The sequence below is a fragment of the Papaver somniferum genome, chromosome 4 (assembly GCF_003573695.1).
Source record: "Papaver somniferum cultivar HN1 chromosome 4, ASM357369v1, whole genome shotgun sequence".
Classification (NCBI taxonomy): Eukaryota; Viridiplantae; Streptophyta; class Magnoliopsida; order Ranunculales; family Papaveraceae; genus Papaver; species Papaver somniferum.
The window spans coordinates 119,200,637-119,272,725 of NC_039361.1; the positions used below are offsets into that span (position 1 = coordinate 119,200,637).

At 37.9% G+C, this 72,089-nt stretch overlaps 2 protein-coding genes, 1 long non-coding RNA gene and 1 pseudogene across 3 annotated transcripts; all 4 read left to right on the forward strand.

The window, feature by feature from the left end:
- Positions 1-5,001: 5,001 nt before the first annotated feature.
- LOC113273051 lies at positions 5,002-5,673 on the forward strand. Its single transcript, XM_026522821.1, has one exon. The coding sequence runs from the start codon at positions 5,002-5,004 to the stop codon at positions 5,671-5,673; it is 672 nt and encodes a 223-aa protein (XP_026378606.1).
- A 23,997-nt stretch (positions 5,674-29,670) lies between these two features.
- Positions 29,671-32,608, forward strand: LOC113274225. Its single transcript, XR_003322875.1, has 7 exons — positions 29,671-29,779; positions 29,908-30,045; positions 30,143-30,653; positions 30,761-31,062; positions 31,331-31,395; positions 31,713-31,792; positions 32,267-32,608. It is a non-coding gene; the product is annotated as an uncharacterized LOC113274225 (long non-coding RNA).
- Positions 32,609-47,018: 14,410 nt separating this feature from the next.
- LOC113276812 lies at positions 47,019-47,118 on the forward strand (annotated as a pseudogene).
- Positions 47,119-63,550: 16,432 nt separating this feature from the next.
- Positions 63,551-68,485, forward strand: LOC113276444. The gene is made up of 14 exons (XM_026526045.1): positions 63,551-63,832; positions 65,066-65,210; positions 65,340-65,407; positions 65,512-65,565; positions 65,693-65,779; positions 65,865-65,950; positions 66,400-66,474; positions 66,607-66,734; positions 66,964-67,005; positions 67,228-67,304; positions 67,381-67,471; positions 67,643-67,724; positions 67,910-67,982; positions 68,194-68,485. Exons 1-14 carry the CDS (start codon positions 63,735-63,737, stop codon positions 68,360-68,362), a joined length of 1,275 nt encoding a protein of 424 aa, XP_026381830.1. The 5' UTR covers positions 63,551-63,734; the 3' UTR covers positions 68,363-68,485.
- Positions 68,486-72,089: the final 3,604 nt, after the last annotated feature.

A 72,089-nucleotide genomic window follows, 5' to 3' on the forward strand; every position in this document is an offset into this window, starting at 1 on the left:
ATCATCATGCAAGACGAAGAACTACTCAAAGAACTGGTGGAACTTCATCGACTAAAAGGTATGTGGAGACTTGAACTTCTCTATCACTCAAAAGTATATCTACTCTATCTCCTATCTTGAGAAAAAAGTCGTTTTGCTATATAGACTTTGATTATACACATTTGCTATTTTGAGACGAGTTTATCTCGCCTATCTATTTCTCGAAATATGTGTTGGTGAGATTTCGGTTTGGCCAAGTTCATCTTTACCTAGTGACGAAAGTCATGTTATGTTTCAATCACTTTGAAAATGGATTTGACAAAAAATGGTTTGTGAATAACAACTATATAACGTCCTCTAAGAATGTTTCCATGATTGAAATGAGAGTTTAGATTATATAACCAATGTTGGATATAAGCATTGTGTGGCAACACATATATGTGTAAGTCCTTATTCTTTGAACTAAAGTATGCGTACTTTATTGATCAGGAAAACCGGAATAAGAGTTGTGTATTCAGTCTGCGAACTGGCGGAGGTTCTCATCCCGAAAATATCTACTGGAGTTTGTGAACTCCTTCCGGTAAATTAAGTCCGCGAACTTGAGTTGGTTATATCTAAAGACGATTTTTTATGAACTTATATTTATATTATCTATGGAATGCAATTGCAAACCGTGGCTATAAAGTTCATGAATCGATTCGAGTGAATCAAATCATTTTTGCTTCGATTGTGTCTTTTATATTTATATAAGATTTATATAATTGAACAACTCTCTAACTAGTTCATTTGAGTCATTTGAAATAGTTATGGTGAAGAAGAATATGGTTGATATGAAAGTGCTCATATGGCTAACCATTTGGTTAACTGCTGTTAAACCAACAAATGTACATGTTTGGGTACGGTTACACAAACCTAAAATCGTGCATTTCATTTGTATGTAACAATCTAGGTTTTCGATCTAACGGTTGAAAGATATTAACTTGAATCTAATCAGGTTTTCATCTAAAGGTGAATATTGAATACTTTGTTACTAAGCCAACATTGATTGCAAACCCTGATTTGAAAGACTATATAAGGGAGAACTCTAGCAACTGGGAAACCTAATCCCCACACCCCCTGTGTGATACTAGTTGTATTAGCTAGCGTCGATTATCTTTTAACCTTAGGTTTCTTCTTGTAAACCAGGTTAACGACTTGAAGACTTCATTGGGATTGTGAAGCCAGACCGATACTACTTTCTTGTAGTTGTGTGATGACGTAGTTTTTAAAGTGGTAAATAAAGTTCGTTCAACTCGGACTTGTGTAGACTCAATTTCAGACTTAATAATAGAAAACAATAAAAATAAAGAAAATATATACACAAGGTTTGTCACAATGTCGAGAGATTACTGAGACTCAAGATTCCACCAAACCTCATACCATGTGGTTCAAAAATCAATTCTTTGACAATTATAGCTCTTGTTTATTGACTCTAATTCTTTGCCAGGGTAAATTTTAAAAAGATTAACTGTAAATCACTAGCATGATGCATCAAAAGCACTTAGACCAAGCATACATCATCATACGACTTCACAACTAATTAAGAAAATCATAAAAAGAATTAAATATAATTACCACATGTATGAAATATGGCTTTCTCCATCATCCCAGTGTTGGGGTTTAGCTCCTCATATCAAAAACATGCTTAGAATAATAATCCATAGCTCAAAAAGGTGTTTTATTGGAGAAATTGTATAACACAGAGATTTGCAACGCTGTAATGATGTTACAGATGTCGCTGTTACAAAGAAGATATTGGCTAAAAACCTAATGTAACTGCTGTTTATAAACGATATGTTTGTACTGCTGTTGAACAACGATATTTCTCTGCGACTTTTTCTGTGTGTCTTATGCTCTGCATCTTCTTCTTCTATACCAGCAAAAACTCTTTCTCTGCAACTTCTCCTGCTGATCTCTGTAGCCTTCTGTTGGCTCCCCCCAACTCTCGACTCCCTTCTGAACCTCAGCCAACTCTATTTATGCACAACATGATCGAATATCTTGTGAGTAAATCCTTGTTTTTCTCCCACGACAAGTTGCGAGGAAATCTCCTGCAATCTCTCTGCGTGGCTTCTTAGTTGTCAAAAATCTCCAGAATGTATAGAAACAAATCGCAGTACATATTATCTTCCCTAAGGTCCCACATATCTTCCATAAATAACAAAACCAACATCGGAATATTCTCGGTTCTATATAATGAAATCTCCCTCTATCTTCTTCAAGATCTCCAACAAAACCCGAGTAAAACTCCGTCGAGAGACCATTATCCGGCCCAATTTCCTCCCCTGTTATGGTTCAACAGGCCTAGAGAAACCCAAATCCGTGAACGAACCCACAAAAATCTTATTCGAATTCTCGCCCGAAAGTCTCGGACTTTCAACAACATTTTCCATGTTTCGTGATATACGCAGAGATAAATTCTCTTTCCATAACGAACTCTCTTGCCAACCCTATTTTGATGTATACGACTCTTCCAGTACATATCCAACAGAAATCCCGTAATATATTGTCCAAAATAATTCCAGAAAAACATCAGTGCTGAGAATGAACTTCCGGCCAAAAACTATTCTCAAACAAAAGAGAAGATGACCTCCCCCTATCCAGACTGGGGTGCATTTAGCTATTGGAGTGTATATAGCAGTGAGATGCCCCTTAGTAATTGAAGTGCCCCTTATCCAAACTGAGAGTCCGAATAGTAATTTTCTCCCACGAGCGCAAATACCACTTTTCGAGCCAATTTTCCCGCAAAAGCTTATTTCTCCAAAAACACCTACAAAGACACAAAAAGCCATAATAAATACAAAATCGAGCACTAACAATATATACAATTGAGATTATATCAGACACAAAAATGTGTCTATCATGTGATCTGATCTTACTGATTCTATCGTGTTGAGTACAATCGTAATGATTGGCTTGAGATATATATCTTCGATAGGCAAGATATAAAAGTAGTCACAAACATCTTCGTCTCATCGTTTGTGATTCCATAATATCTTCTTTCGCCGCGTCGATTAAGATTATTGTGAGGTGATTGATAATTCTAGGTTGTTCTTCGGGAATATAAGTCCGGGTTATCAATTGGTTCCTGTTCACCTTGATTTATCAAAAGACGGAACAAAACTTGTAGGTATTTATGTGGGAGATAGATTTATCTATTATCGTAGACTTTTCTGTGTGATACAGATTTGTTTATTAAAGTCTTCGACTTTGGGTCGTAGCAATTCTTAGTTGTTTGTGAGATCAGCTAAGGGAATCAAGTGCGTAGTATCCTGCTAGGATCAGAGACGCAAGAAGCGCAACTGCATCTTGGGTCAGTGTGAGATTAATTGGGGTTCAACTACAGTCCAGACCGAAGATAGTTTGTAATAGGCTAGTGTCTGTAGCGGCTTAATACAGTGTGTGTTCAATCTGGGCTAGGTCCCGGGGTTTTTCTACATTTGCGGTTTCCTCGTTAACAAAATTCTGGTGTCTGTGTTATTTCTTTTCCGCATTATATTTTGTTATATAATTGAAAATATTACAGGTTGTGCGTTTGAATCAATCAATTGGAAATCCGACCTTTGGTTGTTGATTGATACTTGAACATTGGTATTTGGTACCGTTCAAGTGATTTATGTTGAATTCAATTAGACTCGCAGATTTCTATTTTCTTGAGTAAGAATTGAATCGAGAAAGAGAGATATAACCTTTTGATATACTTTATTAAGATTGAGTAGTTGATTCTCTTGAATGTATATTGGAGTTAGTCCATACAGATTGCTAATCGAAATATTGGGTGTGGTTGTTGTACCCCCGCTCTTTCACCATCTACATATAGCAGTGTGCGTGGAAGGACACATCGAGAAATAAAAGTGATCAAACCGGTTGTATCTTTCCTAATATGAAGTGTTGTGGATGCCATGACAACTTCAACAACTTGCGCTTTAGTCAGGTTATTTATGATACGCTCACTACCCAACATATGCCTCATCCATCCTTCATAAGAGCGCAGCGGATTATGGCAAATTTTGAAATCAATAGGAGAAGCTCGATATTCTTTCCTTAAAAGACAGAACCTCATCACATGCACTGGAGAAACTGATGGAGCATCATCTTCATTCTCTGAACCTGTGAGGAGGGTTATCTTGTGACCAAGGTGAGTTTTAATGTTCGGATAGGGCACGACAAAAAGCTCGTCATCAATATTTGGCATGTCTTTGGAGTTTTTAACACATCCCAACTTAGCGGCAGAAGTATTTCCAGGTGATATCTTAACGAGAATTCCTTACGTTCACTTTCGAGTAACTACAATGAAGCAAAACGGAAAAAAGTCACTACTTCATGCTATAAGAGGAATCATGCACACAATTTCTTATCGAATTAGATGCAATCAGTAATAGCCGAAACTCAACGATGGGTAATTATGTGGACAATGAACTAGCATAGACAATGGAGGTCGTGCAAGTCTCAACCGTGGATGCATGCCCACAGCCGAGTTGGCGCCCACGTTTGTTTGAATGGGGACTTACACCCATGGAACTTAAATTTCACCGTGGGTATTACACCCACGGTTGAAAACTAAGGCTAGGTATTTTACAAAAAAAAAAGAGAGAGAAGAGCAAACGACGGCTTTCATATATGATTCTTTGCTCATAAATCTAGTAATATTGTCATTGATGTTACTTTTAAAGATCACTACAATATTGATAACGGAGAGATGTCCTTCATATGGGAATAAGTTGCCAAGTTCATGAAAGATACACCTAAGGATAGGGTTTGCTCGTTAAGATATCCCTGTGGTGGCGAGTCCATTCTTCATGCAGTTAACCGGCTCTTGGAAGTCAAGGGTGACTCTACTTTTATGTCTATGCTTTTGGTGGACTTCTCTAACACCTTCAACCTGGTAAGCAGGTCTGCTATGATTAGAGAGGTTAGAAAGCATTGTCCTCGATCTCGAGGTGGTTGGAGTTTTGTTATGCGTCTCCTGCTAGGCTATATTATATGGACAAAACTCTCTCCTCTGCTCAGGGAGTTCAACAAGGGGATCCTCTTGGCCCCATGTTATTTGCTTTGACGCTACACCCCCTCATTCATATGATCGCCGAGAGATGCACCTTGGATCTTCAGGCTTGGTATTTGGATGATGGTACCAGTATCGGAGATACTTTGATGGTAGCTAAGGCTTTGGACATTATCCAGCAGGAAGGTGTTCACTTGGGGTTGCATATCAATGTTTCTAAGTCGGAGCTTTTCTGGCCTTCGGCTGATAGTAGAGGGTTAGTTGATGGTGTTTTCCCGCCTAACTTACATCTTCCTACCGATGGTGTTAAGTTATTGGGTGGGCCAGTTAGCCGAGATCCCCAGTTTTGCAGAAACATGGTTGTCAAGAGGGTGCAGAAGACCATTGCATTGATGGATGCGGTGATGAAGATGAAGAACCCACAAGGAGAGTTGCTTTTGCTAAGAAACTTTTCTGGTGTCTCTAGGTTATATTTCGCCATGCGTACTACTAAACCTGAGTTTTTGGATGAGGCACAATTGGTTTTTGATGACCATCTTAGACAGTTTCTTGGGCACTTGGTTACGGGAGACGGGCCAGGTTTTGGTTTACTGCAGCAGAGACTAGTTACGCTTCCCATTAAGGATGGTGGTTTGGGTGTGTATACTATGTAGGACACGAAGCAATATTGTTATGTTGCTTCTTGTTTTCAGACAATATCCCAGCAGGGGACCATTCTGAGGCACTCTGGGGTTTCGGGTCTGAGCTCCAGTTTTGAGAACGCTTTGACACGCTTCAAACAGGTATGTGGTGTTGGTGATTCTTTTTTACGCATTGAGGATACTTCCCCCCACTCTATGAGATCTTTGGCAGTCAAATACTTTGATGCGGTGAAGAAGAACATACATATGCAGTTCAACATGTCGAAGCGTGATTCGGCCATCTGGAAGAGTAATAGAGTCAATCATGCGTAAGACTTCTTGTTGGCGATGCCTATTGACGGGCTTAATCAGACAATTGGTGCTAGGCAGTTTCGTGATGTTCTTCAGTATAGGCTTGGAATTCCCCTCTTTGAAAATGAAGACTTGTGCTCTATTTGTGGTGCTGGGATGGATATCTTTGGGGATCATGCATTGCATTGCAAGAACGGGGTCGGGATCAAATACAGGCATGACCTAATGCGTGACACCTTTGCGGACATTTGTTATCGTGCGAGTCTTCCTGCCAGAAAGGAAGTAGATTTGGGACTCCTTTCGGATGATGGGTCGGCTTTACTCCCAGCGGATATCCTTGTGTATGGTTTGGATAATGGCCATGATATGTGCTTGGATGTCACGGTGGTTTCCCCCTTGACTGGCGCTTGGGAACGTAATTTTGATCTTGGTCGGGCTATGGATAATGCGGTGGTGAAGAAGAGGGCCAAGTATTTGGAGAAATGCAAGGGTCAGAAGCTGGGGTTTGGAGTTCTTTCCTTCACAACCTTAGGTGGGTTGGGGAGTGATACCGAGGAGTTCCTGAATAGGTTGCGAAACTATATGTCTAGTCATGATGAGAATGTCTTTATCGGGGATTTTCTCTTTCATAGGATAGGTGTGGTTCTCAATAAAGGGATTGGAGCACAGCTTGTTGCCAGGCTTCTATCCAATAATTGTAAACTCCTTGTTGTTGATGATGATTAAAAAAAAAAAATTGAGGTGCAAAAAAAAAAAAAAAAAAAACGGGAAGAAGAGGAAGAAGCACTTACCTTGCTGCTGACGGACACTAGGCGCCGGAACTTCTATCGGCTACGACGAGAAGACGTTAGCTGCAACGGACGAAGTTGGAGAAAACGAACATAAAAAAAAAGGTCGACCCCCTTTTATACAAGCTCGTTTGGCGGAGTTCTAATTGAAGAAGGTTTCCTCTTCTGATTGGAACACGAAGGGAGGCAGCTGGGCCCAAAGCACCGACGCCCCACGGCCGCGCCAATGCCGCCCCGCACGCTGCCGATGTTCGACTTTTCCGGTAAGACTCTTCCCTTTTGTATCCATCCTATCTTGTATGTCACCATCCATTGCTTACCTCGCAACAATGTCACCGTTACGTGCTAAGAAGGGGACTTAATGTTGATGGTGGTTTTTAGTTCAGGGTCAAAATTGTAAAACCCTGTATTTAATGCGCTATCATTCTGCAAAGAGGATTGAGCCATTTAAAAATGACGAGTGCCCGAGCCTTTTTACTACATATGTATTGAGCAATTCAACATATTTATGAAGTTTATTCAGAATGGTGTGTGAAGCAATAACCCATCATATTCTGTAAACTTTAACCTATTACATTATTCACTAATGCATTGACCTGCCTAGTGTTTTCCTATGCTATGTTCTCAGCTGAACTCTCAGTATTGGCATGACATGACGATTAATGTTCACTCGCAGTGGAGGAGCGTAAATCTCTCGAATTGTCAGTATTGAGACCCGCATGAAAAACACTCACATGGGCTACATCACCCTCTGACAAAGAGATCAGCATGTTCACACGCTTTTTAATTAAAATTTAGCGTGATCGAACGCGTTCTAATTTCTTAAGGAAAATCTAGACTGTTCGTATCAGTCTTAAGAAACGATTACGACCACCCGATTTAGCCGCGCAATTCAATAGACCTAACCTACTCCTAGCGGAACTAGGAAACCATCACGATAACCACTGGCGGGCCCACTAACGTCCCGGCCGATCGGATTCCATCTAGCACACTTTCAACGCCATCGAATGCTAACCCTAACATGGGTGATCGCGTTGTTGAAAGAGAGAGATCATACGAGTTAAGACCTGCCAAAACGGTCTCAGAAACATCATGACCGTCCAACTTAGCTAGCCTGGTTGGACGGCTCAGATCCTCCTTCAAATGATTAAAGAAATGCTAACGTGTTCACTGTCGACCCAACTCCACCCTCGGTCGATCAACTTTCTCATATCAAGACCAGAGCACATCAAATCACTTGCCCAAAGTAGGGTGAACGCGCTGTTTGAAAACCCTAAAATTGTGTTTGCGGCAACACACTACTGTCGCAAATCGATCACAACCATCCATCTTGCCGGCCTAGTTTAGAGGTTTAGATTCAATTTCAGGCGGCCCCGAAGATGTCAACTGATCACCATCGACCCACCTTTACACATGACCGACCGGCCTGCTCAAACTAGCGCTCGATGCCTTGAATCGCTCGCTGAAAAGAGGGTTGGCTGCACGGCCCCTAAACCCTAAATTACCTTACGGCAATAGGTAACTGCCGCAAATCATCTCGTCCATCCATCTTCGCTAGCTTAGTTGGATGGTGTAGATTTATTTTCAGAAAACCAATAGGGAAGCATTGTGATCAACGGCCACCCCTCCTCCACAGGGAGAGATCGACCAAGTGGTAGCGCGCCCATAGGGTCCTCAAACGATCATCCAAAAGTGGCCGGTCGTGCTACTTTTTTAAGACGCTCAAATCGCGACTGATTCAATCGAGCTCTAAAGCAACGATGCTTCCTGCACATCGATTATTTTTCAGCTGCTTGTTTGAAAGCGATGCTTTATATACATCGATTATAAGCGATGTTATGCGAATATTGATTTCACAAATAACATATTATTTAACCTAAAAGCAATATGTGCTGATTTTAGCGGCGAGTCTCACGACTTGACCGGTTCACTCGAGATATCAAACATGTCACAAAATGGGGTATGCTTACTGGGTATTGGTCTGGCGGTCTACAGCGTGCGGCGTGCAACGCGCCCATTATGAGAAAGTGTCAGGAAAGACAAACGGTTAATAGTAATGAGAGTAGTGGGTGAAAACGTGATGAGTCTTCCCTCATAATGGAAACACGATGATTACCACCTTCCTCACAACTCCACTTCTCCATTACTTAACTTCCTCCACTTCCTATGAGATCAGGGTGCGCTCAATGACTTATATAAATAGGTTTTCAACCTATTTCAAAACACAAGTGTTATCAACACAAGTAGCCAGAAACCATTTTCTGATACAAGTCATAAAACAGCCACACCTTCATAATTCAACATTCTGATCTCGAACACCTTCTTTGCTTCCCTCCCTAAGATCAACCCTTCTCCTTCACCTTGTGACAGAATTGAATCTGGAACGACCATTTCTTGGTTTAGGCCAGAGTCTTACAGATTGATCTCTCGAATCTAAAAGTACTCCCGTGCAGTGCATTTGTTTAGGGTTTGAATTCGTTTCTCATCAACACACCCAAATTTTCCAAAAACAGCAGAATCAATTTTTACCCTCAAACAAAAGAACATCGTGATACACGTGATCTGGGCTATAAGGGAATAGACGCTCCAAGTACTGATAAGATCAATTTTTTTCAAGATAATAACAACTCTTCATGTAAAAAAACCTTACCAGCAGCCGACAGTTTTGGAAACAAGGATTGTACTTCTTCAAATTTAACTCGCATGAGAACAGTCAAGAACAAATCCTTTAACTGCTATTATTGCGGAAATAAAGGACATCTTGAACGTAGATGTCGTTTTCGACTGAGGAATGAGAAACTTCACATCATTCTTGCATGGATGTCTAAAGAAGTAATTAAACCTGTCTCTCATATTTCTGGAATAAAAGGCAGTGTCCGCAATCAAGAGAAATGTTGTGATGAGTCATTTCTAGATTATGATTTTGAGACAAAAAAATGCTTACAATTGTAGAAGGAAGAATGTCAGGTGGACAACTGACTCTTTAAATTACTCTGAGAAGAGAAAAAGGCATAGGAGAAAGAAAGAAAATCCAAATTCCTTATCTCCTTCTAAAGAAGACAGTGAACCCGGGGTGCTACTCCAGATTTCATTTATATCAATAATCGAGTCTCGGAGCTCAAGATCAGCATAAACAGACTCAAACGGAGCATCAAAAAAGCAAGGAAAGCAGCAGGTTCGGGTATTCCTTGTTCCCCTCTGGTTAAATCTCTTTCAACTAATCTTAGTGATTTTTCTGAAAATCTTCAAGATGGAGAAGAAGTCAATATTCTTGATGAGCAAAAATCTCATGAAAATACAACATGACTACTCAATGTAGCATCCTTCCTGTAATATGGAAGGATGCTTATAATTCTCAAGAAGCCTTGTGTCTTGAGAAAGTAGTTGTTGTTGTATTTCATTTTATTTTTTTTATGAAATGATGATCATTAAACTGTTGAGCCTTGCTCCAGTACTTTAGATGATGTAATGTTTTTGATCGTTTTCTCTTGAGAATAATTCCTTGTTTATTTTCAACAATTCTCTTATGTTCCTTTAAACTAAGGATGTCATCCTGTGTTTAGAATGATTCTTGAGTCTTTCAATACTTCTTCTAATTTTAGCTCCATTATTCTTTTGGTCTCGTACCAAGGTAGTAACCATAACTGCATGCATACCTGACCCACACGGAACATATACGAGTATCTGTAGGGTTTCCTATGAAACACTCACATATATATATATCATGCTCTGTTTTGGTACATATACGTTCCGTAATGTCAAAAGGTTCACCTGATTTCTGTGTGCACAATGGATGGATGCAACAAGGAAGAAAATGTTGAGAAGGGAAAGTATATCGAGTTTCACGAGAACCCTGTTTTCATAACCTGCTATCATGTAGTTGATCATGAAAACAAACTACCAGTTCAGATGTCATCGCAACTGGTTGGAAATCTTCTTCAAGATTTTGAGGTCGTACGTGAACAACATGAAATTGCAACAAGGAATCTTGAATTTATGAAAAACGAACTGAAGAAAGCAACTGATGAGCTCGTCCATGTTCAATATCTGGTTGCTGGCTATGTTTAATGTTTTTTCCGAATCATGTTCTTTAAGAGTTGTTTTGATTTTGTCTAGGAAATCTTCTTATGAGAATTTTATTCTTGTGTTTTTAGGAAGAATAACTAGAGTTTGGAATAGCCATTATTGTGATTACACATAGCTATGTCCAACGATTTTCATCTTCAATGTTTTTAGATTTATTTGCTTAAATTCTAAAGTTTGTTTGGAAGATGATTTTGGCAGTATTAATCTTTGTGGTTTTATATATTGCAAATTGTTATGGGATATGTGTGTTGCGTCCGTGAACTATGATTGTCCCATACTTGGTAAAAAGTTAAGTATGTCGTATGTCGATATGCAAGTATTGATAAAAGATCGAATGAAATATTCAATTAAATAAATCATGAATCATACAAAGTTTGGTTGGTAACCGAGCGAAAAGCTGGGCACCAACACCTTTTTGAATAGCAACCCCCAACCTATGAAAAATAAACCTTCCTAAGCCACAACCTATGAACTTTTAACAAACAAAAGTTAATCCTTTTATGTCATTATGCAAATACTTATGGAAGAAAGAATAAACTTTCGTTTACAAAGATTAAGTCTATTGTATGTCATTGTGCAAATAGTGATGAAAGATAGAATGAATCTTTGTTTATTCCGCAGTATTGATCTTCCCTGATCCATATTTTATGTATATACAGTGCGGCTCCGTAAGTTCTCTTATGTTGAGAATTTACGATTAAATTAATCATGGGTTCTCTTGTGGTTAATTTAATTGAGTATTTTCGATATAAATTCATATTTTTATGAGTTTTGTTGTTGTCCAAATAAATCCTTCTTTTCTTGTGAAAATAAGGTCGCTCTTGTTGTTCTTTCGGGAATGACATTTAATGGGGGAGAGTTCTTAATTGAACTTGTGCTTAATTGACAAATCTTTGTGAGGAGTGCGGATGTGGAATATTATAGAGGTTATTTTGTATATTTATAAACTCCTTGATGAATGCATTTAGTTTCGGCTATATGATTGCATCTAAAAAGTTGATATGTGCTTTCTTTTAGTCATGAAATGTCTCTATGGAAATTTCATTAGGATCCCATTAGTTTTCGTACCTTCGCCAATTTTATTAACAAAAAGGGGGAGAATTAATGTGTAGTTCAAACTACAAATACATATGGTTTTCGGATTGTTATGTAAGGGGGAGTGGTTTCCATGTGAGATGGAGTATTGACTAAGGGGGAGTGATACATATCACCATAGTATTGTTGTCGAAGTTGTGATACAATTGAACTTTGATGTTGTGTAATGATACTATGACACTGTGTAACAATGATTGAGAGCTTTTGTTTTCTCATTGTTATGGCTACGGATCTTCAACAACCATGATGCTGCATTGAATATATTTGAAATCATTGGAGTACTTGGAAGTGACGAAGATTTCGAGTAAAGTTGAAGAACCAAGGAGATCATGCATGTGGAAGAGAAGCTGCAAAGTTTATTTATTTTGTATTCCATATGTATTGATAGTTTTGTTACTAAAATTGACAAAATGGGAGATTGTTAGAGCACTGCTCGGTCGAAATCGCAAGCGTTGCTATCTCAAGCTTGTTTGTCAAGTTTAGTTGCCAAAACTATAAGTCTTGATTTCTAGTCTACTTATAGCCAAGTCTCAGACTAGGATAGAAAGTGTAGTTGATCTCTAAACTCCACGGAGTTCATCATACAAAGACTAAGAACTACTCAAGGAACCGGTGGAACTTCATCGACTAAAAGGTATGCGGATACTTGAACTTATCTATCACTCAAAAGTCTATCTACTCTATCTCCTATCTTGAGACAAAAGTCGTATTTGCTATATAGACTTCGATTATACATATTTGTTATTTCGAGCCTAGTTTATCTCGCTTATCTATTTCTCGAAATATGTGTTGGTAAGCTTTCGCTTTGGCCAAGTTCATCTTTACAAGTGATGAAAGTCATGTTGATTGTTTCAACCTTTTGAAAATCACTTTGATGAAAAATTGAGTGTGAATAACCTCTATATAACATCCTCTAAGAATGTTTAAATGATTGAAATAGAGAGTTTAGAATATGTAACCATCTTTGGATATAAGCATATAGTGTGTGAAAAAGCGGGGGTACAACAACCACACCCAATATTTCGATTAGCAATCTGTATGGACTAACTCCAATATACTTTCAAGAGAATCAACTAGACTCAATCTTAATAAAGTATATCAAAAAGTTCTAATATCTCTATTTCACAATGTAATCGGCAAATCGAACAGATAGAAATCCGTGATCCTGATTATTATGTGAAATAACTTGAACGGTCCCAAAGACCAACGTTCAAGTGTCAATCAATGTAAATCAACAACCAAAGGTTGGATATTCTAATTGATTGATCTTGACGCACAACCTGTGATATTTCAATTATATAGCAAAATATAATGCGGAAAAGAAATAACACAGACACCAGAATTTTGTTAACGAGGAAACCGCAAATGCAGAAAAACCCCGGGATATAGTCCAGATTGAACACACACTATATTAAGCCGATACAGACATTAGCCTACTACAAACTAACTTTTGTCTGGACTGTAGTTGAACCCCAAACAATCTCGCACTGATCCAAGGTACAGTTGCGCTCCTTACGTCTCTGATCCCAGCAAGATACTACACACTTGATTCCCTTAGCTGATCTCACCCACAACTAAGAGTTGCTACGACCCAAAGTCGAAGACTTTAATAAACAAATATGTATCACACAGAAAAGTCTACGATAATAGATAAATTTGTCTCCCAAGGAAATACCTACAAGTTTTGTTCCGTCTTTTGATAAATCAAGGTGAACATGAACCAATTGATAACCAGGACTTAGATTCTCGAAGAACAGCCTACAATTATCAATCACCTCACAATAATCTTAATCGACGCGGAGAAAAAAGATATTGGGGAATCACAAACGATGAGATGAAGATGTTTGTGACTATTTTTATATCTTGCCTATCGGAGATATTAATCTCAATCCAATCGTTACGATTGTACTCAACACGATAGAATCAGCAAGATCAGATCACACAACTACAAGAAAGTAGTATCGGCTTGGCTTCACAATCCCAATGAAGTCTTCAAATCGTTAAACTACAGGGTCTCGAGAATAAACCTAAGGTTAAAGGGGAATTGACTCTAGATTATACAACTAGTATCACACATGAGGTGTGGGGATTAGGTTTCCCAGTTGCTAGAGTTCTCCCTTATATGGTCTTTCAAATCAGGGTTTGCAATCAATGTTAGCTTAGTAAAAAAGCATTCAACATTCACCATTAGATGAAAACCTGATTAGATTCAAGCTAATATCTTTCAACCGTTGGATCGAAAACTTAGCTTATTCCACACAAATGAAATGCACGATTTTAGGTTTGTGTAACCGTACCCAAACATGTACATTTGTTGGTTCAATAGTAGTTAACCAAATGGTTAGCCATATGAGCACTTTCATATCAACCATATTCTTCTTCACAATAACTAGTTCAAATGACTCAAATGAACTAGTTAGAGAGTTTTTCAATTGTATGAATCTTATATAACTATACAAGACACAATCAAAGCAAAAACGGTTTGATTCACTCGAATCGATTCATGAAATTTATATATATTGTTTGCAAATTTCATTCCTTAGTTAATATAAATATAAGTTCACAAATAATCGTCTTTAGATATGACCAATTCAAGTACGCGGACTTAAGTTCCCGGAAGGAGTTCACAAACTCTAGCAGATATTCTCGGGATGAGAACCTCCGTTTTTCTGATCAACAAAGTACCCATACTTTGGTTCAAGGAATAAGGACTTATACATATATGTGTTGCCACACAATGCTTATGTCCAACATTGTTTGTATAATCTAAACTCTCATTTCAATCGTTGAAACATTCTTAGAGGACGTTATATAGTTGTTATTCACAAACCATTTTTCGTCAAAGCCATTTTCAAAGTGATTGAAACATGACTTTCATCACTAGGTAAAGATGAACTTGGCCAAAGCGAAAGCTTACCAACACATATTTCGAGAAATAGATAAACGAGATTAACTCGGCTCGAAATAGCAAATGTGTATAATCAAAGTCTATATAGAAAAACGACTTTTGTCTCAAGATAGGAGATAGAGTAGATAGACTTTTAAGTGATAGATAAGTTCAAGTCTCCACATACCTTTTAGTCGATGAAGTTCCACCAGATCCTTCAGTAGTTCTTCGTCTTGTATGATGATCGCCATGGAGTTCTTGAGCTCAATACACTTTCTATCCTAGTCCAAGACTTAGATATAGTAGACTAGAAATCAAGACTTATAGTTTTGATCACTAACATTGACAAACATGCTTGAGATAGCAACGTATGCGAGTTCGACCGAGCAGTGCTCTAAAAATCTCCCCCTTTGTCAATTTTAGTGACAAAACTATCAATACATGTGGAATACAAAAATAAATAAATAAACTTTTGTATCTCTTATTTCACATGCCTAATCTTCAACATATTCGAAATCGTCGTCACTTCCAAGTACTCCAATAATCCCAAAGGTTGTAAGTTCAACATCACCGTTTTTGAATATCCCTAGTTATAACAATGAGAAAACAAATATTCTCAATCATTGTTATACAGTGTCATAATATTATTATACAACATCAAAGTTCAATTGTATCACAACTTCGACAACAATACTATGGTGATATGTATCACTCCCCCTTAGTCAATACTCCATATCACCTGGAAACCACTCCCCCTTACATAATGATCCGAAAACCATATGTATTTGTAGTGTGAACTACATATTAATTCTCCTCCTTTTTGTCAATAAAATTGGCAAAGGTATGAAAAAGGGATCATAATGAATATTCCAAAAGAGACATTTCATGACCAAAAGAAAGCACATATCAACTTGTTTAGATGCAATCATAAATCCGAAGCTAAATGCTTTCATCAAGGAGTTCATAAAAATACAAGATAACTCCTATAATATTCCACAGCCGCACTCCCCACAAAGATTTGGCAATTAAGCACAAGTTCAATTAAGAACTCTCCCCCATAATATGTCATTCCCGAAAGAACAACAAGAGCGACCTTAATTTCAAAAGAAAAGAAGGATTTATTTGGACATAACAAATCACATACGAATATGAATTTGAATCCAAAAATACTCAATTAGATTAATCAAAAGGATACCCATAATTAATATAATCGGAAATATACAACCAAATTAACCACAAAAAGTGATGAATTTAATTGATCATGCTCGACATATGAAAACTTACGGAGCCTCACAGTATGACATAAAAATATGGATCAGGGAAGATTAATACTGCGGAATATACAAGGATTCATTATATTTTCCATCACTATTCGCACAATGACATACGATAGACATAATCCTTGTCAACAAAAGATTTTAACCTATCTTCCATCAATAAATGTCATAGTAGGCTTAACTTTTGTGATGTCAAAAGTCCATTCATTCTTTTATCAATACATGCATATCGACTTACGAAAGACACATATCCCATAACATATTGAAATATATAAAACCATAAAGATTTATACTGCAAAAATCATCTTTCAAACAATTTTATAATTTAAACAAATAAACCTAAAAACATGAAGATGAAAACGTTGGACATAGCTATGTGTAATCACAATAATGGTTACTCCAAACTCTAGTTATTCTTCTAAATAAAACAAGAAAATAAGATTTACTAGGAAAAAAGATCAAATTACTCATCATCTTCATTATCGGAAACACTCCAAGATGCTTGAATCATGTTCAATTCTTCCTTGAGCTCGGAAAACTTAGTTGCAACCAGTGACAATTGTTCTTGCATGCACTTCACCCTTGAATTTACCTTACACACACCCTTATGAATTTTTTGGAGAAGACTCAAGGTGGTAGGGTCACTATCATCAAGGGAATCATCTCTTTGTGTTTTGCACATATTCTTCCTTATGCGTTTGAAAGTATAGGGACGAACAAGTTTGGGAACCCCAAGAGAATTTCCAATTGCATCAATACCACGTTCACGACAAATTTGACTAATCAAGCAAGGGTAACCTAACTTCTTGTTGGGTGAAGTCATCGACGTCATTTGGGAAATAATGAATCCACAAATATCGAGACTCGGAACACCCAATTCAAGGAAATAGACCAATTCTCTCAGTTGTGGAGGGACAAAGATTAGAGATACCAAGTTTACCAAAAGCCATCGAATCAACACTAAGAACATTATTAGGAAACTTCCCTTGATTCCAAGACACCTTCTTACCGCAAAGTCCAAGAGAGATATCATCACGTGATGGTCGTTCATCACTTGTTCTAGGTAGACGAACATTTCCCAATGGAGTTTTGGTAATCTTCGAAATCAACTCTCTATTAACAAGAAATCTTTCTCTATTTATCATGGTTTTGAATTCCATTTTACCAAGATCAACATTATGAATGTTGGCATAGAATATTCTTGTGAGAGTATCAAATCCTTGACCAACACCATCAAAAATGTTTCCAAGATTGAGTTTTTCAAAGAAAACTAAATCCTCTTTATGTCCACTAGAAGAATCCAATTTCTTTTCTAAAATAAAACCCATAGATGAAATCCTTTCAAAAATATTAGCACAAGAATCATTTACAAATCTAATTCAAATAGAATTTTGGTCTAAAGGAAGATTCATGCTAGAGGAACCCAAACTTTTTGAAGTTCTTTTTGAACCCTTGAAATTCATCATGAGATATAGAAATTGGAGAGGAACAAGAGGAAATTACTTACTTGGAATGAACTTTGACCACCCCTTTGTCTTATTTTCCTCCAAGGAAGATTTAATGGAGAAAAAAATATGAACCTTAGAAAGTTCACGTACGCGGACTGGTGGGAGGAAGAAGAAGGTCTGCGTACCTCTTCTTTATAGGCTCACTAATGGGCTTGGACCCGTTTATGAACCGTGACCAACAAAAGAAATGTGGGATCCTTTTTGAACTGCAATCCGTGACAACAATTTTTTTTGAGAGATCCCGGATGCAGTAGAAAGCTTAATCTAAAAATTAACCCAACTGTACACAAATCAAACCCTTTCTTGCCCCATCTCAAGATATATACAAATGGGGTAGTGCCAGGCATGTTACCGTGAGGCATGATGTGCAGAGAGATTCTCATGCAGCATTTCTGGTTGATATTTGTGAACAGTTCCAGTGATATAATCAAAGTAATGATGATAATCAGGGTTGTTGGAGCATTTTATCTTCCTAGAATGAAGATTCTTCTGATTTTTAGTCCGTATAATATTATTTGATAATTTTACATGTACATGACTTTTATCGGGTTGATTCTTAGGCTTAACAGAATTAAGTTTTTCTAAGAATTTAAAAACACCTTCGAACGCTCTGAATAGATCTTTGTCAATTGATCCATTACGGTAGTATTCCTCAAAGAGATTAAGAGTTTATCTAGTGAAGGTCCATATCTTTGAGCGTGACGAATGTTTCCTCAATCTTCCCTTCTTTTTATTGTTTCCTTTAGATTTATTCTCATCATATAAATTTTTCTTTTTAGATAAGATGAGATTATCGTGAGAAACCGGAGGTTTTATCCATAATAATCCTTGAGCAATCTTTATGGATTTTGGCGTGCGTTACAGATGCCAAGAGCAAGTTTTCCAAAGAAATTTCTCATGGGACAATTTTTAAGGACCGACCACACACAAACTTATCAGGTTTAAAGTGTTTTCCTGCTCTGATACCAATTAAAAAAGCGGGGGTATAACAACCACACCCAATATTTCGATTAGAAATCTGTATGGACTAACTCCAATATACTTTCAAGAGAATCAACTAGACTCAATCTTAATAAAGTATATCAAAGAGTTCTAGTATCTCTATTCACAATGTAATCAGCAAATCGAACAGATAGAAATCCGTACGTGAGCCTGATTATTATGTGAAATAACTTAAACGGTACCAAAGACCAATGTTCAAGTGTCAATCAATGTAAATCAACAACCAAAGGTTGGATATTCTAATTGATTGATCTTAACGCACAACCTGTGATATTTCAATTATGTAACAAAATATAATGCGGAAAAGAAATCACAGACACCAGAATTTTGTTAACGAGGAAACCGCAAATGCATAAAAACCCCATTACCTAGTCCAGATTGAACACACACTGTATTAAGCCGCTACAGACACTAGCTACTACAAACTAACTTTGGTCTGGACTGTAGTTGAACCCCAATCAATATCACACTGATCCAAGGTACAGTTGCGCTCCTTACGTCTCTGATCCCAGCAGGATACTACGCACTTGATTCCCTTAGCTGATCTCACCCACAACTAAGAGTTGCTACGACCCAAAGTCGAAGACTATAATAAACAAATATGTATCACACTGAAAAGTCTACGATAATAGATAAATATGTCTCTCACAGAAATACCTACAAGTTTTGTTTTGTCTTTTGATAAATCAAGGTGAACAGGAACCAATTGATAACCCAGACTTATATTCCCGAAGAACAGCCTAGTATTATCAATTACCTCACAATAATCTTAATAGACGTAGCCAGAGAAGATATTATGGAATCACAAACGATGAGACGAATATGTTTGTGACTACTTTTATTTCTTGCCTATCGGAGATAACAATCTCAAGCCAATCGTTACGATTGTACTCAACACGATAGAATTGGCAAGATTAGATCACACAACTACAAGAAAGTAGTATCGGTCTGGCTTCACAACCCCGATGAAGTCTCCAAGTCGTTAACCTACAGGGTCTCGAGAAGAAACCTAAGGTTAAAGGAGAATCGACTCTAGCTTATACAGCTAGTATCACACAGGAGGTGTGGGGATTAGGTTTCCCAGTTGCTAGACTTCTCCCTTATATAGTCTTTCAAATCAGGGTTTGCAATTAATGTTAGCTTAGTAACAAAGCATTCAATATTCACCATTATATGAAAACCTGATTAGATTCAAGCTAATATCTTTCAACCGTCGGATCAAAAACTTAGCTTGTTACACACAAATGAAATGCACGATTTTAGGTTTGTGTAACCATACCCAAACATGTACATTTGTTGTTTCAATAGTAGTTAACCAAATGGTTATCCGTATGAGCACTTTCATATCAACCATATTCTTCTTCACAATAACTAGTTCAAATGACTCAAATGAACTAGTTAGAGAGTTGTTAAATTGTATAAATCTTATATAACTATACAAGACACAATCGAAGTTGTTTATGGATGAAAACTGTTTCTGCTGGTTTTGGTAAATTTGGGTGTATGGGTGAGAAACGAGCCTAAACCTTAAACAAATGCACTGCACGGGAGTACTTTATATTCGAATGATCAATCTGTACAATCCTGGCCTAAACCAAGAAATGGCCGTTCCAATCTTGCTTCGGTCACAAAGTGAAGGAGAAGGGTTGGTCTTAGGGAGGGAAGCAAAGAAGGTGTTGAGATCAGAATGGTTAATTCTGAAGGTGTGCCTTTTTATGAATTGTCTCAGAATTTGGAACTGGCTTGCGGAATGTAAGATATCAGTTCTTTGGTATTTTATGGATACCGTGTTGTTGTTAACCAAAAACTGTTGTTTGGTGGAAATAGGTTAAACCTATTTATACAAGTCATAATTGAACGCGCCCTGGTCTCGTAGGAAGCGGGAGTGATTGAGTGATGGAAGAGTGGAGTAATGTGTAACCGCCAGAAACCACGTTTACACGATGAAGGAAATGGGTTTGTTTACACCCATTACTTATTTCCACCACTAACTGCCCTGTTTCCTGACACTTTCTTATAATGGGCGTGTTGCACGCCGAACGCTGTAAACCGCCAGACCAATACCCTGATGAGTATCCCCCAGTTTGTGACATGTTTGATGTCTCGAGTGTTTTCGTGGAAAACGTGTAGCAGCTTGCTACGTGTGGCAAGTCAAAGTCAAGAGACTTGCCACAGGAAAATAGCATGTGATGCTGTTAGGCTTGTCTTGGATGGTCGCCTAAAACTTGCCACAGGCCTGTCAATTCCATGGCGAATTTGGACGGCTGAAATTGCAACTCATAAAAAAGAGTGGCCATTGATTATGGCCACATCCTGTTGGTACCTGACAATGGCATAATGGCGCCATTGGTACATGCCAATAGCGTAGTGACGTTTTTAGCGCATGCCAGTGGCATGGCGGTATGGTTGGCATGGTCAGCGCATGTCATTGGAACGATGGTGCAAGTGGCGCCTGGCGTAGCCATGGCCGTCAGGTTTTGGCACATTGGTGTTGGACTCAAATGTGGTGTGGCAACATCAGTTCCAGTATCCACATCAATCCCAATGTTCTGTGGAACATTATTTGGCTTGGTTGGTGTAGCAACTTTGCCTAAATTAGGGTTTGGCATGCCGAAACCCTAATTAGCGCATACGGCATGTGGCATGTGACCGTGGTACAACGACGTTTTGTGCAAACGATGCCAGATCCACGCCAAAGGAACCATAGCCAGGCCATCATGTGGAAATGGCCACAAGAACAAGTATTGCCACGAGTGTCTAAGGTATGGCGCCTTTATTAGGGTTTCCTAAGTCCGCACGGCTCGTGGCATGTTGTGGGCCCCGAAGTGGCATAGTTTGTGCTACAACTGGAAATTAGGGTTTCATCCATCGCCACTAAAGCAAAGTCGGGTTTCTGGATAGGATAACCACGTTGAAGCCCGTTATGGCATTGGCCACGAACAGAAAGTGGGTTGGCACGTAGGTGTGCTATTCACGGCGCGTTGGCGCGTTTGGCGTGCTACTGCGGCAAAGTGGCAAGTTTGGCATGTGCGCTTGGCATGCGCGTTTGGCATGTTTGGCATGTCGTTAGCATGGTCTTTGTGAAGCCAATTTGGCATAGTGGACACTTGACGCAATTCCATCTCTTTTAATATTGTGGCAGGTTTAGAGCAACCTGATTGGTCAATAAAAAGAGAGGGCCGGCTAAGCATGGGCGTGGACAAAATTCTGGTGCGCGTGGAAGATTTAACGCGACCTGATTGGTCGATGGGGAATAGGGCGGAAAGTATGGGCCCAGCCACAACTCATGGGAGTGTGGCAGGTTTAAAGCGACCTGATTGGTGGACAAGAGATAAGGGCCGGTTGGGCAACATGGGGTGTGGACAGTTGCAAGTGGCGCCGGCTGGCCTATGTCGTGGCCACACCTTCTTTTGTTGCTACTCATTCTTCGCGGCTCCTTTATTCCTTGCTTTCTGATTTCCGGTAGGACTTTGCACCTACTAATCCACGGCAGATCAATTGCTTAGTTGCCTAAGCTTAATTTCGACCAACGGGGTCTAATATATTGCGCAGGGCGCAAAACCCCAATTTTTGCAAATTAGTCAGGTTTATGAATTTTGTGAACTATCACAAAATTGATTGAATTCTATGTGTTGACACAGAATTCTTTATTGCCAGAGAACAATATGCTTTCTGATTGAGTACTTTATGCAAGGACCTTAACCTTGATACTTGGAAATTCGTGCTAGTCTGCTGCGAGTGAACACAAATTCGTCATGCCATATCAATATTAAGGGTTCTTCCGGGGAACAGAAGCACAAGAAAATTACTCAGCAGGCTCTGGCATTTGTGAGTAATGCAACTAGGAGCTTATACACTCATTAGGATCTATACTAGTGAACAATTCATCTAGGAGCTTGAGTTTCAATATAATATGAAGAGAGACATAGGCACTCATCAGATTTTTATATATTCTCCAAATTCCCTGCGGAATATAGACATATCAATGTCTACTACATCTGATGCCGGGTCAGGTAGATAGACTTTTACAAATTTGGCCCTGAACAAAAAAACCACCATCAAAACGATTTGATTCACTCGAATCGATTCATGAACTTTATACCCATGGTTTGCAAATTGCATTTACATATTCTCCAAATTCCCTGCGGAATATAGACATATCAATGCCTACTACATCTGATGTCGGGTCAGATAGATAGACTTTTATAAATTTGGCCCTGAACTAAAAACTACCATCAACAAAAGCAAAAACGATTTGATTCACTCGAATCGATTCATGAACTTTATAGCCACGGTTTGCAAATTGCATTCCTTAGTTAATATAAATATAAGTTCACAAATAATCGTCTTTAGATATAACCAACTCAAGTACGCGGACTTAGTTCATAAACTTAAGTTCCCGGAAGGAGTTCACAAACTCTAGCAGATATTCTCGGGATGAGAACCTCCGCCAGTTCACGGACTGAGTTCACAACTCTTGTTCCGGTTTTTCTGATCAACAAAGTACGCATACTTTGGTTCAAGGAATAAGGACTTATACATATATGTGTTGCAACACAATGCTTATATCCAACATTGTTTACATAATCTAAACTCTCATTTTAATCATTGAAACATTCTTAGAGGACGTTATATAGTTGTTATTCACAAACCATTTTTCGTCAAAGCCATTTTCAAAGTGATTGAAACATAACATGACTTTCGTCACTAGGTAAATATGAACTTGGCCAAATCGAAAGCTTACAACACATATTTCGAGAAATAGATAAGCGATATAAACTCGGCTCGAAATAGCAAATGTGTATAATCAAAGTATATATAGAAAAACGACTTTTGTCTCAAGATAGGAGATAGAGTCGATAGACTTTTGAGTGATAGATAAGTTCAATTCTCCACATACCTTTTAGTTGATGAAGTTCCACCAGCTCCTTGAGTAGTTTTTCGTCTTGTATGATGATCGCCATGGAGTTCTTGAGCTCAACTACACTTTCTATCCTAGTCCGAGACTTAGCTATAGTATACTAGAAATCAAGACTATTGACAAACATGCTTGAGATAGTAACGCATGCGAGTTCGACCGAGCATTGCTCTAACAGTGTGTTTGCACATTAGTGTATAAGTCCAAAACCGGGAACCAAACGTATGCATACTTGTGTGTGTACTAAATGGTTGATGGAGACTGCGGCGGAAGTTCAAGACCGTGAATTTCTGCTGAGTTTTGAATTCAAAACCAACTCAATCCGGTTACCAAAGTATGCGTACTCGTACCATACTAGCGGAAGTTCACGTCAGTGAATTTCTGCTGAGTTTGAAAACCAAAATAAACTCAAATCCGGTTACTTAAGTATGCATACCCGTACGCATACTTAAGTGTGTTACTTTCTAAAATTGGTTTGTTCATGAACTAAAACATAATGTAATTTACAAACCATGTTTATAATATTCATGAATCGATTCAAGTGAATCAAAACTGACTTTGCTTCGATTGTGTCTTGTATACTTCTATAAGATATAAGTAATTGAACAACTCTCTAACTAGTTCTTTTGAGTCATTTGAACTAGTTATGGTGAAGATGAATATGGTTAATACGAAATTGCTCATATGGCTAACCATTTGGTTAACTATTGTTTAACCAACTAGGTGTACACGTTTAGGTACGGTTACACAAACCTAATGAACGTGCATTTCATTTGTGTATAACAAGCTAAGATTCGATCTAATGGTTGAAAGATATTAGCTTGAATCTAATCAGGTTTTCATCTAACAGTGAATATTGAATGCTTTGTTACCAAGGTAGCATTGATTGCAAACCCTGATTTGAAGACTATATAAAGGAGAACTCTAGCAAATGGGAAACCTAATCCCCACACCTCCTGTGTGATACTAGTTGTATGAGCTAGAGTCGATTCTCCTTTAACCTTAGGTTTCTATCGAGACCCTGTAGGTTAACGACTTGAAGACTTCATTGGGATTGTGAAGCTAGACCCAACTATTTTTTCTGTAGTTGCGTAATCTTATCTTGTTGTTTCTATCATATTGAGTACAACTATAAAATTGGCTCGAGATTAATTTCTCCGATAGGCAAGATAGAAACGAAGTTACTAACATCTTCGTATCATCGTTTGTGATTCCGCAATATCTTGTTTCGCTAGTCGATTAAGATTATTGTGAGGTGATTGATAATTCTAGGCTGTTCTTCGGGAATAAAAGTTCGGGTTATCGATTGGTTCCTGTTCACCTTGATTTATCAAAAGACGGAACAAAACTTTTAGGTATTTTTGTGGGAGACAGATTTATCTATTCTGTAGACTTTTCTGTGTGATACAAATTGTTTATTAAAGTCTTCGACTTTGGGTCGTAGCAACTCTTAATTGTGGGTGAGATCATCTTAGGGAATCAAGTGCGTAGTATCCTACTGGGGGTCAGAGACGTAAGGATCGCAACTGTACCTTGGATCAATGTGAGATCGAAGTGAGTTTGTAGTAGGCTAGTGTCTGTAAAGGCTTAATACAGTGTGTGTTCAATCTGGACTAGGTCCCGGGGGTTTTCTGCATTTGCGATTTCCTCGTTAAAAAAACTTATGCTATCTGTGTTATTTCTTTTCCGCATTATATTTTGTTATATAATTGAAATATCACAGGGGTGTGGGTTGAATCGATCAATTGGTAAATCCAACCTTTGGTTGTTGATTGAAATTGATTGATACTTGAACATTAGTATTTTGTACCGTTCAAGTTAATTTCTCTTATGTTCAATTAGACTCGCAGATTTTTATTTGCTTGAGTAAGTATTGAATCAATAAATTGAGATACAACTCATTCATATACTTTTTACTAAGATTGAGTCTGACTTTCTAGTTGATTCTCTTAAAAATATATTGGAGTTAGTCCATACAGATTGCTAAGCGGATTATTGGGTGAGGTTGTTAGACCCCCACTTTTTGAGTTATCCTTTGAGGCAAACCCAAGATTTTTAGTGTAATCAAAACCTTTGGAAGACATATCAATATGCGTTATCTTGTGCGATCCTTCTTAGGTCCTCAGAACACACATTGCTACAAACACAGACTTGGAAGGTCTTTAATGTGTTTGCATGCTCTGATACCAATTGAAAATGCGGAGGTATAACAACCACACCCAACAATTCTCTTGGAAATATGAGAGGACTTACTCCAATATACTTTCTAGAGAATCAACTAGACAGTCAGACTCAATCTAGAGAAAAGTATATACAAGAGTTTATATCTCTGTTTCACAATGTAATCAGCAAATCAAACAGATAGAAATCCGCGAGCCTGATTATTATGTGAAACAATTTGAACGGTGCCAAAGACCAATGTTCAAGTGTCAATCAATTTAAATCAACAACCAAAGGTTGGATTATCTAATTGATTGATCTTAATGCACAACCTGTGATATTTAAATTATATAACAAAATATAATGCAGAAAAGAAATAACACGGACACCAGAATTTCGTTAACGAGGAAAACCGCGAATGCAGAAAAACCCCGGGACCTAGTCCAGCTTTTAACACCACATTGGACTGTAGTTGAACCCTAATCAATCTCACACTGATTCGAGGTACAGTTGCGTTCCTTACGTCTCTGATCCCAGCAGGATACTATGCACTTGATTCCCTTGGATGTTCTCAACCACAACCAAGAGTTGTTATGACCCAAGTTCGAAGACTTGATAAACAAATCTGTCTCACACAGAAAAGTCTATTGGAATAGATAAATTTGTCTCCTACAAAAATACCTATGAGTTTTGTTCCGTCTTTTGATAAAACAAGGTGAACATGAACCAATTGATAAACCGGTCTTATATTCCCGAAGAACAACCTAGTATTATCCATCACCTTACAATAATCTTAATCGACTAGCGAAACAAGACACTACACCAAATTCCCGGATTCGTAACAGCAATTCGTAACGGCTTTGCGGCCGTTACAAAATTTCCGTTACAGATGTCCGTTACAAAATATTCGTAACAGATGCTACCCGTTACTAATTTTTTAAAATTTTGTAACAGGGATCGGCCGTTAAGAATTTTTTATATAGGCGTGCCAGCCACACGCTTGGTCACACCTGGCCGTAAAACCTAGAGTTTTTGCATGTGCCATTCACACGCGTACTATTTTGTTTCCACCCAAGATGATTAACACTAGAGGATATTTACTCCCATGTGTGTGCCATTCACATGGGTACTACTGCTTTTCTTCCCATGCCTTGGTGAAATCGATACAATTTTCTTTGGATTATATGCAGAAGTAGGCCTGGTCTGGACCCTCACTTTCATTTCTAGGCCACTTTTTTTATTTCTTGCAAAACTAGGCAAGTTAAACGGATTCCATCCACTTTAACCATCTCGGTCAATTTATCGCGTTGACTTGTCAATATCTCGCCAAAATATCATATAGGGAGATCTCATACATGTGGTGAGATTACTGAAATGTCCTTCACACGTGTGTGTCAGTCACACTATCATCTACCTATTCCCATCTCGTCCTTCTTCTGCTCTATTATTGTTCTTCACCTGAAGAAGAAAAAAGAGAAACAAAAGCAGCAGTAACTGCTGAATCAATTCGAGAGTTAGTTGATAGACACTGAGAAGAAGAAAGAGCTGGTTCTAAAGAAGATTAGAGAGAAAATTGATCTGTTTTTGTGGGATCTGTTTATGCCGAAAGAATAGAAGAAATCAAAGGGGTTTGAAGGTCCTGATATGGATAATATAACATGGGTTTGGTTCCGATTGATGGATAGAGGAGAAATTAACAAGAATTTCATGAGGAGGAAGTTTGGTCTTTTTTATTCCCTGATTTATGCTTGAATTGGTGTGATTTGAGTTTGTTGTTAGATGAGAATATAGATCTAAAAGTTGTTGTTGCTGGAGAATGTTTTGAGTATGGGTTTACAGAGAAGAAGGAGATTTGAGGTTCGATGGTGGTTGATGTTTAAGGTTTAGAGTTGATGTCGGTGGTTGTTTCAGGATATAAAACAAGGATTTTTGGTGATGTGTTTGCTGATTGAGACTTGGTAGAGGATATTTAACAATTTAATTATGATGACAAGATGGAGACAGGAGTGGCTGCTGTTGAATTAATGAAATGATAGATACAAGGTCGTGAAAGGGTGGGTTTCATAGAATTGGAGACTCGAGCAAAATCAGTGAAGAAATGGGTTGGTTGTGAACAACACTGAGTACTCACTTTGCCGATGGTTTTGTGGTGATGTACGTCCAAGTTAGGTATTGTTCAGGTTCAAAATGATTATGAATGTGGGTTTGTTATGAAATGTAATTTTGCAGGTCAAGAAAGCTATAAGGAGGAGCTAAGAAATCAGCAAAAATCTACCTTCTCACGAACTGAAAATGGAACACAACCTGTTCACAGAATTTCCTGAATGACGAGAACACAGAATGGAACAGGAGAGTGGATGGAGACATCTGTTGTATACTTGAGAGCAACAGGTGGTATTCACGTTCAATTAGGGGAGGCATTTCTACGGGAATTCGAATAGGAGGAAGATAAGAAGTTTTGGAGGTAATTAAAGGAGATCTGTGGCATGAAAATAAATGGGTTCTTGCATTTGAATGAACATGGAGTTTGGTGTTTGTGTGGTGAAAATTGTGTTAGAAGGCAGCAGAGAAGTGAGAGTTTTGTGGTTATGTTGATGAATAAGAAGATGGGTTGCTCAAATTGAGTTTGAAACCATAAGATTTGTTGATTTCAGAAGGATGTTTGATTGATTGTTAGTGCAGAGAAAGATAGCGTTCGCTGCAGAAAGGGTTATGTTGCTCAGAAATGTGGAGAGTTGATGGTTTGAGAGAGAGAATGGTTGTTACAGAGGAGCTGGAGGCACTTGTGGAACTGCAGAGTGGTTGAGGTACTGTGTTAATTGAATGAGTGCAGTTTATAGTGAATTGGTGGGTAAGTTTGATGGCTGAAGGGATGAGCAGGTGGAGTTGTTGATGCAGTGCTGCAGGAGTTGCTGCTGTGTGCATCACTGATTTCAGCTAAAATTGCAGGTATATTGCAGCTGCAGGAATTGATATTAAAAGGCTGGTTGATGTTGGAGTTGTGCTGCAGAGAAGTCATAACTGGTGGTAAATGGGTTTGTGTGTTGCGTCAGAGAATTTTCAAATCTAAGAAAATGGAACAAGCAAGAATTGGCTTTTGTTGTTACAGGAAAGTCTGTGGAGAATAGTTGTCTTGTGTTATTGAATTGAGTAGGAAGACAGAGATTATCGTGCTGGGATGGTCGAAAGAACTGAAGCAGTTGAAGTGCTGCAATGTACAAGTAGTAGCAGGTGGTGTTGCTAGGTGTAGCTGGGAGAACAAATGGTGCTATGAGTCTGAGATGGAATTGCAGGGAGCAGGTGTTAGCAGTGATGTTGCTAGGTGTAGCTGGGAGAACAAATGGTGAAGAGATTAATGTGTATTTTATAGGTTTGAATGATTGGAAATGGGAGGTATTGGTGGAATTGAATCATATTGCAGGGAAAGAGATAGAATATGGTCTTAGAAATCAAGAGGGAGTTTATCTCTGAAGCAGCAGCAAAACGCACACGAGGTGCTTGTTAAAATGCATGAACCGCACAACTCTTGTTCCAGCCTAAACTGAATTAGCTTTGCCGTCAATTAGATACTGCTTTTGATGGATTATATACACACATAGATGAGTTGAACTGAGAATGATGGGTTCTCTTTGCTTCTGAGAATGATGACAGTGAAATGGTCGTGATTACAGTACATACATGGGTTGAACTGAAACCGTTCCCCGATTTAAATCAGTGACACGGACTCAAATCATCGATTCAAAGGACTTCAAAGGAGGAACTGAGTTAAATCAATGATATAACATTAAATCAGTGATACAAAGGACTTTTAGGTCTTTTTAGTTACACCTAACGGTGCTAACTTTCCATCCATCATTTTTGGTCAAAACTTGCCTAGTCTAACAATAAATAAAAAAAGTGGCCTAGATTTGAAAAGCACCAAAAAAAACAGGCCTACTTTTATAAAAAGCCCATTTTCTTTCTCTTTCTCTTTTCTCCTGCCCTTCTTCTTCCTCTCACAGAAACCATCTTCAGTAATCTTCGACGACCTCTTCTCTTCTCTCTTTCTTCTTCCCTGAAGATTCACATCTGTTAATCCAGATTAGGATTTCCATTTCATCATCTATGTAAGTCTTTCATCATCTATTTTAGGGTTTCAGTTTTTCCGATTTTAGGTTTCAGTTTGTTAATCAGATTCTAGGGTTTGCTGTCCAGTTTGTTAATCAAATTTTAGGGTTTCATCATCTAATTTCAGGTTGTTTATGAGAGTTCAGAGTTAGAACTCTTTCATCATCTGATTTTAGGGTTTCATCGTCACCTGCGTAAGCCTCTCTCCACCCTAAGCTAAGCTTACATTAATCGAATTGATCCAGTGAAGCGCTTCAGATCTGAGGTTTGTTATTCCCTTTTCCCCTGAGATGTGAAGTTCTTTAGATTTTTTAATATTCTGCAATATAAACCCTAATCTCTTGTGAGAGTGTCGTTTGCAGTCTGTAATCCTAAATTAGGGTTCAAGTGTTGAAGTTGCAGCTGCTCTAAAAGCTACAAAAAGTGGAGATAGAATTGATGTGTGCTGTATTGATGAGTCTGAGAAGATGAGAAGTAGGGATCTGGTAGGTTATTGTATGATACTGCAACTGTAGAAGATGAATTCTGGTGGTGGATAAGAATCTGGTTTGAATTGAGAAAATGGGTTGCATCTGCAACTCAGTTTTGGAGAAACCAGTGATGGATAATGGGTATTGTGGTCTGCTGGTTGAGAATTGGAGCGATGGATTATGGAGCTTCTGAAGTGCAGTTGCTGGGGTTGCAGTTGAGAATTGAGATTGTACTGTGTGAAGTGTGGAAAGAAGCAATTGCAGGTGATAATAAAGAATGGGAAATTGAGTTATGGAAGAGTGAACGGAACTGAATTACTGTGTGGGCTGAGCTGAACTGAAGTTGATGGTTGAACCGAGTGAAGTCAAGCCATGGCATTGCAGGTGGTATGAACTGATCTTGGTAAGGGTTCGTATTTTTGATTATTGTCAGTTAGATTTTAATCATGTGCAATGCGCGGCGAGATTGTATGAAATTTGTGTTGAGTGGTGGTTGTTTATGGTTTGTAGGTGATGTGGAACATACACATTTGGTGAAGAGATTGGATTTGTGATATTTAACAAGGTGCGTAGTGATATTAAGAAACCAGAAGCAGGTAGATTTGTTTTAGTTACAGTTCTTCTATACTATCATTTAGGTAGTTGATAAATTTCATATGTTTCTCCTTGGATTTCTCCTTTTCTTTTGCACTAATGGATCTCGATTTTAATGTTCCCGGAATAAATCCTGTCACGAGACTTGTGCCTGAAAAATCGATATTGCTGCATGGTAAGGGACACTAATACACTTGGGTTGACAAAAGTTGTCATTGGTATGTTTCATTAAATCATTTACCTTTTCGTCAGGTTTGAGTTGTAGATCAATGCTCCTAGTTCTCTTACTGTAATTCATGATATATTATGATCCAACTTATTTTCTTAATATGGAATTGACTGATAAACCCGGCTCTGAAAATGGTTTTCTTTATAATCTGATAGCATCACTGCGAATATTGAGAACATGGTTTGCTCATTTATTGAGAAGGTGTAGTCCTACGACCCAGTTCCTTATTCATAGTATTTTCTGTTTGCATTTTTCAGGAGAGATCAGTTCAGGGGTCTTGGCAAAGATAGATCTCATGGATAAGGGTACCGACGCTGTTGATGTAAGTTGCTTACTGCCTTGCGGTTCTTCGTTATATTCTCAAACAAATCCTATGGTCATAGAGATGTTTTGTCTTTTATTAGTATCCAAATTACGAGGTGGAAGAGATGTTCCAACCTCCAAATATGATTCAAGGTATTTCTTAAGAATTTAAAGTTCTAAGATTGGTTGACAGGGTAATGTCTTGATTGACATTCTTGGGGTTCACTAGATATTAGAAGGAAAATGGTATCGACTACAGTTCCCTTGGATTGGTGTTGTTAACCGTCACCAAGATAATATTAACAGAAGTGTTGACATGATTGTTGCTTGTCGCAGGGAGTGGGAGTATTCTGCAAGTACCCTTGATAGATGGTGCTCTCCATGTTCGTGCATTATTCCAAGATGCTAAGAAAAAGGTCAGTCTCTTGATAGTTGAACATAGTCCCTTAATACTGAACAACATCTTGGTAGTCACCTGAGGTTCTCGTTAACATGAGTTAAATAGTATTGGATGATTTCTTTTTAGGTCCCCAACCCCATAATACTCATGTCTGTTTCAAAGTCAACGTTGACCTGGAACTTCCAAAGTCTTATAAGTTAGGTGTGTGGCAGATGCTTAAAGTTAAAGCTGATTGCCTCTTTATATGGCTGGCCAGCTGCACATATACTATACCTAGACGGTGTTTAGTTTGTTGTCTCTAGATAAACGCTGAAAATCTACTTATTAGTGACTGTAATCATGTTTTTGAAGTCGGTGAAACTTGATCCACTTCTTAAAAATATAATAGGTGGGTTGCAAAGTGTCTTGAACTGATTTGTATGGTAGATGTTTTCCTTGTGGTGTTTTGTATATGATGAACTAGAGGCTAACTGGTGCTTTGTATTTTCAGGTTCCCGATAGTGGGTCATGGAATTACAAAATCAATGGAGTGAAGCATAACACTGATCTGACGTGTGGGATAAAGCTGGGATCGATGGTGACACTGAGAACATCATCTCATAAGTCCTTTATGATTACATCATACTTTACTATATCCTCTTGTGGGCGTGGATTGACACTACTGACATGTTTACTTTTCATTGAGGTTATGTGGTTCTTGGTAAGTACTGGTAGCCTTTGCTTTGACTCATCTAATTCACATATCTTGATTGCAGGTTTGGTGGGATAGCCTTGGCTTATGAACTATCTATGAACCAATTGGCATCTGATTGTTTCTTTTCAATATTGTAAGTTTGTGAGTTACAATGTAGGAAGTTTCTATGAACTCAGCAAGTTTTTTAACTTAGAATTTGGTACTTGCGAGAAGAATTTTGGTACTTAGAAGAATTGAATGATCTTCTTTGATTGAAAGTTATATGAATTGAATATTCTTATTTGATTGAAAGTTATATGAATTGAATGAATGTGATGGAATGAAAATGGTAGGCAGGTTATTTGAATTCCGGCATATTTCCGGCTGAAAATGAACCGCCGGTTAATATTGACCTGGTCAAAATTGGCCGTATTGACTGATTTTGACCAGGTCAATGTTGACTAGCAGTAATTTTTTTGCTGTTACAAAAATGTTCGTAACGGCTGGAACATGTTACGATTGTCAAGTTACAAAACATTCGTAACGGCTAGAACATGTTACGATTGTCAAGTTACAAAAATTTCGTAACGGCTGCGCCTGATACGACTTGCCACGTAGTAACGGCTTCAGCCTGTTACAGAATCCGTTGCAACCGAAAATTCGTAATGGCTACATTGCCGTTACAAAAAAAAATATAACACCCTTTTTTGAAACAGGCGACAGCCGTTACAACCCATTTTAGTAACGGCTAAGTTCTGTTTCTAATCCCAAAATTTGGTGTAGTGAGATACTGTAGAATCACAAACAATGAGACGAATGTGTTTGTGATTACTTTTCTATCTTGCCTATCGGAGATATAAATCTCGAGCCAATTCTTACAATTTTACTCAACATGATAGAAACAGCAAGATCAGATCACGCAACTACAGAGAAAATAGTTAGGTCTAGCTTCACAATCCCAATAAAGTCTTTAATTCGTTAACCTACAGGGTCTCGAGAGAAACCTAAGGTTAAAGGAGAATCGACTCTAGCTTATGCAACTAATAACACACATAAGTGTGGGGATTAGGTTTCCCAGTTGCTAGATTTCTCCTTTATATAGTTTTCATATCAGGGTTTGCAATCTTAGTTACCTTGGTAACAAAGCATTCAATATTCACCGTTAGATGAAAAACCTGATTCAACCAAGCTAACATCTTTTAACCGTTACATCGAACTTAGCTTGTTACACACAAATGAAAAGTGCCCTCATTTAGGTTTCTGTAACCGTACCTAAACGTGTAAACCATGTTGGCTCAACAATAGTAAATCGAGGTTAACCATATGATCACTCTCATATCAACCTTATTCATCTTAACCATAACTAGTTCAAATGACTCAAATGAAACTAGTTAGAGAGTTGTTCAACTGCTTAGATCTCATAGAAGTATATAACACACAATTGAAGCAAAATCGATTTTGATTCACTCGAATAAATTCATAAACATCATAGCCACGGTTTGTAAAAGATTGCATTCCTTATTATATAAATGTTTTATTTCATGAACAAACCGATTTTTGAAAGTAACCATCTTAAGTATGCAAACGGGTACGCGTACTTAAGTAGCCGGATTGAGTTTATTTTTTACTTCCAAACTCCAGCAGAAATTCACGGACGTGAAACTTCCGCCAGTATGCATACGAGTACGCATACTTACCCAGATTTCCAACAACCGCCGGTACGCATACGGGTACGCATACTTTAGGTTCTCGGTTTTGGACTTTTACACAAATGTGAGAACACACTATGTTTATATCCAAACATGGTTACTTGTTCTAAACTCTCATTTCAATCATTGAAACTTTCTTAGAGGATGTTAAAATAGTTGTTATCCACAAACTATTTTCATCAAAGCGATTTTCAGGTTATTGAAATAATCAATATGACTTTCGTCACAAGTAAAGATGAACTTGGCTAAAGTGAAATCTTACCAACACATATTTCGAGAAATATGTAAGCGAGTTAAACTCGGCTCGAAACAATAAATTGTTCCACATATTCAAAAATTATCCAACATAATATGTGCGACCCAATTCTTTTGCAATCCTCACCACATTTACTAGGGCTTCTTGGTGAGGATGCACTTCCAACACAATCAGGTTGTGTTGAGGAGAATAAAATCTTGCTCACCACAGGTATTTGAAACAAAATAATGCATGGACTCTAGGAATTTAACAACTTCCTTGAAACTTTCAATAACTGTTCCATACCTTTTTAAGATGTTATCCCTTGTCGAACTCTTATCTAGGAGATCCTTCTTAATAACACTCGTTGGTTTATTGATCTTCTTTGGTACCCATTTCTGAGCAGCTTTTGGAGCAACGTATTTATTTTTCTCCCCAATATAATTGTGAAACTTATTGGAGGGAACACTAGAAGAACTGATATTATGAGACTCAGTTTTTCTCCAGTTTGGAACATCAGATCTTGTCATCTTAACAATCAGATCTGGTTTTATCTCGTTTAAGAAATCTGCAATTCCTTTGCAAGTGACCTGGTTTTCCACAACAAAAGCAATGTTTAGTAGAATGGAAAAAGTTATGTTTAGTGTTACCTGAATGTGTATGTGCTCGCTCTGGAACTTGATAGAATTTATTTTTTTCGTCGTTAGCAGTTGGAAGAGATACTTCACTTTTGAGAAAGATGTGTGTGGTGATTTCTCTCCAAATATTCATAATATTTCTTGTGCTCTAAACTATGTTTGCTGAGCTAAACATAAGTTTTTACTTAAGCTAATAAATTTAAATCATGAGAAATTTACATAGGTACATGTAAGTTAATTTTTGTAGAGTGAACATTTTCTTATCAAAAATAGATAATGGGTCGTGAACCGTAAGGAATTTTTCAAAATGCCTTTGGAAAAACTCTTTAGGGTTTGGTGTTTCTGGTGATTTATATTCCTTTGTGATCAAAATGTCTTTCACCATCTTTTCTTTGAAAAATACAGAATCATGGATCTTGTAATCGGAGGTACCACAAAAAGGGATGCAGTAGAAGCAGTTAATGTGTATCTATGTGAAGGAATCTAATCTTCAATAAAGAAAAATGAGAAGTCTACGAATGATGAAAAGGTTTTTTGATGCGTGTCGTAACCACAACAAATTAATTAATATTTTTCCACCTAATTAACAAGTAATATAGTGTAGTCAAGTTCGTTCCTACGAGGAGCAAGAGGTTTTAGTTGTTTAGTTGTCACAAAAAGGGGGGATTGGTTTTAGATTTTATAAAGTAATAAAAGAATAAACAAAAAGCAATTAAGAAAATAAAGTTGAAATCAATAAGAGAGATTAGATCAAGGAATCCTTCTTCGTTGCAAAACAATGATTCAAGTTATGTTCTTTTCCACTTTTTATTAGTCACAAATTATCACCAACCGTAGGTAAAGCAGCTAGCTCAGTGCTAAACCCCTAAATCCCTAATATTACCGGATAAGGAAGTTCTCGACTACCGGATTCAATTCACCAAACCACCTAGAAGTAGCTCACTCAAGATGTAATTTAGTTAAACGCATTAAGATTTATGAATTTATTAGGTTGATATTAGTAGTTAGACTCTTAGATCAAGGTCTACTTGCTAACGTTGTTTCCACACACAATTGCTCAACGGAATCCCTCCGCAAGGTATCGTGTTTTCTACTTGTGTAAAGAGTCAAGAAACGATTACTTATCCCCTAAGTTTCACTAGCTTTAGATCAATTAACAAATCAATTTAGTTGGCCTCCTAAACAATCTATCAATCAACCATGAATATATAAACATTCCTATTAGTAAAAACAAACGATAATCATGTGAAAAACTTCAAAGTAGATTTAAAAACAAAACTCAAAACATGTTAAGAACTAGGAATTCATCCTCAATCAATAAGAAAATTAGCTACTCATGTTTTTGAAATTCACACAAATAATTAAAGGGAGAATTTTTTAAAGTTCACACAAATAATTAAAAGAAGAATTTTCAAAGTAAGCAAAAACACAAGTGTTGTGTGTGTAGAGAGGTGTGTAAGTCGTGTAATGAACTTCTCTATTTATAGGCTTCAATGCTCTTGCAATCCACTTAGGAATAGAATCCCTTTCCTTTTGTAGCTCAACTTCCAAATCCTTGTCTTTGTAAAACTATCCCACCTTCTCCTTCCAAATTCAAGCCCAATTCCTCAAACCCATTCCAATTCTAGGTCTTCACACCCCATGAGAGAAACTCATACAAAAATCTGTTATTTTGGTCGCCGGGAAAATCCTAGAATCACCGGAATCCGTCCGGAAAAGTCACCGCCGTCCACCTGAAATGTCATCTCTGATAACAGAATATTATCTGCTTAACAGTCAGACTGGTCAACCGTCAGTCAACAAGTCAAAGGGAGGAGGAGTCAGCCATCTTGAATCAGCTTCTCAGTCAGTCTTACTGAGCTTACTGGTCTAAATTACAGGTCTGGATCGGTTAACGGACTCGCTGAGTTAACTCGTAGGTATAAAATTCGACATAGTTCCGTTTATTTTCTGGCTATTCCCGGCTGAATTCAGGCCTCACTTCTCTTCAGTTCCTGCACAACCTGTATCCTAACATTCATCTAAATTGTCAAGCATTCATTCTTGCACACCAGTCAGCACCAACACTGAAACTCACCATTGCATTTTCCAAACACAGGTCACAATCCCTGCAATCTAAGCTCATATGCATCTGCTCATTAGACATTGCCTTCAGATCCTCTCCAGTCACTTATATCTCAGGCACTCAAATGCAGCTCTAGCCATCATCTTCATCTCACATTAAATCATCACCTGCAATTCCACCATCAGAACCAAGCCACTGCCAACTGAAATACACCACCAACAATAACTAGCTGACTGCATTTGAGCCATAAACCACATTCCATCTGCAATGTTGCAGCACACAGTAGCATCAATTCTGTACAAGCTCAAGTATTGAACCTGCACCACCAGTTCCTGCTCCATTCATTAATCTGGTGACTTAGCATATTTGAATTCCCTTTTCTGTTGTGTTCTTCTTTTTCTCCAAAATCAACAGTAGCAACAACTCTTCTTCCCTGTATTAATCCTAACATACATCTAATTGATTCATCTGCAGCATCAGTAGCAGATTTGCTACCACCCATTCTTGCTCCTGCAGCACCAATACCCATTCATAAACTCTTCACCAAAGACCACCGTCGATCTCTTATTTTCTCCATCTATAACAACCAACAACACCACCTAATCTCCTCCATACAGGCTAACCACAGATCCCATAACAGCTTCAGTTCAAACTTGCATCACAGACCACCAATACCAGTTGCTCCACCAACAATTCCATCTTCACACCGGCAACAGAAAGACCACAAATCATCAACACCTTCATCTGATTTCTTAGATCGACAACAACATTAACTCAAACCTTTATTTCTTCCTTGTCAGATTCAGCCTTCAATTCACAGCAAAACTCAAATTAATCACAAACCCATCTTAGCAGCAGCACCAGTTCTCTCTCAGATTCATCTTCATCTGCTCATCTCTCTTCCAAACAGAGATGAGAAATCACTTGTATTCTTCAATTGACAGAACCCAATCTTAATTTCATCTCAGGAACCCTAATTTCATGTGTCTGCAATTTCTTCAACAGCAACATAGTGATCTCGAGACAAAACCCATCTCTATCTCAGCTTCAATTTCTTACTCGAATATCACAGCAGCAGTTAGGTTCTTCACTAATCTTTCAAAACCCATCTTTAATTAACTCACATATTCAAACCAAGAACCCATTTTGAATCAAACTCTATACTGTTTTGTTCTTCAATTTCAGTTATCGGACTCCATTTCTCGATTTCTTCATATCTTCTCGATCTGTTCTCTCGGAAGTAACAGCAGCAGCTGCTGCCTCTTTTCTTTTTTTTTTCTCTGATTTTAAGTTGCAAATGATTGGGATGAATGAGAGACATCTCTCTCGAATTTAGGTTTAGGGTAAGGCTGGATAATGACACCCGGTCACTTCTGATAAGGGTTAACCAAAGTCCAGCCCCTTATCTTCAGCTGATCTGTATTTAGTACTCCTTCAAGTAGAGTTTCCCCTTAAAACTGAATGGACTCCAGATAGTGTTCGCCTATGAAATTACAATATTGCCCATTTCGCACAAATTGGGTGATTTCTTCTTCTTTTCCTCTGTGCGACTCCAGAGTACCTAATAACTCAAAAACATGCGTAAAATACATAATTTACAAGAAAATAGCAGAGAAAGCATAAACAGTAAATAATAAATAGGATGTATTCTACACCTTGTCAAATTCCCCCACACTTAGATTTTGCTAGTCCTCGAGCAAATCAAACTACAACTTACAACTTCAAAGCGTTCCAGCGTCCCAAGCATCCAAAGAGTTATGAGGACATAGAGTTTCTGCATGCTAGTAATAAGAAGTTAGAAATACCAAAGAACATATCCTCATTCTTAAATGTTGAGTGAGAAATAACCACACCATATGAGAGAATGCGTGTTTGAAATCCGAACCCTTATCTTGTATGGTCAGGCCTTGCCCTTTACTAGAAAAATAAACGTCTGTATTCAGTCCTCAACATATATGCATACGAAGGAGTCCAGTAACTCGCTGACAGGGGATTCGCGAGTGTTTGGAATCTTACCTCCCGTTCCAGACGGGGGATGAATCGGTTGTAGTCGAATCGTGCCACTGACTCCAATGTCAAGTGTACGAACCCAAGGTATAGAGACAATATCGTAATTGTCCCCCTTCTCTGCAAACAGTTTATATTTAAAGTACCCTTCCGTAGGGTAATAAAAAAAATAATGTCCCAAAGTCCAAAAAGAAAAGAAAAATTACAAAAATAATAAACCCTAATACAGTTTTTTTTTTTCTAAAAGAAAATAAACAAACCCTAAACTAAAATTGTCTAAAATAAAATTGTCTTCTTTTCTGTTCTTTTTGCTTTAATCTTTAGCTCCAAGTATTTATGAAATCACCAAACTCTTTGGCTCAATTTTCTTTATGATCCAGAGCCTGTAGACACAAGATAAATACCCAAAAACATAAAAAAGAACAAAAATAATAACAAAAGAAATAAAAAATAAATAAATAAATCTAAAACCCTAAAAACAAGTCCGCGTCGGCGGCGCCAAAAATTGATGTGATTTGTAGATAGCGGTAAAAAGTGATTCGATTCTCGAACTTGTGAAGGATGACTTTAGACTTAAATTCAAAACCAGATAGAAAACTCACTAATAATTATAACAAACACTGACAAAGTTGGTATCAATATTAAAAGAACACCGAGGCTAAGATTCCACTATTTTCCAAGTTCAAAGTGATTTGGTCCAAATATTTATATTCATGCAATTTTCTCGTTTAATTTGATTCTAAAATATTGCAACTAATAGATTTTCAAAAGTAATAATTGTAAATACCAAGTATGAAGCATCAAGAGTCTATAAACTAAGCATACTCCATCAAAATAGACCACAATCACTCAAATAAAAATCATATTCAATAATCGTTCAAGGCAAATAATCATAATAATAATTGCAATAAATTAAATACAACAGATTGTACCGCTTTTTGTTGGAAAAATAGCTTCCTCTATCGCCTCAGCAATGGGGTTTAGCTCCTCATATTAATCATGATATCAAAATAATTGTTGATGGCTCAAAAGATGATTAAACAGAGATTTACAACGCCGTAAGTGTGTTACAAACGTCACTGTTACAGGATTTTAAGACTGTTAAACAACGATAGTGATCTGCTTTAGTAATATAACGACTGCTATTGGGTGTAATATGTTCTTCGTGTTCTTCCTCTTCAGCAGCAGCAGCAGAATATTGTATTTTTCCTGCAACTCGATCTCTGGAGCTCTCTATTCTCCTCTAAACTTCTCCTAAGGTTTCGTACTTCTTATATGACTTATCCCCCTGGTTTTATAGGCCACAGCTCGATTAAATCTCCCCCAAAATCTTGGTTTATCTCCACAGCAAGTTTCAGAGTTTTCTTTCTTCCAAACTCTCTTCACGTGTATTTGACCTCTCCCAATACTTCCAAACTCTTTATTAGATAACTACGAATGTTGGGGAATCTTTTCTGGCCTTTAATCTCCCTGAATTGTCGAAAAATACTCCAACAGCAACCCGTGACCACAACACCTCTGTTTCCTTCTCCCGGTTGATCTAACCCAATTCATTCGATCCAATCACATATACCGACCCTGTTATGCTCTAGGAAGTCCAGCCCAACAAAAATCCGAGATTGAATCTCCTTAAATCTTCCCAAGAATGCGAACCCTAATCTGCATGCATGCTGGTTTGTTTTCCCGCCATAAACCAGAATTCAAATAATGAAGATGGTTTCCCCCTATCCAGAGTAGGGGTGCCTTTAGCAGGTGCCTGTGGGTGTCGTGGGGGGCCCTTATCCAAAATGTGGGTCCAAAATCCATTCTCCGGGTTCTTAGACAACTTTTCGAGCCAATTTTTTCCAAAAATGTTTTTGGCCAAAAATACCTACAAATAAATAAAACACCATAATAAGTACAAAAATGAGCCTAACAATATATAGAATCAAGACAAATCAGACACAAAAATGTGTCTATCAAATACCCCCAAACCTATTATTTGCTAGTCCTCGAGAAAATAAAATAAAAAAAATCCTAACTCACTGTCGCAGGCATCGTCGATTGCATTTAGCGTATGCAATAATCCTTTAAACCCCTAGTGTCTCTAGTGGCGGAGTGTTGTCTCCGGAGGGCTTACCAGAGGTATACCCACAAAACCTTTATACTCCAGACCCTAGCTATCTACACAGAACCTTGGAAGGCACTAAAGAATCTCCTTGGTTGGCATACTTATTGACTACAGGAAGTACCCTGATGCGAAATTCCAATTGTTGTACACGAGTTCGCACTCAAGCATACTAAAATTCATATAAAGTGACAGAGCTCTACTCAGATAGTCGCATCCAAACTCAGAATCAAACAAATCACATGGATAGATTAAGAAGATGGATATAGAAAAACATAGATGGTTTTGATGTTGACTAAGGTGAACGGTGTTTCTCATATCTGTCTGAAGGCCACTGCCATAATGAACCTATCCTAATGGACTGAGATACCGGTCTGACTAATATCAACACACTGGCATATACAAGGGTACCAGTGGTCGATAATCCTAACTCTAGGTCAACACAACTGGCATATACAAGGGTTCCAGTGGTCGACTTTATTGAATTTATTCCAGTTGGTCTGATGGTCTGGTCTCAATTTCTCTTTTCTTTTTCTCATCTCAATCACTCTATTTCACCCTAGCAATGGTAACAACTTGAATCGTGAGCCCCACCTAATCACTTAGAGAAACATATTTTAAAAAGAAAAGTAAAATAAAAATAGAAGTGAAAAGGACTCAATGAGATATGGCGAAACTACCATGTTATTTCTAACACCTGAGCTCTGTGCTTTTGTGAATAGACTCTTTAGATGTTTCCATCTAATCAGATTGGTCCCTCAACTCCTACAACCAAAATGCTTCCATCCACTTAGATTGGATAGTGCCATCCTTAATAAGGGTAAATTTCTAGGCTCTGGAGTTTATTTATTGCAACGAAAAGGTAACAAAAAGTTCTACCCCACCCAAAAACTTAAATCTAACATTGTCCTCAATGTTTCTAATTAAATAACAATACCAAAAATATAAGTAACATGAGGAAATAGTAAAGAGAGAAGTAAGAAAGATAGTACTTGGGTCAAGTGTAACCAAAAACCTACAAAAATAATATACAACATACAAAATCGCCTCGATGGTCAATCAAGGTAAACATGGTCTTCTAGAGGGACCTCCTCAACATCACCTGTAGGAAAAGGCTCTATAAAGGGCTTCAATCGCTGACTGTTAACCTTCGAAGAATTACTACCATCTGGTGTCTCAATCTCAACAGCGCCATGAGAAAAAACAGTACGGACCACAAAAGGACCGGTCCATCGAGAGCGCAACTTCCCGGGGAATAGATGCAACCGAGTGTCATATAGAAGAACTTTTTGACCTGGAGAAAATGACTTTTGTAAAATATTCCTATCATGCACAAGTTTCATTTTGTTATTATACTCCTTAGCACTATCGTATACATCTCTACGAATCTCGTCCAACTCATTGAGCTGGAGCTTTCTTTGAGCTCCTGCCTTGTCAAGTGAAAAGTTTAAGTTCTTAATAGCCCAATAGGCTCGATGCTCTAACTCAAAAGGCAGGTGACATGCCTTGCCAAATACTAAACAATAAGGTGACATTCCAATGGGCGTTTTAAATGCAGTACGGTAAGCCCATAAGGCATCAGTAAGCCTCGACGACCAGTCTTTCCTATTTGGATTAAATGTTTTCTCTAGAATACGTTAATTTCCCTATTGGAAACCTCTACCTGACCACTAGTCTGAGGGTGATATGGGGTTGCTACTTTATGGGTAATACCGTATTGTTTCATTAAAAGAGCAAACGGTCTATTACAAAAGTGTGAACCTCCATCACTAATTATAGCTCGCGGCGTACCAAAACGTGTAAGTATATTCTCTTTCAAAAACTGGACTACGACCCTGTGGTCATTTGTTTTACACGGAACCGCCTCAACCCACTTAGACACATAGTCTACAGCGACAAGTATAAAAAGATAACCAAACAAAATAGGAAATGAACCCATAAAATCAATGCCCCACACATCAAAGACCTCAATCACTAAAATAGGGTTCAAAGGCATCATATTTCTAAGAGAAATGGCTCACAAGAAACACAATGACTATGGGAATCTTTAAACAACGAAGGCCAGTAAAATCCACACTGCAAAATCTTAGCAGCAGTCTTCTTAGCACTAAAATGAACCCCACATGCATGTTCATGACAAAATGAGATAATATTAGACTGGTCACTCTCAGATACACATCTCCTAATAATCTGGTCCGGACAATACTTAAACAGATAACGATCGTCCCAAAAGAAATGCTTAACCTCGGCTAAAAACCTAGAACGATCTTGCTTACCCCAATGTTGAGGCATTCGACCAGTAACAAGATAATTCACTATATTTGCATACCAAGGTGATTGGGAAACAGAGAACAATTGTCCATCAGGAAACTATCCCTTATAGGAAGAGAATTATTAGGGGAACTAACAACTAGCCTAAAAAAGTGGTCTGCTACCACATTCTCTGCACCCTTTTTGTCTCTAATGTCTGGACAAAATTCTTGTAACAAAAAGATCCATCTAATCAATCTAGTTTGGTATCCTTCTTAGACAAAAGGTATTTCAAAGCAACATGATCAGTATAGATTACGATCTTAGAACCTAATAAATAGGATTTAAACTTATCCAAGGCAAACACGATGGCTAGCAATTCCTTCTCGGTAGTTGTATAGTTCATTTGGGCATCATTCAGAGTTTTTCTAGCATAATAAATCACATGGAGTAATTTGTTTTCTCTCTGACCTAGCACAACGCCTATAGCATAAACTGAAGCATCACACATAATTTCAAAGGGTAGGTTCCAGTTAGGTGCCTGGACTATCGGGGCAGTAGTGAGTAAAGTCTTAAGATTATCAAAAGCCTTTAAGCAAACATCATCAAAGACAAACTTAACATCTTTTGCAAGCAAATTTCAAATAGGTCTAGAAACAAGCTAAAATCCTTAACGAATCGACGGTAAAAACCTGCATGCCCTAAGAATGACCTAATATATTTTACGGTTTTTGGGACCTGTAGAGTCTTAATAAGGTCAATTTTGTCTTTGTCTACCTCTATACCCTTTGAAGAAACGATGTGCCCTAAGACAATTCCTGATTCAACCATGAAATGGCATTTTTCCCAATTAAGCACTAAATTCTTTTCTTTACACCTAGTCAACACTAATGTAAAATGATGCAAGCACTCATCAAAAGATGAACCAAATACTGAAAAATCATCCATAAAGACCTTTAAAAACCGTTCTACCATATCAGAAAATATGCTCATCATACAACGCTGAAAAGTCGCAGGGGCATTATATAACCCGAAAGGCATGCGTCTATACGCAAAGGTACCAAAGGGACAGGTAAAGTGGTTTTCTCTTGGTCTTCTGGGGCAATAACGATCTGATTATAACCGGAGTAGCCATCTAAGAAGCAATAGTGACTATGTCCAGCTAATATCTCTAGCATTTGGTCGATAAAAGGAAGGGGAAAGTGATCCTTCCTTGTGACCTTGTTCAATTTCCTATAGTCAATACACATACGCCATCCCGTGGTCACTCGGGTTGGGATTAATTCATTATTATCATTCTGGACTACAGTGATACCTGATTTCTTGGGGACAACCTGAACAGGGCTGACCCACTTACTGTCTGAAATTGGGTAAATAATACCCGCATCTAACAACTTAAGCACCTCTTTTCGAACTACCTCTTTCATGTTAGGGTTCAGTCGACGTTGCATCTCCCTAGAAGGTTTGGAGTCTTCCTCTAAATGAATCTGATGCATACACACAGTAGGACTTATACCCTTAATGTCTGTTATAGTCCACCCTAAAGCTTCCTTATGGTCTTGACGTACTTTTACTAGCCTACTTTCCTGATCACTATCCAAATCGGAAGCTACAATCACAGGTAAAGTCTCAGATGGGCCTAAAAACACATACTTTAGAGTATCGGGTAGTGGTTTAAGATCCAACTGTGGGGGCTCTTCTAAAGAAGGAATTAGGGTAGTCTCAGAAACTGGTAACGATTCGAACCTAGATTTCCATCTATCAGTGTCTAACACAGGGGTAGAATCTAATAGAGCATTCACTTGTTCAATAGTATTATCGTCATCAAAATCTAAACCAAAATGGGATAGACAACTTTCTAATGGGTCTTCAAATAAAATGTTTGGTAATGACTTCTGAACTAAGGCTTCTTTCATGTTCACCTCTTCAACACATGTGTCATCTAGCTCATAAGGTAGCCTAATGACATTAAAAATGTTCATCTCTATAGTCATATTACCAAAAGATAAATTCATCACACCATTTCGACAGTTAATGATCGCATTCGACGTAGCTAAAAACGGGCGACCTAAAATCACAGGTATCTGGTTCTCTGGGTCAGGGACAGGTTGAGTATATAGGACCACGAAATCCACTGGATAGATAAACTTGTCGACCTCAATAAAGACATCCTCAATAACACCTCGAGGAATTTTAACAGACCTATCAGCTAACTGCAGTGTTTTATCTGAGTAGGTTTCATTTCACCAAGTCCTAGCTGTAAGTACACATGGTACGAAAGTAGGTTCACACAGGCTCCTAAGTCAAGTAAAGCTTTTTCTACCCGGTGTTTACCTATTGTACAAGCAATGGTAGTGGAACCTGGGTCTTTGTACTTTGGAGTTGTAGTATTTTGAATAATTGAACTTACGAGACTAGCTAAAAAGGCTTTATTATGGACGCTAAGTTTTCGCTTTCGCGTACACATATCCTTAAGGAACTTGGCATAAGCAGGAATTTTCCTAATTGCATCTAATAAAGGAAGGTTTATGGTAACTTGCTTAAAAACCTCCAATATGTCATTAAAGTTTGATTCCTTCTTTGTTGGTACTAATAGCTGAGGAAATGGGGCTCTAGGCACAGAATCAGACCTCTCAGGAACTGAGTTGGCATCATCAGAAATTTTATCAGTTTCCTTAGCTAGTGGTCCTGAGGGGTGAACTACAGTATGTTCACTATTGGGCATGGTTACCTGATTGTCTACTATTCTACCACTCCTAAGGTTCTAATAGCATTCAATTGATTCGATGGTTTTGTACCTACTTCATGAACTCCTCTAGGATTGGGATTAGTCTGACTAGGGAACCTACCATTATCTCTGTCACTTAAGGTCTTAGCTATTTGGCCGACTTGAAGTTCTAACTTAGCAAGGCTCTGAGCATTAGTTTGAAAATTCTGCTTGGTTTCCTGTTGAAAACTAACATGGCTCTGTGCTAACATTTCCTGAGTTTTTGATAACATCTTAATAGATTCCTCTAAGCTAGTCTTTTTATTTTCTGGGCCTGATGTATTCCTAGTGTAGCCAAAACCTGGGAAAACATTAGAATTATTAGACTGACCCTGACTCTGGCCCTTAGACCATGAAAAGTTCGGATGGTTTCTCCAACCAGGATTATAGGTTTCTGAATATGGGTCAAACTTCTGACGATTATCAAACCTAGTGTTATTATATAGAGCATTGGCTTGCTCTTCATTATTCTGGCCTTCCCAAAAAGGCTCAAATCTACCACTAGTGTTACCCACTTCTAAAGCATCTAACCTTTTCGCTATAGCAACAATTTTGGCATCTGATTCATAGCCTCCTTCTACCTATTAACGTTTCCTCTGCCGAGAAGAATTATTTTCTGGGGTCCCCTACTACTTTCTTATTGTTGGGTCTTTTCGGCGACTTCAGGCAAATATGTCATCGCGTCATCAACTGTTTGGTTCTCAAATTCACCAGTACACATAGATTCTACTGTGGTTGTGGTGGGATAATCTAAACCCTCATAAAGGATCTGAACTAACCTAACCTTCTCTAAACCATGATGAGGACATTGGTCTAATAAATCATTGAACCTTTCCAAATACCTATACAAAGTTTCTCCCTCCTATTGAGAAAACATGCAGATTTGCGTCCTATAGACGATGTTTTGTGCCTAGGGAAAACTTGTTCAAAAAGGAAGATGTAAGTTGTTCATACGTTTCGATTGACCCGGAAGCCAAATTAGATAGCCACGATTTAGCTTTATCTTTCAGGGAAAAGGGGAATAACCTAAGTTTCAAAGCATCATCATCTAGGTTTTTAATCCTGAGGGTACTACAAATTTCCTCAAAGTCCCTAACATGGAAATAGGGGTTTTCATTTTCTTTCCCTAAAAAGATTGGGAGCAGCTGTAAGGTCCCATATTTAAGTTCATAAGTTGCTTCCGTCTCAGCTAACCTGATACATGAGGGACAAGTAGTCCTAGTTGGATTCAACAAAGCTTTCAAAGTTTCCATTTCTGGCGTTATCGGAGCAACAAGGATTCTCTCCTCAGTCAAAGGACGTTCAAAAACAGACTCTTCAAAAGTCGTACTCTCTAGATTAAGGTAATCGAGACGCTTAGAACTACTAGGTTTCTCTTTAACAAATCTACCTGGTGCGTCTCTTTTACGTTCAGGCATACAATAGAATTTTCTAAATTGGAAGGGTAAGCAAACACAGATCAAGGACGACTCAACCAAATCAAACTTATTGATTTCTAGCAAACAAAAAGCATGATGGATCCACTTAGATTGTTTCTAGACCAGCTTCTACTCTTCCAAGAGGTAACTAGGTACAATTTTAGCAAACCTCGTAGGACGATCCGAATAAAGTAAGTCGAAGAGAAGTGAGAGAAGCTCTGAGGAGCTTTTATACCCCCACCTCTATGGAAAACGCTTCCCTGGGTTACAAGGCGGCTCTAATCGACTTCCAGTAATCTTCCTGAAATTTGAGTTAGGCTAACAAAATACCCAATACAATCCTTCTGGACGACTTTCCAATAAGCTCGTTACCTTATTGGTCTCGTTCTAGTCAAAATTTTAAGGCTTAGGTTCGCGTAGGTTACGTGTTCCTAAAGCGGGCAAGAAGAGAACGGTGATGAAATCCGAACAACCCTTATCTTGTATGGCCAGGCCTTTCCCTTTACTAGAAAAATAAATGTTCGTATTCATTCCTCAACATATATGCATACGAAAGAGTCCAGTAACTCGCTGACAGGGGATTCACGAGTGTTTGGAATCTTACCTCCCGTTCCAGACGGGGGATGAATCGGTTGTAGTCGACTCGGGCCACTGACTCCGATGTCAAGTGTACGAACCCAAGGTGCAGAGACAATATCGTAATTGTCCTCCTTCTCTGCAAACAGTTTATATTTAAAGTACCCTTCCGTAGGATAATAAAAAAATAATGTCCCAAAGTCCAAAAGTCCAAAAAGAAAAGAAAAATTACAAAAATAATAAACCCTAATACAGTTTTTTTTTTCTAAAAGAAAATAAACAAACCCTAAACTAAAATTGTCTAAAATAAAATTGTCTTCTTTTCTGTTCTTTTTGCTTTAATTTTTAGCTCCAAATCTTTATGAAATCACCAAACGCTTTGGCTCAATTTTCTTTATGATCCAGAACCTGTAGACACAAGATAAATACCCAAAAACATAAAAAATAACAAAAATAATAACAAATAAAATAAAAACAAAATAAATCTAAAACCCTAAAAACAAGTCCGCGTCGGCGGCGCCAAAAATTGATGTGATTTGTAGATAGCGGTAAAAAGTGATTCGATTCTCGAACTTGTGAAGGATGACTTTAGACTTAAATTCAAAACCAGATAGAAAACTCACTAATAATTATAACAAACACTGACAAAGTTGGTATCAATATTAAAAGAACACTGAGGCTAAGATTCCACTATTTTCCAAGTTCAAAGTGATTTGGTCCAAATATTTATATTCATGCAATTTTCTCGTTTAATTTGATTCTAAAATATTGCAACTAATAGATTTTCAAAAGTAATAATTGTAAATACCAAGTATGAAGCATCAAGAGTCTATAAACTAAGCATACTCCATCAAAATAGATCACAATCACTCAAATAAAAATCATATTCAATAATAGTTCAAGGCAAATAATCATAATAATAATTGCAATAAATTAAATACAATAGATTGTACCGCTTTTTGTTAGAAAAATAGCTTCCTCTATCGCCTCAGCAATGGGGTTTAGCTCCTCATATTAATCATGATCTCAAAATAATTGTTTATGGCTCAAAAGATGATTAAAAAGAAGAGAAGGTAATAACACAGAGATTTGCAACGCCGTAAGTGTGTTACAAACGTCACTGTTACAGGATTTTAAGACTGTTAAACAACGATAGTGATCTGCTTTAGTAATATAACGACTGCTATTGGGTGTAATATGTTCTTCGTGTTCTTCCTCTTCAGCAGCAGCAGCAGAATATTGTATTTTTCCTGCAACTCGATCTCTGGAGCTCTCTATTCTCCTCTAAACTTCTCCTAAGGTTTCGTACTTCTTATATGACTTATCCCCCTGGTTTTATAGGCCACGACTCGATTAAATCTCCCCCAAAATCTTGGTTTATCTCCACAGCAAGTTTCAGAGTTTTCTTTCTTCCAAACTCTCTTCACGCGTATTTGACCTCTCCCAATACTTCCAAACTCTTTATTAGATAACTACGAATGTTGGGGAAGATTTTCTAGCCTTTAATCTCCCTGAATTGTCGAAAAATACTCCAACAACAACCCGTAACCACAACACCTCTGTTTCCTTCTCCCGGTCGACCTAACCCAATTCATTAGATCCAATCACATATACCGACCCTGTTATGCTCTAGGAAGTCCAGCCCAACAAAAATCCGAGATTGAATCTCCTTAAATCTTCCCAAGAATGCGAACCCTAATCTGCATGCATGCTGGTTTGTTTTCCCACCATAAACCATAATTCAAATAATGAAGATGGTTCCCCCCTATCCAGAGTAGGGGTGCCTTTAGCAGGTGCCTGTGGGTGTCGTGGGGTGGCCCTTATCCAAAACGTAGGTGCCAAAATCCATTCGTCCGGGTTCTATAGACAACTTTTCGAGCCGATTTTTCCAAAAATGTTTACAGGCCAAAAATACCTACAAATAAATAAAACACCATAATAAGTACAAAAATGAGCCCTAACAATATATAGAATCAAGATAAATCAGACACAAAAATGTGTCTATCACTTTACCATAAACCAACCGATATGGAGACATTCCAATTGGTGTCTTGTGCGCCGTTCTATACGCCCAAAGTGCATCATTAAGCTTAAAGCTCCAATCTTTCCTTGTAGTATTCACCATTTTCTCAAGAATGGACTTGATTTCCCGGTTTGAAATTTCCGCTTGTCCACTAGTTTGTGGATGATAAGGCGTACCAATCTTATGTGTAATGTTGTACTTCTTGAGGAGAGCGTGGAAAGCCTTCTTGAAATGTGAGCCTCCATCGCTTATCACCACTCTTGGTGTACCATGCCTACTGAATATGTTTTCTCTTACAAAATCACAAACAACTTAAGAATCATTAGTTTTGGTGGATCTAGCTTCCACCCATTTCGAAACATAATCCACCTCAAGAAGTATATAAAAATTTCCATTTAAGTTGACAAAAAGGCCCTTAAAATTGATTCCCCACACATCAAAAATATCAACGGTGAGGATTGGCGTGAGTGGCATTTGATTTCAAGCACCTAGATTGCCCGTTCTTTGACATCTATCACATGATTTACAAAAAAACATGTGCATCTTCAAACAAGGTGGGCCAATAAAATCCACTCTCGAGAACTTTGAGAGCGGTACGTTTAGAACTAAAAATGGCCACCACAAGCAAGAGTGTGACAAAAAGAGAGAATAGATTGAAATTCGGAATTAGGCACGCACCTTCGTATCATTTGATCCACGCCATATTTCCATAAGTATGGTTCATCCCACACATATTGCTTGGCTACCTTCTTAAGTTTTATCTTTTTGAAGTTAGACATTGTATAAGGTACCTTCGTTGTTACCAAGTAATTCACTATATCCGCGTACCAAGGTGTAGAATTTTCCAAGGAGAAAAGTTGTTCGTCCGGAAAGCGGTCTTGTAATGGAAGCTCTTCTTGAGACATAACAAGTCTACTGAGATGATCCACAACGGTATTCTCCACACCTTTCTTGTCTCGAATTTCTATGTCGAACTCTTGTAGCAATAGGATCCATCGGATTAGCCTTGGCTTAGCTTCTTTCTTCTTTATCAAGTATTTAAGTGCGACGTGATCGGAATATACAATAATCTTTGTGCCCACCAAGTATGATCGAAACTTTTCCAATGCAAAAACTATAGCCAATAACTCCTTCTCTGTGGTAGAATAGTTGATTTGTGCATCATTAAGGGTCCTCGATGCATAATAGATAACATGGGACAATTTGTCTACTCTCTGACCCAAAACGTCTCCAACCGCATAATCACTAGCATCACACATTAATTCAAATGGAAGATTCCAATCCGGTGATTTGATAATTGGCGCACTCGTCAACATTTCCTTCAATTTGTCAAAGGCCTCCTTGCATTCCTTGTTGAAGTCAAAAGTTACCTCCTTTTGTAATAAGCTCATCGGCATGGAGATTTTGGAGAAATACTTGATAAACCGCCTATAGAAACCTGCATGGCCAAGAAATGAACTGATTTCCCTCACCTAAGTGGGATATTGTAAGTTCCTTATTAAATCTATCTTTGACTTATCCACTTCGAGCCCTCAAGAGGACACGATGTGACCAAGTACTATGCCATGGCTTACCATAAAGTGACATTTCTCCCAATTAAGGACAAGGTTTGTGTCTATGCATCGTTTAAGAACTAGTTCAAGGTTGTCTAAAAAACTATCAAAAGAATTGCCATAAACACTGAAATCATCCATAAATACCTCGATGATGCGCTCCGCATAGTACGAGAATATACTTACCATGCATCTTTGGAAAGTATCCGGTGCATTGCAAAGACCAAACGGCATCCGTCTATATGCAAACTTCCAAACAGACAAGTGAAAATGGTCTTCTCTTGGTCCTGCGGTACAATAACAATTTGGTTGTATCCCGAATAACCGTTCAAGAAACAATAATGAGAATGCCTCGCTAACCGCTCCAACATTTGATCAATAAAAGGTAAAGGAAAGTGATCCTTTCGATTTGCGGAATTAAGCTTTCTATAATCAATGCACACTCTCCAACCGGTTTGAACTCTTGTATGAACAAGTTCATTATCTTGATTTCTAACAACTGTAACACCGGACTTCTTTGGTACCACTTGTACCGGACTAACCCATTTGCTATCGGATATTGGGTAGATCACCCCCACACTTAGCAATTTGAGTATCTCTTTCTTCACAACCTCCATCATGGGAGGATTAAGCCTACGTTGAGCATCACGTACCAGCTTCACGTTCTCTTCCATTAGAATTCTATGCATGCACACGGATGGACTAATGCCTTTGATGTCCGCAATTTTCCACCCAATATCCTTTCAAAACTCTAAGCAAACGGTCTTCTTGTACCGGTGTGAGGTTCTTTACAATAATCACCGGAATCTCATATTCATCTCCCAAGAAAGCATATTTCAAATGTTCCGGAAGTGGCTTCAATTATAGCTTAGGCGCCTTCACAATAGATGGTACAAGTAATTCATAATCCATGGGTAAAGTAATATATGAAACATTACCCTTTTTAGCTTCTTGCAATGTCGTCAAGGCACCACAAGTTCAATTCAATGCTCTTTTGCAACACCACCTCAAGTTCGTCCTTTTGACTCAATTCCACCATTTGTTGCGTTAATGAACTAACCACATCAATGGAGTAAGAGGAATTCACATCACTTGGGTAGCGCATAGCTTCAAATATGTTAAAGTGTATTATCTCCTTGTCGAATTCCAAAGTAAGTGTACCCTTATCAACGTCAATCTTCGTCTTTGCAGTCTTCATAAATGGCCTCCCAAGAAGTAAATAAGTAGATGAACGATTCTCATTTTTGTCCATATCCACCACGAAGAAATCAACCGGAAAAATTAGCTCATTCACTTGCACTAGCACGTCTTGTACAAGTCCCTTAGGATATATGTTAGACTTGTTTGCTAATTGGATAATAACTCTTGTCTCTTTTAAAGGTCCAAGATTCAAGGTGTCATATATATCGGCCGACATTACATATGGAAGCTCCCAAGTCAAGTAAAGCATGTTCAAACCTTTTTGTATCAATAGTAATTGGCACCGCGAAACCACCGGGATCCGTGCACTTTGTAGGCATCTTCTTCAATAGCGTAGCCGACGCACTCTCGCCAACTTTAGTAATTTCATTATCAAGCAACCTATCCTTCTTTGTGCATAATTCCTTCATGAACTTAGCATACCTTGGCATTGTCTTGATGGCCTCGATGAATGGGATGTGATTTCTATATTCTTGAAGATATCCATGAGTGCCTTGTCTTGAGCTTCTTTCTTAGATTTAGCAAAACGACTAGGAAAAGGAGGTGGTGTAGTGAAACTAGGAACCGGTTCCTTGGATTGGTCGGTTGGTGTTGAATTATCCTTTGGTGCGACTTCCTCCTTGTCTTTGACTACCTCTTCACTAGCTTCGTCATGATGACTTGGACTCTCCACTTGTCTCCCACTTCTTAAAGTAACCGCATTAACATTCTCTCTTGGATTCACAAATGGTTGTGAAGGAAGCTTTGTGGATGCTTGAGATTTCAATATATGCACATCGGTTGCCAATTGTCCCATTTGGGTTTCCAAATCCTTAATGGACGATTCATTCTTTTGTTGGCTTTGTTGTAACATAGAAGTAAGACCTTGCATTCCTTGCATTAACGCATTGAGCTTGTCATCACTCGAAGAATCACGCTCCTTGACTTGTTGTGGTTGGAATTGTTGTTGAGGTTGGAAGCGTGATTGTTGGAAACCACTTTGTTTCACATATGTATTAGGAGCCGCCGCTTGCTTGTTCGCATAACTAAAGTTAGGATGGTCCTTCCAACCGGGATTGTATGTATTGGAGTATGGATCGTACCTTGGCCTTTGATTTGGATATAAAGCATTTACTTGTTCGGTCTCATCATCCGGAATAATTACCGCGACCATTCGTTGCATTACCCTTTCTATGCTCCCCATCCTTTTCTCAAGGTATGATGATGAATCAATACTGCATGCACTCGCCTAACCGTTGGTTCTTCTCTTGTGTAGAATTATTGCGAGTTTGCATCCATACTTTCAATCAACTCTCTAGCTTGGGTCAACGTCTTGTTCATTAGTGCACCACCACCCGCGGCATCAAGAAGAGATCTATCACTTGGGTGGAGAGCTTCATAGAAGTATTGGAGTATCATGACGTCACTGAATTGATGGTGTGGACAACTTGCCACCAATCTCTTGTATCGCTCCCAAAACTCATACAATGATTGTCCCACATTTTGCTTCATCCCACAAATCTCCTTGCGAATTTGAGTAGCTTTTGATGCAGGAAAATATCTCTCGAGAAAAAGTTTCTTCATCCCATTCCATGTGGTGATACTTCCGGAAGTCAAATTATACAACCATTCCTTAGAATTTCCCGCCAAAGAGAACGGGAAAGCTTTCAACATTGCTCCATCCGCATTAGTCTCCGGTGGAAGCATGGCCATTACTATGGTAGAGAAGTCCATAAGATGTTTGTTTGGATCTTCATTCATCATGCCATGAAACTTGGGTAACTCTCTAATCAACCCCGGCTTAATCTCGAAGGTTGAATTAGTTTGGATACACCATTGTTGTGTATCGAGCTTGTGAGAAGCTGGATCCTTGAGTGTAGGATCAGCCATATCTTCTTCGTCTATATCGGAATCTGCGAACTCACTAGATGAAAAAGGAGGAAGCGGAGTGTTAACCGCTCGAAAGAGGTCCTTTAGTTGAGTGTCGGATCGAAGACGTATACCAATTGGACTCGGTTTGCCCTCTTTAAGCATTCACCAAAGATATAGTACCTGAAACAAGATTCTCGAAAACTAAGTTAGATACGATATAGAATCTAACAAAGCAAGAATAAAGCAAAAGGAAAAATAAAAAAACTAAAATCGTCCGCTGCTCCCCGACAGCGGCGCCAAAATTTGATGCGTGTCGTAACCACAACAAATTAATTAATATTTTTCCACCTAATTAACAAGTAATATAGTGTAGTCAAGTTCGTTCCCACGAGGAGCAAGAGGTTTTAGTTGTTTAGTTGTCACAAAAAGGGGGGATTGGTTTTAGATTTTATAAAGTAAAAGAATAAACAAAGCAATTAAGAAGATAAAGTTGAAATCAATAAGAGAGATTAGATCAAGGAATCATTCTTCGTTGCAAAACAATGATTCAAGTTATGTTCTTTTCCAATTTTTATTAGTCACAGATTATCACCAACCGTAGGTAAAGCATCTAGCTCAGTGTTAAACCCCTAAATCCCTAGTATCACCGGATACGGAAGTTCTCGACTACCGGATTCTATTCATCAAACCACCTAGTAGTAGCTCACTCAAGATGTAATTTAGTTAAACGCATTAAGATTTATGAATTTATTAGGTTGATATTAGTAGTTAGACTCTTAGCTCAAGGTCTACTTGCTAACGTTGTTTCCACACACAATTGCTCCACGGAATCCCTCCGCAAGGTCTCGTGTTTGCTACTTGTGTAAAGAGTCAAGAAACGATTACTTATCCCCTAACTTTCACTAGATTTAGATCAATTAACAAATCAATTTAGTTGGCCTCGTAAACAATCTATCAATCAACCATGAATGTATAAACATTCCTATTAGTAAAAACAAACGATAATCATGTGAAAAACTTCAAAGTAGATATAAAAACAAAACTCAAAACATGTTAAGAACTAGGAATTCATCCTCAATCAATAAGAAAATTAGCTACTCATGTTTTTGAAATTCACACAAATAGTTAAAGGGAGAATTTTTTAAAGTTCACACAAATAATTAAAAGAAGAATTTTCAAAGCAAGCAAAAACACAAGTGTTGTGTGTGTAGAGAGGTGTGTAAGTTGTGTAGAGAACTTCTCTATTTATATCCTTCAATGCTCTTGCAATCCTCTTAGGAATAGAATCCCTTTCCTTTTGTAGCTCAACTTCCAAATCCTTGTCTTTGTAAAACTCTTCCACCTTCTCCTTCCAAATTCAAGCCCAATTCCTCAAACCCATTCCAATTCTAGGTCTTCACACCCCATAAGAGAAACTCATACAAAAATCTGTTATTTTGGTCGCAGGGAAAATCTTGGGATCACCGGAATTCCGCCAGAAAAGTCACCGCTGTCCTCCTGAAATGTCATCTCTGATAACGGAATATTCCGTTATAGTGCAGTTAAAGTTAACAGTCAGGCTGGTCAACCGTCAGTCAACAAGTCAAGAGGAGGAGGAGTCAGCCATCTTGAATCAGCTTCTTAGTCAGTCTTACTGAGCTTACTGGTCTGAATTACAGGTCTGGATCGGTTAACGGACTCGCTGAGTTTACTCGTCGGTATAAAAATCCGACGGAGTTCCGTTTATTTTCTGCCTATTTCCGGCTGAATTCAGGCCTCACTTTTCTTCAGTTCCTGCACAACCTGTATCCTAACATTCATCAAAACTGTCAAGCATTCTTTCTTGCGCACCAGTCAGCACCAACACTGCAACTCACCATTGCATTTGCCAAACACAGGTCACAATCCCTACAATCTCAGCTCATACCCATCTGTTCATTAGACATTTCCTTCAGATCCTCTCCAGTCACTTCTATCTCAGTCACTCAAATGCAGCTCTAGCCATCATCTTCATCTCACACTAAATCATCACCTGCAATTCCACCCTCAGAACCAAGCCACTGCCAACTGAAATACACCACCAACAATAGATAGCATTCCATCTGCAATGTTGCAGCGCACAGTAGCATCAATTATGTACAAGCTCAAGTACTGAACCTGCACCACCAGTTCCTGCTCCATTCACTAATCCGGTGACTTAGCACATTTGAATTCCCTTTTCTGTTGTGTTCTTCTTTTTCTCCAAAATCAACAGTAGCAACAGCTGTTCTGCCCTGTATTAAGGCTAACATACATCTAATTGATTCATCTGCAACAGCAGTAGCAGACTTGCTACCACCCATTCTTTCTCCGGCAGCACCAATACCCATTCATCAACTCTTCACCAAAGACCACCGTCGATTTCTTATTTTCTCCATTTATAACAACCAACAACACCACCTAATCTCCTCCATCCAGACTAACCACAGATCCCATAACAGCTTCAGTTCAAACTTGCATCACAGACCACCAATACCAGTTGCTCCACCAACAATTCCATCTTCACACTGGCAACAGCAAGACCACAAATCATCAACACCTTCATCTGATTTCTTAGATCGACAGCAACATTAACTCAAACCCTTATTTCTTCCTTGTCAGATTCAGCCTTCAATTCACATCAAAACTCAAATTAATCACAAACCCATCTTAGCAGCAGCACCAGTTCTCTCTCAGATTCATCTTCATCTGCTCATCTCTCTTCCAAACAGAGACGAGAAATCACTTGTATTCTTCAATTGACAGAACCCAATCTTAATTTCATCTCAGGAACCCTAATTTCCTGTGTCTGCAATTTCTTCAACAACAACATAGTGATCTCGAGACAAAACCCATCTCTATCTCAGCTTCAATTTCTTGCTCGAATATCACAGCAGCAGTTAGGTTCTTCACTAATCTTTCAAAACCTATCTTCAATTAACTCACATATTCAAACCAAGAACCCATCTTGAATCAAACCCTATCCTGTTTTGTTCTTCAATTTCAGTTATCGGACTCCATTTCTCGATTTCTTCATATCTTCTTGATCTGTTCTCTCGGAAGTAACAGCAACAGCTGCTGCCTCTTTTCTTTTTTTCTCTGATTTTAAGTTGCAAATGATTGGGATGAATGAGAGACATCTCTCTCGAATTTAGGTTTAGGGTAAGGCTGGATAATGACACCCGGTCACTTCTGATAAGGGTTAACCAAAGTCCAGCCCCTTATCCTCAGCTGATCTGTATTTAGTACTCCTTCAAGCAGAGTTTCCCCTTAACACTGAATGGACTCCAGATAGTGTTCGCCTATGAAATGACAATATTGCCCATTTCGCACAAATTAGGTGATTTCTTCTTCTTTTCCTCCGTGCGACTCCAGAGTACCTAATAACTCAAAAACATGCGTAAAATACATAATTTACTAGAGAAATAGAAGAGAAAGCATAAACAATAGATGATAAATAGGATGTATTCTACACCCTATCATTCTTCCTCTAATTGCTTTTTGTCTGTTTGTCATCATGATAATAACTTTAGGGATATGGTGAAGGATTTCATCAGCAAAAGAAATGATTTAAAATCTCAAATCATTTTATCCTTGGAAAAGATATCTCACTACGAACTAATGTTGTCTCTGACAAAGAACACCTTGTGTGAACTGAAAACATAGCTTAGTGAGCTAACTGACGTTTCTGATGATCTGGAAGAATTGAATGATCCTATAATCAATGGATTTTTCAATAATGAAAAAGAATTATCGGTAGACGCCCTGGGAAATCTCTACGATTTCTACGAAACTTCTTATGAGAATTTATTCTTGTGATTAAGAAGGATAACTATAGCAATTATTGTGATTACACATAGCTATTTCCAACGATTTTCATCTTGCAATGTTTTTAGATTTATTTATTTAAATTCTAGGTTATTTGGAAGATGATTTTGCAGTACTTAATCTTATTGGTTTTATATATTGCAAATGTATTATGAGATATATATGTGTTAACTGTGCTTATCTCATAAATGCTCAAAAGTTAAGTCTATTATGTATTTATGCAAATATTGATAAAAGATAGAATGAACTTTATGAGAAAATTCCGAAATATTGATCTTTCCCTGATCCACTTTTATATGAAAGTACTGTATGGCTCCGTAGGTTTTCTTATGTTGAGTGTTTCCGGTTAAATTAATCAATAAGGTCTTCTTGTGGTTAATTTATTCGAGTTTACTGGATACAAATCCATGTGATTTGTTAATGTCCAAAGAGATCCTTATTTTCTCGTGAAAGTAAGGTCGCTCATGTTGTTCTCTTGGGAATGACATCAAATGGGGGAGAGTTCTCAAATGAATTTATGCTTAGTTACTATATCTTTGTGGGAAGAGCGGTTGTGGAATTTTGTAGGATTTAACTTGTATCTTTATAAACTCCTTGATGAATACACTAAGTTTCGACTATGTGAAATCATCGAAACAAAGTTGATATGTTCTCTTTTGGTCATGAATTATCTTTTTGAGAATTTCATTATGATCTCGTAGTTTTCGTACCTTTGCCAATTTATATTGACAAAAGGGGGGAAAATTATTTGGTAATTCACACTACATATATATGATTTACAAATCATTATGTAAGGGGGAATGGTTTTTATTATGAGATGGAAGTATTGACTAAAGGGGAGTGATACATATCACCATAGTATTATTTCAAAGTTGTGATGCAATTGGACTTTGATTCGATATAATAATACTATGACACTGTATAACAATGATTGAGAACTTTCATTTTCATATTGTAATGGCTACGGATCTTCAACAACAATGATGCTGATTTGAACACATTCAAAATCGATGGAGAACTTGAAGTAACGAAGAATTCAAGGAAGTTGAAGAACCAAGGAAATCAAGCATGATGGATCAAAATCTACAAAGTTTATTTATTTTGTAATCCATATGTATTGATAGTTTTGTCACTAAAATTGACAAAGGGGAAGATTGTTAGAGCACTGCTCAGTCGAACTCGCAAGCGTTTCTATCTCAAGCTTGTTTGTCAAGTTTAGTTGATCAAAACTATATACTTGATTTCTAGTCTACTTATAGCTATGTCTCGGATTAGGTTAAAAGTGTGTAGTTGAGCTTTAGACTTCACGGCATTCACCAATTGAAGAAAAAGATTTACTGAAGAGCTTGGAGGAACTTCATCAACAAAAGGTATGTGGAGACTAAAACTTATCTATCACTCAGAAGTCTATTCTATTCTATCTTCTAATGAGACTAAGTCGTATAGCTATATAAACTTTTACATTATACACGTTTGATATTTCGAGCCGAGCTTATCTCGCTTATCTATTTCTCGAAATATGTGTTGGAAGCTTTTAGCTTTAGCTAAGTTCATCGTGTTCTTGACGAGTTTAGTTTGAGATAATTTATTTGTTGGAAACTCAATATTAAGTCAAAAGATGATCATGTGAAAATTACCTTGAAACATCTCATATGATTTGTGTGAGACAATCATTTGATGTCGACTTGAGAAGTTTCGTATTAATCTATTAATCACTTGAAAATTACTTGAAGCTAGTGGTATGTGTGAGATTACCATTTTTATCTTCCAAGGATGTTTCAATGATTAATTGAGAGTTTTAGAACTACCATGTATAGATATAATATAGGTTGTATACTTTGTATACTAACTGTGAAATTTTAGTTCATGTATGGAACTATTGTTCACGAACTCTGTTTGCGAACTGGTTTACCTGTGAAAAATTCCGGAGCTTGTGTTCGCGTACCCTGTTGGAAAACGGGCTAGAAAAGGCCAAGTCCAGAACTCTTGTTCGCGTACGCTGTTTGCGAACGGCTGGACAAAGCTAAAGTCCGGAACTCTTGTTCCCGTACACAGATTGCGAACATAGCGGTTATGTTCTAAATCGGTAAAGTGTGATTTTCATACTCATGAACTCAGGATTCGTTTGTGAACTTAAAGTCCCTGGAACTTTAATGTATTAAGGTATGTGAACTAGTTTTACAAACCGTGGCATTATGTTCATAAATTGGTTCTTGTATATGTACTTTGTACAGTTACAAACCAAACCAATTTCTCTTCAAATAGTTCATATACATATATCTATAAGATGATGAACATTTGAACAACTCTCTTGGAACACATTTAGATTCGTTTGATTAACTTTCATGATTGATTGATCATCATATTTGATCTAGAAGTGTTAGATGAATATGGTTAAGTTATAAGTGTTAATATGGCTAACTTCGGTTAACTATTATTGAGACAACAAGGTATACACGTTTGGGTACGGTTCGTCCATATCTAAATATAAGTATATTTCATTTGTGTGTATCAAGATAATACCATCTAACGGTGGAGATTGATTCTTAATTTCTAAGCAGACTTAGCTTGAATCTTAAATCAGGAGTTCAGCTAACGGTGAATATTGAATGCTTTGTTACTAAGCTATCTTAGCTTTGATTGTAAACAACCCTGATTTGAAAGACTATATAAGGGAGAACTCTAGCATCTAGGAAACCTAATCCCGACATTTCTGTGTGTCCTAGATGCAAACTAGAGTCGATTCTCCTTTAATCGAGATTTTCCAAAACCATTATTAGGTTAACTAATTAAAGACTTCATTTGGGATTCGTGAAGCTAGGTCCAACTACTTTCTCTGTAGTTGCGTAATCTGATCTTACTTGTTCTATCGTATTGAGTTTTATCTTCTCCAATATTTACTCGAGATTCGTCTCCGATGGGTAAGATATAAAAAGTAATCACAACAGTTCCTTGTCTCAGACTCTTATGATTCCGCAGTAACTTCTTCTGTTAATCAGTTAGGTTATTATGAGGTGACTAATATTTCTAGGCTTCTCTTCGGGAGAATAAGACCAGATTCTCAGCTGAGTTTCATGTTCACCTTGATTTATCTTAAGACCAAAACAAAACCAAGAATAGACATACCTGTGGGAGACAGATTTGATTACTAACAACTCTTAGTTGTGGGTGGGATCAACTAAGGGAATCAAGTGCGCAGAATCCGGCGTGGTTCTAGAGGCGTAAGGAACGTGACTGTACCTTAATCGGTGCGATACTTGGTTAGGGATAAACTACATTCCAGTCCGAAGTTAAATTGTAGTAGGCTAGAGTCTGTAGCGATGTAATACAATGTGGTGTTCAAACCTGGACTAGGTCCCGGGATTTTTCTGCATTTGCAGTTTCCTCGTTAACAAAAATTCTGGTGTCTGTGTTATTTGTTTTCCGCATGATATTTGTTTATATAATTGAAATATCACAGGTTGTGCGTAGTTCAATCACAGTTGATAAATCCGACCTTGTTTGTTGCATATAACTTGATTGACACTTGGGCATTGGTCTTTGGTACCGTCCAAGTATTTCTCATATCAATCAGACTCACGGATTTCTATATGTTTGATTTGCTGACTGTATTGAGAAAGAGTTAAAGCTCTTTGATATATTTCTTGATCGAGTCTCACTTTTAAGTTGGTTCTCTCGGAATTATATTTGGGTTTAGTCCATACATATTGCCAAACGAATTATTGGGTGTGATTGTTATATCCTCGGTTTTTTAAAGTCCACTAGCATGACACTTTAGTATTTCAATTAGTATATAAAACATAAGGCTTCATGACCAATCATGAAAAGAATACCATCTAGGAAGTTTCTTGTTATTTACTATTTCTGTCTCAAAATTTGGAACACTGCCTCGGATTCTGCTTTTCTCTCTTAAGTTGCTAATTTTCTTTTTATAGTCAAGGTTTTGTGGGTACCTTGTTGTCAATTGCTAGGGAGCTTTTCACTTTGATTCTATAAACTTTTAGTTATTCAAACTTGCTATTAGTGTTTTCTGTACATCAGAAAACTAGGCTTTTATATATGCTCATCTTGTATAGTTTTTTATTTTTACTCCTCAGACTTTAGCTTTAGATTATTTGTCATTATTTTTTCTTTTACTCCTCATATGCTGGGTGCTTGAATTGCTTTTAATTATTGTTTTTTAAGTAGTATATTGTTAGCATTACCCTCTAGAATGTACAATTTTTGTTTAAGTTCAGTGTGTAACTTAATCTTCATTTGTGCTTCTTTTTTGAATAGAAAAATGAAGGCTCATGTGGAATAATATGATGTTGAAATCGATACTGGTTATGCATTACTGACTTTTTTTCTTCGGTAGATTGAGTTTAAGGGCTAGTGATCCCAGTGGCGGCGTTTTTACGAATATGCAACCTCATATCTCACCAAATGAATCCTTGATCGTGGGAATGCACCCGCCATCCGTAATCAACAACATGACTTCCTTTCTTGTATATGTCGTTGTGACACTTCTACCACTCATGAGGTGACTAGAAGGGCGGGTGAATCCATTTTGATAGTTCCATCGCGAGCTGAGGAGCTCATCGTCCCCAACTTGTTTGCGAACTATTACAACTACTAGTATTAGAAGACTTCTCATTGGGTACCGAAGGAGAACTGAAATTTCCTAGTTTATTGAAGATTTATATATACTTTGATCATGCTGAAATTTTTTATTATTATTATTTTTGGACTTATCGCGTTATACTCTTTTCTGATTATTAGTCAAGATTTTAACGAGACAACGTATACATGGCCCAGAGCGGAGCACTTTGTTTTTTCCATTTACATAATAACTTTTATTTCTTTTCCAAAGAGACTCGATTCCAAACTCACGCGTTTCTCTCAACATTTTCAGTTTGAACGTGTCGTTCAAAGAAAGAGAGAAGCGCGGGGAGAGTTACACACTCTATACCGAACTTCTCTTCTCTCTCACTAAAAAAACCCACTGTCAGAAAAATTAATCATTTCTCAAATTTCCTAATTCACAAAAAGAATCAACAAAGAAGAGAGAAAATTCAATCCATGGGGAATTTATTGAACTTGTTCTATAAAGAACCACCACCACCGATGGTTCTGGTACCACCGCTATTTGATTTCCCTCCTCTTGCTGCCCGTATCAGGTTAAAAATTCTAAACCCTAATTTTAACATTTCTTGATCTTTATTGCAGTTATATGTGCAATTTCCCTAATTGGCCTTAGCTACATCCTTCAATGGGGAATCAAGACCTTAAGGTCACCACCAATTAGGGATAATATTGCTTATACCATGCATTTATCTTCTGTCAATCTCTTCCCACTCGAAGATATTAGATCCTTATATTTCACTTCATTCAACAAATGTGAGGGGTGATATCGAAACAACAATTTTTGCTGATTGAAGTGATGATTGATTGACAATGCATCTTTGCACATTCAACACCGGGGTGAGTATGGACTCGTGATATACCAGCCATGCATAAAAACATACTTATGATGATGGTACATTACTATTTCAAACTGCCTTGAAAGCTGATCCTGCTCCAGGAGAAGGTTGTGTGTAGCTTTGTAATAAGATTTCACACTGAAAACTCCATTCCTTGTCCTTTTGTTCGTTTTACTATTTTCATTTTCAGGAATAGAACCCTCCTCCTGTTTGGTCCTTAGAGCTACAGCCTTTGAAATTTCATTTTCTGTTAGTCTTCATCTCCTCATATCAAGGTCTCAATCGACGACCGCATTAGATTAGCTCCCACTTTATAGTAATGACTCAACAAATACGTTTTTTCCCTAGAGACCTTGGACAAACTTGGATATATGTCCTGCAGAGGTTCTTCTCCTAACTAGTGATCCAGCCAGAAACGAGTCATATTGCCTTTTCTCAGCGTGTATGAGCACCCCCATTCTGATGTATATACCTTTCCATACCCCCATCCTGCTTCTCACACCCGTATTTCTTCATGATGATTAATCTCCACAGATCTTGTTGGTCTACAGAAAATCTCCAAAGACACTTGCATCACAAAAACATCATTTGTGTATCTCAAGTTTCTGATATCTAGTCCTTCTCTTTCTTTGTCCCTGAACACTGTTTTCCGCTTCAACATTGCATAATTCTCGTTACCCCGAGTCCTACTCCACTGGCAATCCCTCATTATACAATTATGTCTTTTCTATTTAGGACTAGACAGAGCGAAAACAGACATAAGGTAAATGGCTATTGTTTTTATATAACATTGGCTATTGTTTCTATTTAGGACCCATATAGTTGATTGTGTATATCATACGTCTTCGTATTTGTTATTTGATTTTCTGATTATGTTTCTGTTGCTTTAGTAACTTAGATTCTAATAACAAGTTGTAAGACATTGAACAGGATGATGGAGTCTTCATATGATATGCTATTTGGAAAGCTTGCCTTAAAATGCCTTTTTGAGGATTATTATGAAGAAGCACGGCATTTTAGCACGAGAATTATGCTAAAGCCGATGGATGATCCTAATGTGGATCTAATTGCAACTGTATCCTTATAAGCAATTGATGCTCTCATTGGTTAAATCATATGTAGTATTCTGTGCCTGCTCGTAATTTATTTTCTTCAGTCAGTAAGTATAATGATAATAGAACTTCGTTTTCCTTAGCTTCTTCAGGTAAATGGCCCACTTAACCATAAACCTGACGAGAATATTGTGGGAAATGCATTGTTTCGTTGGCAAAGGTAGGTGAATGCTTACTATCCCAATCTGTCGTTGATCGGTGCAATTATGTACCTTTAGTTAGTTCATTAATGTAGATCCTCATTTTATGCTTCTTAATGAGCAGGGATGTGGATGATCCTAATACATTCATGGACCTCTTTGTATCAAATTCTGAACCGTAAGTGTTTTCTTTTTTGGAAGAAATTAGTTTTCTTGCTGTTGCTGTTTCACTTGTGAATATCTTTCACCCGTTTCCTTTTATTTATCAGGCTAACTCGTTTTCTTCTTATATACTGTTCGAATAGGGTTTTGCGCATGAGATCTTGTGTCTACTATCCTGGATCTGGATTTGGTGCATTTGGCACATTTCCATTGCTAACCAATAAAAAAAGGTATATTTTGTTAAGAATGTATCTTTAAGAGAAGGTGACATGTACTTTCTGATGACTCCGTTTAATAATCTAGTTGCTCATGCAGGGTAAACTCGGAAGATTATGGTGTCATGGGCTTGAGATATGGCTCAGAAAATTTGTCAGTTGGAGCCACTCTTTTACCTTTTTCCTGTATGTGATGGGTATTGTATGCTAATTAATTTACATTATTCTTGTCATTTAGTAAACTCAACAGATATTTGTATAACGTGAAATAGTTAGCTATATCTTCTGGTTTCTTGTTGAAACGGTGTGCATCTGATGCAAACATTTAAGATTTTGTTTCTTAGATGATACATCAGTTAATACTCTTTCAGCCAGAGATATAAAACTAAGAGGTGAAAAGTAAACAGTGACTTACTTGTTGTGATTGAATTAGGGAAGCTTAACCAGTTACGTCTCCAATATGACACTAATTGCAACCATCTCATGACTTACATATAAAGCTGTGTTCACATTTTCAATAGTTGAGTTTTCACCTTTCTGAACCTCCTCTAGAAGCTACTTTATAATGAGACCCTGCATCATCCAGAGTATGATATTGTTTCTAGGTCGCTGATGGGTGCTGTTATGTGCTTCAGATAAGTCTCCACGAACCGCATGGTTAGTGAGCAGGATGGGAAGCTTAACTGCAGGAGTGCAGTATATACCAACTAGTGAGTTGTTTCGCCATTTACGGGCTAGATATATTTTCTTACTGCAACACATATTATATACTTTAGCTATGCATCTGCACATAAATTACGGTTGTAAAAATGGTTGTAAATTGGTATTTTCTTGATGATTAGTCGAGAAAGACGGTGCAGACTATAAGGATTTGAAGAACTGGAGTTGCGCGATTGGCTATGGGCTAGGATCCAGTAGCCCATTGAGTCCATCATTCAATTTCTGTCTTGAACTTGCACGTAGCTCCCAGGTTTGTTTTTTCGTCTGCTCCGTGGCTCTAATTTTCTAAACATTTTCTTTTGGAACACCTTTTTGTTTGGTTTTCTTAGGTTCTAGCTGTTTAATTACAAAGACAAGTATACCGAGCTTAGTTTAGCTATAAACCTGTCTATGATAACGTTGTTTGAATGGCTTATCACAATTTAAGGCGTCTCTTTACTTTGGCTGACTATCTCATTTATCAATGTTCAAAATTACAGTTGATTGCTTCATTCTATCAGCATGTTGTGGTCCAAAGACGGGTATTTTTCTCACTTTTTCTTTATATTTCATATTTATCTTCATCTTTTTTTTTCTTATACATTTCTTAGGATTTAGGACTGTGCAATCATTGATAAGATGATTTCTCTTCGTAACTCAGAATATTGTTTCTGTAGTGCTTGCCATACTTATAGTTAGTTGGATGTTGATCTTTCATTTTTCTCCTAAATGTATTGAACCTGACAGACATGTTATTGTAATAGGTGAAGAATCCATTTGAAGAAGATGGGGTAGTTGGGATTACGAACTATATTGATTTTGGCTTTGATTTACAGACAAGGTACACATTGATCTCTCATTTGTTTCAAAATTAGTGTCTTAAATATGTCAACTTAGGTTTTGTCTTTTTTGTATAGGGTTGATAAGGCTGAATCAGCAAATACTGGCCAGGATTCGACATTTCAGATAGCTGCATCTTGGCAAGCCAATAAGAACTTCTTATTCAAGGTTAGCATCTGTTGGTGGAATCTGTTTTTTTTTTTTTATCTATCATAGAGGATAGACTAAAAAGCACACAAGCTGTGTGCAGGCGGATACAGCTGGTGGTGGAATCTGTTATAATCGAACTATATATCATACTAAGTTTTGCTAAATTAGTTTTTCCTTTTTATTTTGTAGGGAAAAGTGGGTCCGTTAAGCTCATCAATAGCTCTAGCATTCAAGTCATGGTGGAAACCTTCCTTCACGTTCAGCCTTTCTGGTACAACATAAAATCAATTGATAGATGTCTTTTTAACCTCATCTAGTCGTTGCACTGAAAAATAATGAAAATGCCCTAAATACTCACTGCATGAACACAATCGCGTTTCACATACACCATACCTACTATAGTTTGCTATGGCATTCTTCTAACATGGCACATGATCCTATTGCTTCCCTTCGCAGCTGTTAGAGATCGTAGGACTGCCACCACATTTTTTGGGTTTGGACTTCGTGTTGAGGATCTCAGAGAAGCCAGGTTTTTTGCTCTACTAACTTTTATAAGCTTCTTACTAGCAACTATTCTGCTAGTACATGCACCATTGTCACAAAATCATGTATGAATTTTGGACTCATTTTCTGATTTTATGCCTAATTTTTGTATGTGGTTGTTTACCTGCTCTCTTCATTTCACCGAGCTTTGTATTTTCAACACTTTCAATTTATTATAATCTTATCTTCAACTATAGGTACCAAAGGGCGGATCCAAATTATGTGATGTTGACACCAACGAAGGAACATCTAGCAGAAGGCATCCTTTGGAAAACTGGACAAAGGCCAATGCTACAGTCTGATGTAGATTTCGGGAACTTCGATGGCTTACCCAAGGAGTTGAGACCCATCGAGAAAATATTGTAGATTTACCTTCTTTTTTAAACACTCCCAGAGACTTCTATGTAACATTGTGGACAAAGTTGGCTTTTCCAGTTCGACTGCAGTTTTGCACAAGTGATGAAGGAGCATAAATGTTCTTTAGTATTATTTTGTTTGCTCATTCCCGACCTTTTCCCCCTCCTCCTAATAGGATCTTATCAAGATAAAAAGCACCAGTAATGGAAGAGGCGTTTGTTGGGATCCTAGTCCCACATTGGTAGATGGGGTTTAATTGGGTAGTTTATAAGTCAATGGGTTCCTCATCTAGTCAACCGGTTTTCCAGTTGAGTTCTACTCATGGGCTTATGACGAGTTTAGGGTCGGTACCCTAACATTTGGTATCAGAGCCAACCATCATGATCCATGCCCGCTCCACGGAAGGGGTGACCTATAGGCTAGATTAAAGTGTTGGGGCACTTATGCATGGGCGTAGTTGTCACCCGCATTGAATACTGATAGGGGAATGAAGCCGCCATAAGAGAAAGGGCTTCCTTCGGGTCAGTGTCGATAGAGTGGGCCAACGAGGATGTTGGGTCTGGAAGCGTGGTGGGATGTTGGGATCCTAGTCCCACATTGGTAGACGGAGCTTAATTGGGTAGTTTATAAGTCAATGGGATCCCTCATTTAGTCAACCGGTTTTCGAGTTAAGTTCTACCCACGAGTTTATGACGAGTTTAGGGTCGGTACCCTAACAACGTTTTTCTTTTTTCTTTGCAAGATAAGTGAAATTTGTATAGTAGACCAATAACGAACTTTGGAACTTCATCTTCACCAATACAAAGTTACTCTGCGGACAATTCTCTTTAATGGCACTACCATCTTCCCACTTGAGCTTAGGGATAAGGTTATTGCTTCTTCTCATTCGAACGTTACTAAGAAAAAACCTCGAGTTGCATTCTCCGAACATTAACCGTTTTTGACTCTTGCTTTTTGACCAGGAATGACGACTGGGACTGGTGTTTCTTGAATTTATTCGCCCTTCTTTGGGATGTTGGTAGATAATTTTCCACATTGTGTGGATCATCATCAGATATATTGCAAATCACATTGAGCTCCAGCTTATTTGATCTTCTTGTTGACATCTCCAGATACCGTTTGATCGATTCCACACCTTCCAACTCTCTACCGCTACCCTCATGTAATCTTCATGTTTGATGTCCGAACAGAACTCTGTAAGGTTCCTTTTAGATCAAGTCTTATGGTGGAAGAATTTCATCTTCCATGCCATGCCACCTCAGTATTTGGTTGTTCATGGAAGCTCAAGTTTTATGATGGAATCATAGAAAAGCTAAACAGAATAGCTTTTCACGCTAAAGCGTTTAATTTGGTTAATGGTATTTGACTAAAATATTTGTATAGTTGAAATCAGATTCCACGCACTATTTCACAAAATCATGGAAAATGGCTTGGAAAATATGTGGATAGCACCAACTTGGAATCCATTAGACTTGACATTCCACATTTTTTCCAAACTTGAAATAGGTTGGATTCCACCATAAGACTTGCTCTTAGTCTCAACTTCATAGTAACCTAATAAAGGTGAGTGGTCTGATACTGCTCCAGCCAAAGCCTTGTAGATTTAGCTTTTGATATTTTTCTCGCCCACTCATTTTGTTGGTCAATTCACTAAATTGCCTGCTAATTATTCTACTTCTAGCTTGCCCATTCCACAAAGTAAATTTTATTCCCAAAGAGTCGGCTTAAATATGTGTAGCTGCAGGAAAACCCCCAGTACACCCAAAGAACTATGCTAAGAGTATCATCAAAGCTATCAATCAAGCATATGAGATAAGATTCACAAGTAAGCAAATAGAGTATAGAGAAACAGGCGATCAACACGGTACGGTGTTAAAACCTACGTTAATGGGGTTGATTTCACTATGAATGGATGACAATTACAATATCTCAGTGTAGTACAAGATATCTCGCTGTCTATATCTCATAATATGATATGGACTCTAAAAATCTCAACCTTTTTAACATTGTTTACTATTCCTTTTATAGGCAAATTTCAATAATATGTGATAGCTCATCTCGCTCGCTTGTCATGCTCGCAAAGATTGTTCATTGTAGATTTCTTGCGGGTCCATCTTTGTTGGTGTTTGTCCTCGCTAGTCATCTCGTCGGTTAGTCTTTGTTGAAGCTGTCTCTATCGCTCTGTATTTCGTCGTATTGCATCTCGCCCGTGTTCCGTCAGACTACAGACTGTTGAACTTACCGTTCTGCTCGCTCATTAAATGCCCAACTACCCATTTCAAACTTAGTCATAGATCCATTTTTAGTGCTTTCCACGTGTCTTGATCTCATGGACTGGGTAGATATCTCAAAAGCGGCAAAGTGTTGTTAAGGAGTGTACTAGTGTTTTCCGCGAAGTTGGTTCTCCCGCATTTGTGCCATGCGATGCATACGTGTGGCGATGTGATTTTCTACCCACACATTTTGCCTCTTCTCTTGTCATTCGAACGAGAGTAGGATGAGAAGAGGATTTTGTCGTTTTTAAACCGTCGCCACGTCTTCGGGTTTCACGCCTAACCGTCCCCACGTCTTATCCTCGTCAATATGTAACCGACACGTCCTTAATATGTTACCTTTATAACCTTCCACCTTTTTCACCAGGTTATCGATGATATAAATGCGTTTTCATATGAATGTTTTTCCCTTATTAATTTTCATTCTCTGGCTCTTCTCCTTCTTTGTAATTCTCTCTGCAACTTTTGCTTCTCTGCATTCATCTCCTCTTTCTAACTCTTTCCATGTATGCAAGACGAAGTGTTTCTCCTCAAGCAGTACCAATTTGAAGGTAAGTTTTTCATCCATTTCGATATTTTCCTTCTCACCATCGTAGATTTTGCTCGAGTTTCTATGTTTAAGTTCTTTCACCTCATGATTTTCATTTTCGTGGCTCCGGAGAAACCTTCAGATGCGAAAATCGTTTATGATTTCAAAAAAGAGCTCCAGTAGCGAGGTTTTAGGCTCACCATTCCTGAGTGTCTGCTAAAGATGTTAAGCCTTGACTTGGAATGGTTTCAACGGGAAAATTGGAATGCGAGTGGGGTTATAATTAGTTTTGGACAGTTGAAGGTTGGTTTTCCCATTCCTCTATATGAATTTTCGAACCCTATCTTCTACGACATGCTAGCTCGCCTAGAGCCTCAACGCGGTACTTTAGAGGTTATCTTCACTTTAATGGCGGTTATTGGTTATTGATTTGGGGTTTGAAGATCACTAGTGATGCTTTCCAACGACGAAATCTTCGTCTTTCTTGTCTCCGACGAATCTTCATCGGTAATCTTTTTGACGACGGAATGCTCATCCCTAGTTACAAGAGATTTGGGCAAATCTCTCCTACTTCAAGAGCACATCTTTCTAAAGAATAAAAACAAACTAAATCGTTTAAATTTAGTTCGGAAAAAAAAACACCCATTATTCCTCCTATTTAATTGGGTTTTATTCATATTTCTATTTGTCTTGCTCCAATAATCCTTCTCTCTCTGTCGTCGAATTTTTTAGTATTGTACTTTTACAGTATGATTTGTTTCCTTCCATTTTCTTATTTTAGACTCTTATTTTAGATGTTAAACTCATTGCAACCTCGAATTTCCATCAATGAAAAAAATATTTGTTAAAAAAAATAAAATTAACAACCTAAAAACTCAATACCATCCCTCACTCCAGAATAAAAGTAGCACTGGTGGAGCTTACCCTCTCTCCT

What these genes read in the sequence shown, in the direction of transcription:
- LOC113276444 (XM_026526045.1), top strand. Translation starts at nt 63,735, where the DNA reads ATGGGGAATTTATTGAACTTGTTCTATAAAGAACCACCACCACCGATG. An exon ending in CTTCACGTTCAGCCTTTCTG is followed by an intron (nt 67,725 to 67,909) that starts GTACAACATAAA and finishes TTCCCTTCGCAG; the next exon opens with CTGTTAGAGATCGTAGGACT. An exon ending in GAGGATCTCAGAGAAGCCAG is followed by an intron (nt 67,983 to 68,193) that starts GTTTTTTGCTCT and finishes CTTCAACTATAG; the next exon opens with GTACCAAAGGGCGGATCCAA.
- LOC113273051 (XM_026522821.1), top strand. Translation starts at nt 5,002, where the DNA reads ATGGACAAAACTCTCTCCTCTGCTCAGGGAGTTCAACAAGGGGATCCT.